This window comes from Polyergus mexicanus, unplaced genomic scaffold, assembly GCF_030449975.1.
Source record: "Polyergus mexicanus isolate NDT 795.1 unplaced genomic scaffold, iyPolMexi1.0 SCAF_8, whole genome shotgun sequence".
Taxonomy (NCBI): Eukaryota; Metazoa; Arthropoda; class Insecta; order Hymenoptera; family Formicidae; genus Polyergus; species Polyergus mexicanus.
In genome coordinates, this window is record NW_027223328.1 from 5324782 (window position 1) to 5396870 (window position 72089).

The 72089-nt window shown below is 43.0% G+C and overlaps 1 protein-coding gene across 1 annotated transcript; it reads right to left on the reverse strand.

Moving 5' to 3' along the window:
- Positions 1-29804: 29804 nt before the first annotated feature.
- Positions 29805-31523, reverse strand: LOC138935817 (uncharacterized). Its single transcript, XM_070300647.1, has one exon. It carries the CDS (start codon positions 31521-31523, stop codon positions 29805-29807), a length of 1719 nt encoding a protein of 572 aa, XP_070156748.1.
- Between the last annotated feature and the right edge of the window lie 40566 nt (positions 31524-72089).

Here is a 72089-nt window from a genome sequence, read left to right on the forward strand (position 1 = left end):
GGAGACGACGCCAAGGTGAGGACACTGATGTTGAATTGGTCACTCTTTTTCTAATTATGAATTTTTGCTCTTAATGCGCGCACACGAGACTAATTGCCCGGCACTGATTGAAGTCGACAAGAATGACTGAATGAATGAATGAATCCATGAATCTATGAATACCCCAGTCTTACGAGTTCTTTCTTTTATATAACTCTTTTTTGAGGGCATCTTCTAATTTTAAGAGTGGGATCTTTCAAAACTTTAACGAATTGAAATTATGCAAAAGTAGAGATTCTTCAAGATTTTAACGAATTAGAATCGTGCCAGTGTCCTCATTCGGCAGGGGGTGTCTCCTATTTTCGTATTTTACCCGTGCTGATCGACGGTTAGTGAGTTCGATATTAGTTCAAAAGTTCCTTAAACATTAGCCTTTCCGGGGGAACCTCGCGCACATGATCTGATTAGAAAAAGATCCTTACTTCCTTATAATTATTTTTGTCAACGTTGATGCAGCTGTGTTTATTACTTGTCCGTTAGAAAATTATTATCAGTATTAATGCAGCTGAGTTTATTAAACATTTCGTTAAAAGTTCTTGTTATCTCGTTGTTCTTCCGCCGGAAATTCTATTGCAAGAGGTAACTGTTATTTTTTATTTATCTCGAGACCGGCATGGTTTCCATCACCGATTTTCTTGCGTCTTTTTCACGGATACTCGTGGATGTAGTTACTGACAAATGACAGTGTTTAAAAGAAACGTATGGCACAAGATGCTTTGTTTACTGAACGGTTCGTTCTTATCACCAACGGACGATCGTTACCGCAACGTCGCGGAAGAAAAGAATCGTGGAGTCGCCAGGACGTAACAAGGGCAACGAGTCAGCTCGCAAAAGAGCATATTAAAGAAGAAACAATTAAAGCCAAAAAACAGTACGACAAAAGTACTAGAGAAATAAAATTTAAAGTCGGCGACAAGGTATTAGTATACGACGAGACACTCCGACGCGGGCAATTTAAGAAACTTCCCTATGGACCAGACCGTACGTAATAATCGAGAAAAATTCGGACGTAAATTATACAATTAATAAAGGAAGAAAAGCGGTGCGCATGCATACAAATAAATTAAAGCAATTTATAGAAAATTAAAAAAAAACTTACCTACTCGTTGTTGGAACGACCGATTAACCGCATCCGATCCAAAGTGCGACGCATCTGCTTGACCGTAGCCCGACCTCGCCCTCCGGAGTTACGAAAATTAGCGCGGATAATCCAGAAAAACACTCCCTCGAGTGCGTACAAGCACACCCAGCCATAGCCTCCGCAATAACGGGATGAAGCCATCAAGAGGTTCATAACGAGGCATCCAAAAAGCATCGCCGAACCCATCGTCCATCATATTCATATCAGTTTGAGGCACAATAACTAACACCGCACCATCACTAGTATCGTCAACCTCGCCCTCCAAAGAAGGAATATAACGCAAACAATCGACTAAATTCACGCAAAACATGTTAGTCAGACACTCAATAAAACGCGATTGAATAAAAAACCACACGACGCTAAAAGCTAGCAAGAAGAAAGCTTAAATTCATAAAATGAGAGCCGATAAGATGGTTATATGAAACATTTTAATATAAAATTACAGGATACTCCTCAGCTGGAACAGCCGACAGGCCAAGAGTCGCACGGGGCAACATGAAACGGATTCACCTTACAAAATTCAAGAATTTCTACACAACCCCGGTATATATTTCGAAAAAATCAGACAATTGCAACAAGCCACAAAAACTTGGTTATTAAATTAGATATAACGACGCTAAACGACAAAGCATGGCAAATAAATCAATACATCCAACAAACCAACAAGATGTGTGAACAAATGACATCGGAATTCAACCATAAACGTACTTGCGATAATTTAAAGGAAATCGTAAAAAACGAGTCGAAACAAGAATTTCTACACAACCCCGGTATATATTTCGAAAAAATCAGACAATTGCAACAAGCCACAAAAACTTGGTTATTAAATTAGATATAACGACGCTAAACGACAAAGCATGGCAAATAAATCAATACATCCAACAAACCAACAAGATGTGTGAACAAATGACATCGGAATTCCACCATAAACGTACTTGCGATAATTTAAAGGAAATCGTAAAAAACGAGTCGAAACAATTAACAAAATTGATCACTCTAATAAATACGCTATATAAGACGCGGACGAACGGACGTAGAGGTCTCGTCGACGGAATAGGCGCAATAGCGAAAACATTATTCGGTACAATGGATGCGAATAATAGAGAGTTAATAAATAAACAGTTAAACCTCTTGCAAAATAATCAGCAAACCATTCAACATATCGCGAAAAATCAAATAAAAATCTTAAATAGTACAATAATACACTTAGATAAACTAGAAAAAATATTAGATCATAACGGTGAATTATTAAATCATTATGTTCGAAAATACAGTACTCGCGAAGAAATAACCGAACATTTTACGGTAATCATCGCGATGATAACAGATTTAATTCGAGATGCGGAAGATGTAATAGAATATCTTATGTATGTACGCAAGGGCACTATGCACCCTATATTAACACCTATTAGCGACATTATAAACAATTAAAGGAAGCAGCTATCCAATTACCTCACGGTTTATATTTTCCTTTCGAAATCCGAAACGACGAATGGTTAGCACTAGAAGAATACATTAAAATAATTGCATACCGTGAAGGATCGATCATATTTACTGTATTGCGATTCCCATTAATCTCACAACCGGTATACGATATAATAAAGGTAACTCCATTACCCACTTAAGACCATAAAAACATATTTACGCACGTGGAAATAAGCCACGAAATAATTGTAGTTAATAGAGAAGGATTAACGTATATCATAATAACTGAGAACGACTTAAAAAAGTGTATCCAAATAAACTCTAGATACATATCAGAGAAAACGCAACCAATACACCGTATTAATCCAAACGCGCCGTGCGAAATACAAATGTACTTGCAACAATAAAGCCAAAACAAAGCTTGCAAAAGTAAACATGTAATTGCGACAGAAACGATATGGATACCATTGCAACAGCCACTTACTTAGCTATACTTAACTGTAGGCAAACAATTAATAATAATTCAACGCGAAAATTTTAACGAGATTAGAAAAATAATTAAAGGAACAGGGCAAATCACCCTTCAAAATAAATGTAAACTGATGTCGTAACTCAAAATCGAATAACGTAATTACGACCTCTATAAAAGTAAAAAAGGAGCACAGCGCAAATTCAGCACTTTGTAAGCTATTGCGCGCGCTTCCAAAACCGCGATTAAATGCAAGATATGCAATTTGTTGCAATATGCAATTAAGACATCGCGACCTAATACCGAAAAACCACCTACTTTCAGACCATAAAAAGAGAGGTAACGAGTACCGCGAGGCCGTATTCCGAAAATAAGTGGTGACGCGTGTACTTGAAGAAACTGTGAGATTCTGCAAGCGCCGACACTGTTACATCGCCGAAGCATCACCGAACCGAACTCTACGATACGAAAGCTGTACAAATAAATCTCTTTGCACGGAATCTTTGCCTCGTGTTTCTCGACACTCGGAGTCCCTACTCCTAAGACGAGCCAAACCCTTGGATCATCCCCAAAAATCTCATTGTACCCGGAGAGGCACAACACTAATAACAACGAAAATGACGATCCAACCAAAGGAAGTCATACAAGGCAACGAAATAGAAATGTATCTAACGGAAATTAATATTACATTTATACGAGACAATACAGGCATACTAGATACAAAATAACGAAACATCATACAGTATTTAGAATTAACAGAATTAAAAAATAAACTAAAAGACATAAATAATGATTTACAAAACAGTAGTGACTAATTCTTTACGCAAAAATAATTCGTATATCCTATGGCGACAAGCGAAATAACCACAGTAATTATAATAATATTAATAATTTATATAATATAAAAAGAAATATACGAAACGACCGTCAGTCAGGATATACGAAGAAAACGAACCACGTATATCATACGGATTCCCAAGACCATTCTAAAACGTAGTTTAAGCACACAATTTTAGAATAAGAAACGATTATAATTCACATTATATACGGAGAAAATATTGCAATTCATTAGAATAAAAAGAAATAATTTTGTTTTGCGAAAAACGTCACTTTTACTCCTCCGTTTTTCTTTTTTTTACGGGGGAGGGATATCCGGATAGCCCGGAAAGGCTATACACGAATTAATAGATATATATTATTTTAGATATATATTATTTTAGACAATAAGGCATTGTTCAACGTGTAACGCGAACACAAATCACATTACGAGCGTTGACCGAGCGAAGCGCTGACAACGCGAGCCACACGCAAAGCCCGAGCAACCGTGCAATCATTTCATTGCGAAAACGCGGAAATCAGGGCAAGCAAAAGAAGGACATTGCGAAAATGCAACGTAGAAGTCCTACTTAAAAGCGAAGTAAAAAGGAATAAAGAAATTGCGAAAATGCAAGCAAAGAAGTTCTACTTAGAACTCCTTAGCTTGCATCCGGATCTTGCCAAAATCAAGGAGGGAGGGACACGAGAAGGAGGACACGACACATAGTCTTGTCGCTAAACGATCCCCTCCCAGGAAACCAAAGGGAGATAATAAAAAGACCCATCGTTAACGAGCGGCAGGCAGTCTTTACCATTAATATTACGCGGGCAGTCTTTATCATTAATTAATATTACTCGGCTAGTCACAATAACTATCAAGCAGGCAGTCTTGATCATTAATTTACCTAACGCGGGCAATCTTTATTCCTAATTACCTCCACGCGTGTGAAATCGCTAACAGTTGCGAGTGTCGAAGCGAGTGTCGATAATTATTACCATATCGAGTAGCCACGCAGTCGGTAGAAATACATACGAAGAAGCGAGAAGTGAGTCTCGAAACCGAAACTCGACTTTAGACACGCGCACGTCAAGATATCCGCTATCGCGATACGCGACGCGAGCAAATGTGCGGGAATATTGTCATTAAGCCAAGTCACGAATAAAACAGATATTTATATATTTATTGAAATGCAAAAATGTCATTTTCCTTTATAATAAAATCAGTGACTCGGGCGGAGCCCGAAATTCCAAATTCCTTCCGGCAAACGATCGTGCTTCCCCGGAGGCACAACTACCGTGCCTTTCCCGGAGGCACAACATGAGATTATTCTTAAAAAATTTTGGTATAGCACCAAGTAAATTTCGTGCTCTGTGCACATATTCAGTTTCATAGAAAACTTATTTTTCTATGAAACTGACGCACTACCATTCGCATTCTGGCTCTTATTAGCTCGCGATTATTTGAAATTTGTGATTTTTAATAATCTTTTCAAAATAAATTATTTTCGTGATTTTCGAAAACTGAAAACATACCGTTATAATATTCTTCACGATCGAGAATTTTTTAGCGAGGCTAGTTTAATCGCGGGTTTCTAATACGCAGAAAAAAAAATTTTCTTCTTGACCGTTTCTCGCGAGCCTAATATTAACCGAAATTTCCCGACGCCAAGTGCCTCTTACGCTCCTCTGAAATATTGTGGCCCTACATTGGGTGCCAAATTTTTGCGAAGACTTTTACCTGCGTCTTGCGGCCGAATGATAGACGATCTTTTCTTCGCGCGGATGTAAGTTGCGCCGACGAAGAGGAGTTCATTCGCCGAACGGGAGATGCCGGATAGTCGTTGACAAAAACGAAAGAATAAAGGATAACGCGTCGGGCAGGAACGGGATGTTAAGAGTTTTGCGCGTCTCGTGACGAGATCCGAAGGATAATCGCGAGAATCGAACTTGGACACCAAATACGATCTTTCACATATCAATTTACGAAACGCATGAAATAAGCGCGAGATAGCCGCAAAAGAAATTATCGGAATTTGCCACGGGCTGACTAGCTCGTTTAACGATAGAGGGGCAGGGCGAGTATTGATCTAATGCGATAATTCGTGCAAAAGGCGACAGATACAATTAGGAGCGACAAACACATTTGAAAATAAACTCGATAATTAAGAGGGAACACCACCCAAGAGGCCTAAAAACGATATATAACTTTGGCAATTTATTTAAAAGGATGGCGGATTACCGACAGAATGCGAATATCAGTTATTTTGCAAAATCTTTTTGTTGATCATAGATATCAACAAATCCTTTTTCATAATTAAAGTATACATAATAACGGAGTGCGGAGTTCACGATTTCATATGAAAAGTGAAAAAAAATGAGAAAATTACAGTTTTGTTATCGGCTTCTGCGTCAACATTTACTTAATATAACAAATTTGTAATCTACATGTGCCTAATCAGTAAACTCCGCACTCAGCATTTCATCAAAGAGGATAAGTGAACTTAGAGAAGTGAGTTTAGAAGCTTTATAAAAAAGATTTTGCAAAATAAAATTTTCGTGCATATGTGTGTGTGCGAAATCGAGACTCAAGAGTAAAACAGAGCAGTAGATTAGTTGCGTGATGTCGCGATAGACAGAGCTGCAATCTTACATGACAAGAACAAACATAATCATACCATCTTTGTTTCTTTCATGGATGTGAGAGTAATATACATGTACGCACTAACATTATTGCAGTATCTTTTCTCTCTCGATCATACGCTCTGTCTCTTTCTAATCGCTTGCTCGCTATCTATTACGTATCGCGTATCGTTCAACTCCATGCTTCTCGCATATTCACTTACGCGTTCACTCGCGCTTCTCTCTCTCTCTCTCTCTCTCTCTCTCTCTCTTTCTGCTTGTTCATTATTATATTCTTTTATTCATTTATTCCCATTATTATATTCTTTTAATTGCTCAACTTTTATTCTTTCTATTCTCGTCTAACTACATGAAAATATATAAATTTATTTATTTATTTTTATTTTATAAAGCATAAATGAGATATACAACAATAAGTTATTCTCTCTCTCTCTGTAGGAGAAAACGTGTCAAACATCGCTCCGCAAAAGTAATAATTTTTAAACGGTTAAATAGTTACGGGGAGTGATAGAAAGTTATTCAAGTCATAGCGGCATAGACCGGCATTAGCCATGAGTGTTATCTAGCCGGGATATGCTGTTTTGTGGGCGTGAGAAGTGCATTTTCTGTTTGGGACACCAAAGTCTCACACGAAAGGTAGACATTAAAGGTGGACACAAAAGTGCTGACGTGTGACAGTGAAACAGAGGTGACTGATCGCTTACGCTGATATTAGCGGTTTCGGCCGATAATTATCGGCATGGACGATGAATATGCTGAATATCGATGCTCGGCATGTAAAAAGACAATAAAAAATCAGGTGGTGACATGCAGTCTTGCTATCAGGTGAATCGTATTAAGCTGTTTTACCATCCAGGATGTGTAAGCAAGCATAGGATTTATGATAAAAATCAAGAATTGGTACCGTGTTCTGGCCCATTTGACAGATTTACAATTGAAAGTGAAGCAGACATGAAGAAGGCATCGGTAGTGGCCGGGGGCGGCAGGGACAGGCTAGGATCTACAGGATCTACAGGTTCGTTTACGACGCCAAGTAGTGGAAATAGAATATTAGGAGCGAGTGGATCATCGACTATTGACATAAAAATAGATTGGCTGGTAAAAGTTGTAAAAGAAATAAAGGATGAAACAGCATGTAAGAAAGAAATTAAAATGATGGTCAAGGAAATAGTTCGTGAAGAATTGGGAAATGTTAAGCAGGAACTGCTAGAAGAGCTGAAAAGAATGATACAAGGAGAAGTAAGTGGATCAACAGGAGGAATACAAAGGAGCTATAGTGAAGCGGTTAAAGAGAAAAAGAAAGAGAATGTTATAATTATCAAACCCAAGATTCAACAAGAGAGTGAAGTTACAAAAAAATTGATAAAAGAAAAGGTAGATATCAAAAACATGGCGATGGGAATAACAAAGCTAAAAAAAGGAAGCAAGGGAACCAGTGATCATGGGTTGTGAAACTGGAGAAGAAATGAAAACGTTGAAAGCCACAGTGCAGGACAAACTAGGAGAAAATTTCGAAGTTACGGAATCACCGCAGATGAAGCCCAAAATAAAAATTATCAATGTCAGCGAAGAAGAAATGAGATTGGATGATGATGACTTAATAACTACAATCAAGAAGCAGAATAGAATTGATGCAATAAATGATGGATTCCAAATGTGAATAGTGAAGAAAATAGTTAAAGAAAAAAGAAATGATAATAATCAACTTAGAAGAAAAGAAAAAGAAGAAGGTTCGATAATAATTGAAGTAGATGAAGAAACGCATGAATTGATGTTGAAAAAAGGGAAACTAAATGTAGGATGGAGAAAATGTCCTATATTCAATCACATTAATGTTAAAAGATGCTTTAAATGCTGGGGATACTATCATATTGCAAAAAACTGTACGCGAGATGAAACATGCCACAAATGTGCGGGAAATCATAAAGCGATTGAATGTACGGCAACAAAGAAAAAATGTGTAAATTGTATGTTTAAAATTCGAACATACAACCTGAAGATAAGTGATGAACACGACGCCCTTAGCCCAGAATGTCCAACATTTAAAAGGGCGATACAGGAGGAGAAGAGGAGAGCCGGCTGGGAAGATGTGAAATAGCAACTACAGAAGGAATCGGAAATAATATTGTATACAAACGCGCAAAGTTTGATGGCGCATAAAGATGAGATACAACATCAGATTATGAAGAAAGTAAATCCGGCATTCATAGCGTTATCAGAGACAAGATTGACCGCTGAAATTGAAGACAGTGAAGTGAACGTGCTAGGTTATAGTATAATTAGATGCGATGCTGAAAATATAAATACAGGAGGGGTTGTTTTATATATAAGGAATGATGTTAAATATGAAATAGTATTAGTAAAAAAATTAGAATCGAATTGTTGGTGTGCTGCGATTGAGGTGAAAGAAAAATTGTATAGAGGAATAATAATGGTAATATATCATTCACCGAGTGCATCGCATGGTGATTTCGTGAGATTTCTGGAGGATATAATAGAAGAGTTAATAATACGAGGAGAATGTATGGTAATAGGAGACTTTAATATAGATATTATGTTAGATTCGTTTTATACAAGGAAGTTACAAACGACAATGTTGAGCTTAGGCATGAAACAATATGTAAATAAACCGACGAGAATTACGAAAGAAAGTAAAACAATTATAGATTTAATTTTTGCTAATAATAAAATAGAAGTGTAGGTAATGCATGAACCTAAAATAACGGACCATGCGTGGCTAAAAGTTGAACTGAATGCGAATAAATTTGATAATAAATACAGAGAACTTAGTGTTAGGAATTATAGAGAGTTTAATATAAATGAATTTATTAAATTAGTGGAAAATAAATTAGAGAAAAACCAAGATATGAATATCAGTGTGAGAGCGAAGAAATTTGTTGATAGTATAGTAAATGCGTTGGACGCTACAGCACCTAGAAAAAAGAATTCCGTCATGCAATAAACTTGGGCATCTGTCAACATAACCCCATAGAAACATTAGTCGATTTGTGTCTGCATCATAAAGTTATTCTCGATTGAAAATGTCAGTTTACGAGCCAAATTCTCGTCATTTGCGGGAGGTTTTAATTTTTTGCTTCAATATGAAGAAATCTGCGGCTGAAATTCATCGAATGCTCTCAAATACTCATGGTGAAGCCGCTATTAGTGAAAGAACGTGTCGTGAGTGGTTTCAACGCTTCAAGAACGGTGATTTTCACGTCGAAGACCGGCATAGCGGTGGAAGAGAGAAGGTTTTCGAAGATGCAGAATTGGAGACATTACTTAATGAAGACTCGAGTCAAAGTCAAAAAGAATTGGTACGATCATTGGGAGTGACTCAACAAGCAATTTCAAAACGCCTCAAAGACATGGGAATGATTCAGAACAATAAAGCCTCGAATTTCGGAAAAAAACGGCGGAAACAAAGTTGTACACCTAATATATCCCGACGATCTAAAATTTATGGAAGAAGTGTACTACGACGCTAGATCGAGACCACACGGGTATTTATTGCTTGATTTGAAACAATCGACTCCAGACGAATATCGCTTTCACATGTGCATCTTTCCCGACGATATTCGGCATTACGCATACATACCGCGTAAATCGAACAATAGAAGTGGGGGCCTATAAAAGGATAAAATTTGTGTTTGCAATTTGTCAGCTGTGTGATTACAACATTATAGTGAAAAAAGAAGAACCTGATAAAAAGTTGACGACATCGAATAGAGCAATAAAGAATGCTAGACGATCTATCGGTGAGAGAAACATATGCCTTTTAAAAACCTTGTGTCATTTAAAAAAAAATCAAAGAGCCGTATTCTTGTGAGCCGCCGACAATAAGCTCATAAAGTGCATTCAAGAGTGCATTTTCAATACGTTAAAGGGTAACGTACCGCTTCGTTGTAGCGATAGAAAGCGATTAGCCAAACATAAAACGTTCCTACGGCGTGTTGCGGCAAAACAAGGTAATTGGAAGACTAAAAGAAAATGTTAGTACAGCGAGGTGGATTTTTACTATATCTTATTGGACCTATATTAAGGGCTTATTCCGGATTGTCAGTAAATGAAAGAGAAAAATACAATCCTATACAACCCGTACATTCTCCGTATAAGAAAAATAATAAAAAAGGAAAGTGTTAGCATTTCTACTTTGAACAATAGGGAAGGCTAAGAAAATGGTATTAATATCTACCAAAAATCTTGAGAGAATGCAGCGAATGCAACAACAACCGGAAATGACATCTATTGCGATGACTGATAACTCGCCGAAGAAAAATACGGAAATATCAAATGCGGAAAATGTAAATAATAATAATAATTCAATACAAACGCCGGGAACAATTTTATCGCCACTCGATGCGGAGATGTGGCGTATTCTTAACCTCGCGGCTCCTGTCAACGAGGACAAAAGATGGAAATTGTATAAGAAAGTACTCCAACGTTATCTTTACTTTGTTCGAAAAGTGAAAAAACGCTTACGCAAGGATGCACAGGGTAACGGCGAGGACGAGCAGAACGAAGATACAAATTTGGATGTCGACGATAATGAATTTATGGAAATGTCAACTTTAATTAGCAGTGACCGCGCTGACGGTAGCGCTAGTAATAGTAGTAGTAGTTTCGGGAAGAAACGCGTACAATTGGCTGAAATGATCAAAAAAATACTCGATGGTGTACCGAAATTTTATCGCAACAAAGCACGAGCGCTATTAAAATACTTGATCGATATTCCGACATCTAATTGTAAGATTAGCTGGGATGGACGAGGACTCGTATAGACGGCGCTGCCATAACGGGTTCAAATCTCACGGAACTTATAAACGACGCGATACGCAAGAGAAAAACATTTAAAGCAACCGGAAGAATTCAGTTTGCTCGATTACTGCACGACATAGGCACTTCTTTCAATCTCATAGGAAATCATGATTTATTACATACGTTTGCACGATCTCAGCGTATTAAAATCGTAGCTCCGCGCGGAAGTTCCACTTCGAAAACGTCGACCGAGCGTTCGTAGTTGTACAGATGTACGGTAGACGAAACAAGCGAAACCGAAGATGATACGCTATTTGTATCCGCCGACAAGGACGAAGGTGACAAAACATTAACGAGCTACGCAGATTCTCCGACAAAGAAAAGGAAAGAATTGCTCGATTGGAAATTCGAAAAATGATGGAACTCGAAAAATTGTATTACAATCCCTCGCACTATGCCGGCTATTCGGCGACGGATAATTTATCGCGAGCCGCTAAACCGAATTTCTCACGTGACGAGGTCGTCGACTGGCTTAAATCGCAAGACGCATATACGTTACATCGTTTTAATAGAACGCTCAAGGAACGGATGTGGCAATATTTGATTCATAAAAATACACAACGCTACATCGATGTTTTGCAAGATATCGTTCGCGCTTACAATCATACCCGGCATTCCACCATCAAAATGCAACCTGCAGTCGTTACGAAGAAAAATGCGCGAATCGCGCGTGAAAATATGAATCGTCGCTGGAACGACAACGGCGATGGGGCGGGGAAAAAGAATCGCGGGCAAAAGGCTAAATATAACGTGCGCGATTTTGTGCGTGTCAGTAGAGCAAAAGTAGCCTTTGAGAAAGCATACAAGCCAAAACGGAGCGAAGAATTATTTCGAATTCACCGTGTTCTCGAATGGAGAAAACCGCGCGTATACGAATTAAGTGATTTAGCGGACGAAGTTATAGACGGGATTTTTTATGAACAAGAATTAGCGCCTGTTATTAAAGACCTGCAAAGGGAAGAATTTATCGTCGATCGTGTGATAAAAAGTAGAGAGCGCGGTAGCAATAAACAATTATTAATTAGTTAGCAAGGATATCCTTCAAAATTTGATTCCTGAATACCCGTTTCGAGTTTAAAATCTTTTAATCAAAAATGAGGGAGGAAGGTTTTATATGATTCTCCCGAGTAATAGTTTTTTCCGGAGAATAAAACCACGTTTTTCACTACTGAATTGCCTCAACGTATAGACTTGCAAGGACGTTGGGAAGTAGCACTCACGGAGATTCAATTTCCGACTAGCTTTCTTCATATACGCCCTGGAGAAGGAATTATAAGATTTATAAATATTCAAGAATACACGATAGGTTCCCAAAAAAAGAAAATCAACGTTAGAAAATCTGAAATACCATTGGTATTACTTGAATATACCCGATCTTATAGAAGCTGTGAATTATTCTGCAAAATCCGCGGGTTCGCATATCCTTTGGCAATTTAGTGCTATTATCGGAATTATTATGAATTATTATGAATTATTAGCAAAATTATTATGAAACTTTCCTGCGATGTTACGAAATGCGATATGATTTATTATGTAAACCTATCTGAAAAACTTTATGGAATACTCGGCTTCGATACACACAATAAGCTCAATGTTAATGTTGTGAATCATTTATCGTTATGGCTTTTTAGCGAAACCGACTTCGGTATACAGAATGCCGATAAGAAACATGATAAAATTGAAAATAATACCGGTACATCAGGCGTTTTACCTTCCTGGATTTATGACGATGTTGAAATTTATACATCGCCATTTTACGTATTTCCGCACAAACGAGTAATAATAGCCGCCGAATCAGCTAGTTTGTTGCGCGGTATTCCCGACAAGCTCTTTGTCTATTGCGATATTTGCGAACCCTATATTACCGGTGATGTACAATCTCCTCTTTTGCGAATAGTCGCACTTGATGTTGGAAATGATTATGCGTCTACTCAAATAAAGCATTTTTCGCACTCTCAATACATTGCCCTGCGTCAAACGTCTTTTTGCATAATCGAGATAGATATAAGAGATCAACTAGGACAGAGTATACTATTCGAATTTGGAACGCTGACAGTAACATTACACTTTAAACGTATCGAGTAGATAACATAATAATATTAATAATTAGAGAGCGCGATAGAAAATTAATCGTTATTATTCGATGTATTACGATGAGTTACAAAACGGCGGCAGTCGCGGCGGTGGAATTCCGCGAGTTTTCGTGGGATCGTCCTATCAACGAGGTTACGGTATTGGCAGAGTTCTCAAAGGATTGTTCAGACGTGTATTACCTTATTTAACTAGAGGCGTACGGGCTGTGGGGAAAGAAGCTTTACGGGCCGGTGCTAATATAATCGAAGATGTTGAAAACAATATGCCGTTTAAAGTAGCGGCCAAACACCAATTTGAAGAATCGCACGAGAATCTTAAGAGAAAAGCTAAAGAAAAAATAAGTAGTTTGATGAGGATCGTCCCGATTGCGCACATTACCGATCGGACACAACAATATTTCCCGATCGGACACAGGCCCGATCGAACACAATCCCGATCGAACACAGGCTCGATCAGACACAGACCCAATCGGACACAAACCCAATGGAACACCATCCCGATCGGACGCAGTATATCAGAAATGTATAGGTTTGGGTTAGGTTATATCTTCCGGAAGTGGAGCCCCCGTAGGGAGGGCGGAACATACTGCCTGCACGCATATACTTTTTAATGCGTAGTAAAGTTCCACATAGGTTTACAACTTTCCACGCGAAGCGAGGTTCAATGCAAACCTATGTGTCTAGTTTTGTGATAGTGGAGCCCCCCGTAAGGAGGGCGGTACCTACTGTGTCCATGCATACATTTTCCCATCCACACAATGATTGTAGGATGGACCTAGCTTTGCGATGAGGACTGTGTCCGATCGGGACTGTGTCCGACCGAGCTTATGTCCGATTGGAAAATATTGTCGTGTCCGATCGGTAATGTGCACAATCGAGACTCACTCGTTACATTTACGTCAGAGGTATCAAAAAAGCAAACTACTTGGAAAATCTACTCTCCAGAAATGTATATAATTTGGAAGGTATTTCCCCCGCATTCAAAAATCTGTCGGAGGGAGAAGCGCGTGGAGGATATTGTGGTTATCACGGATTTCGAAAATTCGGAATATTTCAATGCGCATTACGCAATGTATATAAATTAAAATATTGGTTGATCGAGCAAAATAATATCGCCAACGACGCTACGAACAATAGTACTTAAGCAACTCATGGTTCTCCGGATAATTGGAGTTTAAACGTCAGTGACGACGACAACGACGACGACAACAACGACAACGACAACGACAACGACGACGACGACGACAAAGACGACGAAAACGAGGAAATCAGTAAAGCGAATGAGATTTCCCGCGATAGAAATAAAATAGAGAAAAAAAATCTGCAAAAATTTGAGCAATTAATAGAAAAAGAAATAGAAGAAGAGAAATTTGAAAAATCTGAATTATCGTCGTTGATGGATAGTGACGAGTTTAAAGCAACTACTAATTCCGTTCAAGCAGACAATAAAAACTGTAATAAATCGCTTTCGCGAGACGGTCGTGGATAACTCGGTCGGGATCCGGGGCTCGTGAAAGGGTATCGAGAGACGAACGAAAGCAAAGTGAGGTAGAATATAATTTATTGCGTGTAAGTATGTGTGTATACAGAGTGAGTGTATGTGGATAAACGCTGTATGTGTGTGAGTGTTTGTAGTTGTGTGCGAGTGAGACGATAGGCGAGCGAGTGCGTGCGCGAACGTATAATATCCAAGTATGATGTACAATGTATCGAAAGTATGTGAGTGCGAACGTATAATATCTAAGTAGTATGTACAATGTATCGACAGTATGTGTGTGTGGCGAATGACGATGTGTGTGCGGCAAGATGCACTCGTGTATGTGTGAGTGTCGGAATCGGTTAGCGGTCGTGTCGGTCGCGGTGCATTCGAATTACATGCACGTATGCGCGGCGCGGAGCGCGATTTCGGCGATTCGATATAATATCGATTATACGAGCGGATCTTGATTTCGGCAGAGTCCGCTAACTACCAGGCGATATTTACGGTCGGGCCGGTGGGCGGTCCTTAGACGCGCCTGTATTGATTCGGTTGCGTCGATCGATGTCGCGGCAGGATTAGATCCTCCCCCTTGAGCGGGATTTAGCGCGCCGTATTAATGGCGATTCCGATGTCGTAAATGGCGGTGGCGGAATTACGGTCTGGTCGTGAGTAACGGCTTGTCGTGTCGTCCGGGATAGCCGGTCCATGGAATTCAGGAGTGCAACGGCTGACGGGAACACCCGTCAATGGCAGGGAACTCCCTACCACTGGTAAATCGTCGTTGCACTTAGGTGGACGGATTATGTGAGGCGTCGAGAACTCTCGGCGGAGGTTGAGTACGTCCAACCCCGTTTTCCTCTTTTATTAAACGGTCGAAAGGATCGCTCGTGGAGATGCCGCGAACTCTCGGCGGAGGCTGGGTACTCCCAACCCCGTTTTCTCTCTCCTTAAGCGTTTATAGGATCGTAGCGGATTTTCCAGGCGTTGTACTGACTCTGGCGGTTGCGGAAGATCTGGTCTCGAGATGTGAAATGTGCCCTTATTTATACCGCTTTTTCCGGCGGGTGCGCGTGCGTAATATGCCTGACTATTTTACGGCATATTGTTTAATGTTGAACCGCCGCGCGCGACTCGGACGGTTTCGGGAACGGTCGATACGGTTACCCGAGCGCGGCGACGGTTCCCGGTAAACAACGCGTCTTAAACGGCGGTTACAAATTCGAACGTCTTTCTATCTCTTAAAAATGGGCGCTCGGCGCCTCCGCATTATGCCCGACCGGTGTTTGTCGGGCGGCGGATCGACGGCCGGGTAACGGTGGAGGGATGCATCGTTACAAAACTCAACGCTACAGACCAATACGACCAAAAACACAATACCGAAAGAAGTAAATACCGAAGTTATTGAATATATTGTTGCGTCCCTGCGGGTCGTCTGTGACCGTTATTCCTGAATCTGCTGTACCCGTCTCCGGGAGAACGTTGCTAAGGGTTGTTGTTAAACAACGGCGTTCATCTGAAGAGAGATCGGCCATCTTAGAGTCTCGCGACGGATGCCATTCCGGGCGGACGTATTCGAGATTACGATAACCGTTATAGTTCTGTGTTCCTTGTATAATAGTGTTCTGTGTTATTATATTAAAGTTCCTTTCGTTCTTTCAAAGGAGTGTTAATTATTTACTTGCGGTACGCGAGTGTCGGTTGTGTCACGCGGATTCGAGTTATATCGATTTCGATCCGCGGACGCAACAATATAATACCGCTCGTTCGTTCGTCTCCTTGTCAAAATAATGAACTCTCGCGAAATTCTACAAGCATTACGTCACATCAATGTCAGACATGTGGGAGTTTATCCAGCCGAGAGTCTTAAGAGTGTGGACGAGGTCGATAGCCATCGTCGCTAATACGGATGACCACAATCGACCTGGAGAACATTGGGTCGCCTTCTTCCTCGACGAGCATGGTACAGCCACCTACTTCGACAGCTACGGAATACTACCCTTGCTCCCCGGATTTCTCCTCCGACTTCGTCGAAACTCCATTATCCATCGGTGGAATATTCAACAATTACAAGGAATTTTTTCTCAAACATGCGGACAATATAGTTGCGTATTTTTATATTATATGTGCAACAGTTGTGATATTAATCGGTTTCTTAGTCATTTTACCGAAGATTGCGAACATAACGATCGTTTAATCGTACACTTATTTCGTAAAATTTTTCTTTGCAAGAAAAGAAACAAGTGAAAAATTATACGCTATACGTTTCCGTGTTTAATCCTGTAACTTGAATTGTAATACGAAATAGAAAATAAATGATCTACTCCTGGTATGTAATATTTTAATTATAAGTAATAAGAATATTGATTTATGAAAAATTAATATCAATAAATGTGGGAATTTTTACTTAAATTATTAAATTTTTTTCATCTCCCTCTTTCCTTTTACAGTATAATGTTCCAAACATTTGAACTTTTTAACTGTTTTTTATTATCCTTTCATTGGTTTTGGTAACGTAACTTTTTTCGGTGCGGCAAATGCGAAACTCTATTGAAACTAAGGAAATAGCCATAAATGAAACTAACTAAAAATAAGCAGTGCTAGAATAAGGAAACTTTTCCCCACTTTATTGCCCTTTTGGAAGTGGGGGAATTATGTATAAATTCTTATTTGCCATAAAGAATCCAACATTAGTTTTCCGTCTCTTGAAATTTTTTGTGTACAAAGTTAAGTGAAGTTCGAGTGTGCGAAAATGTGTGTCGCCGATATTCTAAGAAAAATTACACTATTGTGTAGTGTCACGATACCTCAATTTGAGGCTAAAAAATATCTCGAGCAAATATCGGAGGAGGAAGACAATGAAAATAACTACCGTTTATTCAGAAAAACTTCAAGATATGTACGAGCGCCGCAATAGGAATATTATTTTGCTTAGGACATTTTGGTGGGGATGCCCGTCTATCAAGCATAGCAGGCGAAATTATAGCAGCGCGCCTAGCTAAGGAAAAAACGTCGGATAATGATATCGGCGGATTTACGGCGCATCTTCTAATGCACTACTATCGACAACGGGCGTTAGGTAAATATATTTTATTTATAATAATAATCATTGCATAAATGTAGTGAATTTTAATTTATTTTTTATTTTAATAAAACTTTTATTTTTGTTAAAAATAGATATGCTCGCTTTCAAATATAGGGGCCGTGGCGAGAAAACGGCCAGCAGAAGAGGGCCTAGCAGGACCATCACGAAGGCCCCCTGACCAGCCCATTGAAGTTATTACGTTATCGGGTAAAAGTAGTGGTACTAAGCCGGTTCTAACTTAGGTCATCTGAGGGGGGATGAGGGGCGAGGGAAAATCGGCGTGGGGGGTATGGGGAAACGCGGGGGGACCGCGGCGAAACCGGTAGGCGATGAGTCCGCGGAGAGGGGGGAGGAGAACCGCGTCCTAACCGGTAGGCGAGGAGTCCGTAAAGAGGAGGGAGGGGAACCGCGTCCTAACCGGTAGGCGAGGGACCGCGGAGAGGAGGGGAGGGGGACCGCGGCGAATTCGGTAGGCGCGGGGTCTGCGAAGAGGGGGAAGGGGCCGCGGCAAATTCGGTAGGCGAGGGGTCTACGGAGAGGGAGAGGGGGCGGCGGCAAATTCGGTAGGCGAGGGTCCGCGGAAAAGAGGGAACGCACGCGTCCGCGAGTAGGTACGAGAGAGATAGCGCGAGGCGTCCGCAATGTGTGGGAGAGGGATAGCGCTAATGATATTCTATGGGCGTGGGAGAAGGATAGCGTGAGCCGTTTGCAATGTGTGGGAAAAGAATAGCGCTAATGATATTCTATGGGCGTGGGAGAAGAATAGCGCGAGGCGTCCATATGAGCGTAAGACAAAGATAGCGTTTGCATGCACGTGGGAAAAGGATGACGTTCGCGAGAGAAAGAGATAAAGAGAGAAATAGCGCGAGGCATGCACGCGTGTAGGAGAAGGATAGCGCATGAGTAGGAAAAGGATGACGTTCGCGAGAGAAAAAGATAAAGAGAGAGATAGCGCGAGGCATGCATGCATGCGTAGGAAAAGAAAAGAAGGAAGCTGTTATAGCCCGAACAGGCTATACACGAATTATTAAATATATTATTCTAAATACATACTATTTTATATGATTGCTCAACGTGTAACGCGAATACAGATCACGTTACGAGCGTTGACCGAACAAAGCGCTGACAACACGAGCCACGCACGAAGCCCGTGCAATCATTTCATTGCGAAAACGCGGAAATCAGGGCAAGCAAAAGAAGGACATTGCGAAAATGCAACGTAGAAGTTCTACTTAAAAGCGAAATAAAAAAGAATAAAGAAATTGCGAAAGTGCAAGCAAAGAAGTCTTAGTTAGAACTTCTTAACTTGCATCCGGATATTGCCAAAATCAAGCGACACACAGCCTTGTCGCTAAACGACCCCCCCCCCCCCGGAAGCCAAGGGGAGTTAATAAAAAGGCCCACCGCTAACGAACGGCGGGCAGTCTTTATCATTAATATTACGCGGGCAGTCTTCATCATTAATTAATATTACGCGGGTAGTCTTTGTTCCTCAATAACTACCAAACGCGGGCAATCTTTATTCCTAATTACCCCCACGCGTGTGAAATCGCTAACAGTCGGCAGAAATACATACAAAGAAGCGAGAAGTGAGTCTCGAGACCGAAACTCGACTCTAGACACGCGCACGACAAGATATCCGCTATCGCGATACGCGACGCGAGCGAAAATGCGGGAACATTGTAAATAAGCCAAACCACAAATAAAGCTGATATTTATCTATTTATTTAATGTGAAAAGTGTCTGAATTATTAAAATAAAGTTAGCGAAGTTCTCGGGCGAAGCCCGAATTCCTAAATTCCTTCCGGCAAACGATCCCAACTACCGTGCCTCTCCGGAGGCACAACAAAGCACATAAATAAATGACACTTTAATTATAATAATAATAAGTTTATTCAAGTGTGTATATAATACAAATGTGTGTGCGTGTGTATTACAAGTAATAATAAAAAATAATAAAAATAAAAATTATTAAAAATAATAAAAATATGAAATATATATATATATATATATATATATATTGTTGCGTCCGCGGATCGAAATCGATATAACTCGAATCCGCGTGACACAACCGACACTCGCGTACTGTAGGTGAATAATTAATACTCCTTTGAAAGAACGAAAGGAACTTTAATGTGACAACGCAGAATACTATTATACAAGGAACACAGAACAATAACGATTATACGTCCGCCCGGAATGGCATCCATTGCGAGACTCAAGATGGCCGATCTCTCTCTCGAAGTCCGCCGTTGTTTTACAACAATCCTTAACGACGTGTTTGAAAATGATCTCTTAGAGACGGGAGCAACTTCAGGATTAACTACCACAGACGACTCGCAGGGACGCAACAGTTCTCCCCCTCTTCAAGATTGTCGTCCCGACAATCAGTGGGTTGACCGTTGTCCTCTTCTTTCAAGGCGTTGACTCCGGGGTGCATTAATGACTTTTTGCTCTACCCTGAGCTGCTGCAACACGTCACCGAGCGCCATTATTTGCCGGTCCCAATCACATACCCTCCAGGAATATACAGGATACTGCCATCGAACCCTCTTCATTCTTGTCAACTTCAGGGTACCAAATCAGTTTCTTGCTCTACCTTGAGCTGCTGCTACAAGTTACCGAGCACCGATATTTAGGTCCCAAACGACTCCAACAAATCTTTTCACTGCTTAACTTGTTCTCCGCTCCTCGCTCGACTTGTAGAAATATCCCATGCTGCCGCTTCTCAAGAAAGAAATCTTCGGACATGAGGGGGGTATCTACCCGTGGACCCACCGTCCTTCTAAAAGGACACAAATCCCTGTCTCGGCATTCGCCCTTCGTCCCACGGGAAAACCACGGAGAGACCGGGGAGAGACAGAGTCTTCAAAAGAATTTTCTTCTTCTTTACAATTGTTGTGCCTCTAGCCGCTAAGGAAGAGGTCTTTTGGGATTTGTACGCCCAAAGGATTAGGATCCACGCTCGAAATAAGACACTCCCGGACGTTAGGTATAATTTAGTATATTTTTGCAAGATTTAATAAACTTTCCTTTATTCGCGATTATAATAGTCGGGCGCGATACGTACGGTACTTCGATAATATTGAGCGAACGAGTAGTCAGCGAATAGTCTCGCGAAGTGCATCTCGCGCTAATTATATCTCATAATTAATTAGGTCGTTGATTGGGGAGGAGTGTGGTGTCCCTGACCGGAGCATGTCTCGTGCTCCACTTGTCAGTCTGTCTCGTCAGCTGCTTACTCAGCTTCCAAAAACTTGACCGTGACTTCCTTCTCTTCCTTCACGTATCTTACTTTTATTTTATTAATATCCTTTTATTACTTTGCTCTTTCTTAATTATCTTTCTTTGATCTCTTTTCTAATTTTAATGCTTTGCTTTACTCAGCTCTTTCTTACACTTTTCTGTGTCACTTTATTGTTTTATTCTTTAATATATTAAGAAATTGGTCGGGTTACGACATCCCTCCCCCTTTGGAAAAAGAAAATTAACTATACGTGAATTTTCGTCTACATATTTTTTCGGTATACATTTTTCGCATTTTACAATTGTTTCTTATATTTACTTTATTTTAATATAACATCGCAGTGTTAGTTATCGCGGTGTCGGTTTCTATCTCAGTTGTTCTATTCGATCCGCTTGCGGTGCCGTAGATGTGCTCTTGAATTATTTTTGGTTTGCACATCGGATTTATGTTAGTTTCTGATAATTTTTTCTTTTCTGTCTTACGATTTTCTCTTTTTTCTTAGCGTATATAATTGCTATTATGATAATTATTATTATTATTGTTATTCCTGTGCAACTTGAAGCTACGAGATATATAATGTGTCCGTTAGTAGGGAAATAATTGTTATTTAAGTCTTCGTTTGTTTCGTCAAGTCTTTCGCTTAGGTCCCTTAATTCTGTCGGGTTTCTAATGACTTTTCGCAATTTTATCGGTCTAATTTTGTCCAATGTTTTTTCGTTTAGTTCGTTGTGTGTTATCGTAAGATTGTAGTCTGGTAGCTTTGTCTGTACGATCGTTATTATCGCGGGCTTTTTTGTCCGTATTATGACGTCTTGTGTTGTTAGTTTACATTTTTCTTTTAATGTGATTTGTCCGCTTCCTTTTATTTCTATTTTTCGCGTTGCGTCGTTTTTGCACGTTATTTCGATCGGTTGGTTTGCTCGTGTAGAGTATAACCATGAGTTCGCATTACTCAGCGCTATCCATATTGTTGTATTCGTGTGTATGTGTCGAATATTAATTGTTTGTGTATGTTTCTAATTGTATTCCTTGTATGCCTATCAGTATTGAATTCATTAGCCTTTGAAATGTGGCTGGCGCATTTTTTAATCCAAAGGGCATTCTATTGTATTCGTAATGCCCGTGAGGTGTGGAAAAAGCAGTTTTGCCTTTGTCGCCTTCTTCCATCGGAATTTGGTGGTATCCGGATGCTAAATCCAGTGTTGTAAAGTACTTGGCGTTTCCCAGCTGATCTAATATATCAGTTATATTCGGTAGGGGAAATGAATCTCCTATAGTTAGATCATTTAATTTTCTGAAATCTACGACTACTCGTAATTTCGGTTTTCCTGACGCATCGGCTTTCTTAGGGACTACCAATAACGGTGCGTTCCACTGACTCGTGCTTGGTCGGATTATTTTATTTCTTAACATTTCTCGGACTTGTCGATTTACTTCCTTTTTATGCTTCTCCGGCAGGCGATAAGGCCGTACGTTGACCGGTGAGCTATCTGCTTGCGTTGCAATCTTATGCGCGACGGTATCTGTGCATGTCAGTGGTTCTCCTTCGATATGCATCACGTCGTTAAAATCCTGGCAGATTTCCATTATTGTTTTCTTTTCTTCTTTATTTAAATGTTGTGTACGTAATAATCGTAATACCTTTTCACTACGCGGAATTACTTCCTCTTTATTTAGCGTTCGTATTACGTTAATTTCTTCTGTTTCACCTCGATTGATTTCCTCTATATTTATGTGGTATCTTTATTTCTCATATACTACATTTATTTGACGCGAGTATATTGTTGCGCGGTATAGTTAAATTAATACGTCTTATCGTTTCGGCGACCGGTAGACGACTCCCGCTCCGAATCGTATTAGCGACAGGCCCAACACGCACACGCACGCGGTCGAGGCATGTCACCTGTATGTCGATCACGTGATTGAGCGTTCTCAATACTCCCAGAATCTAGATCCCACACTCGGCCATCCTGGTCAAGCATCTGTCCTCAGATGTACTCGTTACATTTCCTTCGTCGGAAAACTCGTCATCATATGGGATCCAAGGTTTCATATACTCGGCTACCGTTACGGTCTGTCTGGGTCCCTCGTGCTCGCCGACCTTTTCGACGATGTATCGGTCATTGCGTAGGACTTTTGTAATCCGATATGGGCCAAGGTATTTCCTTGCAAATTTTAATCCTGGTTTCATTTGTGTCCTCTTAATCGCGACTAATTCGTCCCGATCATAACGCCTCGCATCCCTTCTGTTTTTATTAAAGCTTCTTCTATTGTCCCGCTGAATCTTCATAATATTTTCTTTGGCCTGTCTTCTAATTTCGTCGCGTCCTTCCTGAAACATTATTATCCATTCGTTTTCGATTATTTCTCTTATCTCCGGATTACTCTTGAGTCTCATGTGTGTTCCAAACATTAAATTAAACGGTGACGCACGAGTGCTTCGACTGGGCGTCGCATTGAGATACTTCTGTGCCACGTCTAAATATTTGTGCCATTCTCCCGGACTTGATGCGGACAATTTCGTTAGTAACGGGATGATCGTACGGTTTACCCGCTCGACCTGTCCATTCGCTCTCGGAACGCCGGTGGTAATTAGTATGTGTTCGATGTTCTCTTCCTTACAATAACTCTCAAAGTCACACGACGTAAACGCTGTCCCGCGATCCGAAATAATTCGTCGCGGACTCCCGAAAATAACTGCTTGTTTTCGCAATCGATCCAATACTTCGGTCGTGTTGGTTGTCTTTGTAGTATAAAGCCACACGAATTTTGTGAATGCGTCGATTACAACGAAAATATGATTGTAATTCTTCCTTGTTGAGGGCAATGGTCCCAAATGGTCGATGTGATACACGTCTAACGGTAAATCTCCCTTCGCGATAGGATTCAGCAGGCCCTCTTGCTTGCCCTGCTTTCTCTCTGATAGTATGCAGCTAACGCAGTTACGAATAACCTTTTCCACTTTGGAACGCAAATCCCTGAGCCAGTAATCCCTCCTCACGAGAGCCTCCGTCTTGCCTACGGCAAAATGACCGTTCTCATGGGCCCTCCTAATTACCTGCGATTGCATTGCTCTCGGAACGACTAGACGTAAGTCGCCGCCTTCACACTCTTTGAACAGAAGGCTGTTCTTTACAGTGAAACCATCCACCTGCTGACGCTCCGCAGAGTCAAAGATATTTCTCAGTTCTGGATCTTCCCGCTGAGCCTTTCTCAACCTCGCGATGAAACCGTCCTCCTCTTCGTCCAATAGCAAACACACGGGAAGGGGACTACGGCTGAGAGCGTCCACATGCATCATGCTTCTACCCGGTCGGTGCTCAATCTCGTACCGGAACTCCTCCAACAACAACGCCCATCTCGCAACTCTCACGCACAAATCTCTCTTACTCATCGTCATAACAAACGCTTGACAATCTGTCACAATTTTAAATGGTATCCCTAACAAATACACTCTAAATTTTTTCAGGGATTTGACTATTGCGAGCACTTCAAGCTCGTAGCTGGTGTACCGCGCTTCCGCAGGTGAGGTTTTGCCGCTCGCATAGTACACTGGATGCAGCGCACCGTCCTCGCTATCTCGCTGTAGCAAAATCGAATCGTATCCATACACACATGCATCCGCATGTAACTCTGTATACGCTCTTACATTATATAACCGTAAAACAGGCTGACTACTTAATATCGTTTTCAATTGCTGAAACGCCTCCCGCTCCTTCGCAGCAAATTGACACTCTACATTCTCTCTCAATAGATTTATTAATGGCCGCGCAATCAGAGAATACCCCGGTACAAATTTACGAAAATATCCCGTAAAGCCCAGAAAACTCTGGACTTGCTTGACACTTGCGGGTTCCGGAAACTTCATTACGGCATTGGTTTTATTTTCTGATGGACGGATACATCCTTTCCTCACCATGTACCCAAGATATTCCACCTCTTCCTGCAGGAAACGACACTTTTCCCAATTCAACAACAATCCGCATTCGCTCGCCGTACGCAACACCAGCTCGAGGCTCCGCAAGCCACTCGCATAATCGGTCGATGGTATGATCAGGTCATCCATATATATCAGCACGATTTTAGCCGCGATCAATTCTTTGAAGACCGCGCGTATGAACCTCTGGAACACCGACGGAGAATTACACAATCCGAACGGAACCCTCAGAAATTCATACTGCCCACCGGATACGACAAACGCTGTATATTTTCGACTGCTTTCCTCCAATACGACGTGAAGAAACCCGTTTCTCAAATCGAGCGTGCTGAAAATTTCTGCCCCCTGCAGTTCGTCTAACTGATCCTCTATTAAAGGGAGAGGATAACGGTCCTTAAAAATCTTTTTATTAATCAACCTGTAATCAACGCACAGCCTAGTCGATCCATTTTTTTTTCACTAAAACTATCGGGCTAGCGTATTCTGGAAGAGATGGCCGGATTATGGGAGTGGTGCACTTGGACACAGTATAATTGGACACGGTGCAAATGGACACGTTACAAATGGACACGAGATTTTGCACACGGTTCAATTGGACACAGTGCATTTGGACACAGTAATTTTGGATACAGTAGCTTTTGGACACATAAGAAAATACGCATCGTTTACTTGGACACCGCTCAATTGGACACTGTTCATTTGGACACCGTTCGTTTGGACACAGAAAGATGCGCAACGTTCATTTGGACACCGTTCGTTTGGACACCGTTATTTGCCCACCGTTCGTTTGGACACCGTTCATTTGCCCACCGTTCCTTTGGACACCGTTCATTTGCCCACTGTTCGTTTGGACACCGTTCATTTGCCCACCGTTCGTTTGGACATCGTTTATTTTCCCACCGTTCGTTTGGACACCGTTCGTTTGGACACCAAAATTTGATTTAAATTATACGACGTAATCCACACCAAATTTTTGTTTTAAATAAGAAATAGGTTTGGGTTAGGTTATATCTTCCGGAAGTGGAGCCCCCCCGCAGGGGGGGCGGAACCCACTGTATCCATGCATGACATCCAAATATGCGAAAAGCTAAACAAAGTGCTAAAAGCAATGTAAAATTAATGACATCAGTATCAGAGATATATAAGTATGAATATATTTTATTTTGACAGATATTATAACCTTCAAATGTATCTCCTTTTCACGATTTCATATTTTACATAGATTTACCAGTATAAAGTGTTATAAGAATACTGATTATATTTTCCCAAAATGATTTTTATTTCTCTCCATCTGTTACATATTCAAACAAACAGTGCGCATGTTTCTGTGTACAAATGAACAGTGTCCAAACGAACGGTGGGCAAATGAACGGTGTCCAAACAAACGGTGGGCAAATGAACGGTGTCCAAACGAACGGTGGGCAAATGAACGGTGTCCAAACGAACGGTGGGCAAATGAACGGTGTCCAAACGAACGGTGGGCAAATAACGGTGTCCAAATGAACGGTGCGCATCTTTCTGTGTCCAAACGAACGGTGTCCAAATGAACAGTGTCCAATTGAGCGGTGTCCAAGTAAACGATGCGTATTTTCTTATGTGTCCAAAAGCTACTGTATCCAAAATTACTGTGTCCAAATGCACTGTGTCCAATTGAACCGTGTGCACAATCTCGTGTCCATTTGTAACGTGTCCATTTGCACCGTGTCCAATTGTACTGTGTCCAAGTGAAGGCCACTCCCGGATTATACCGTTATGTAGCCATTCGTCAATTTGCGTGTTCACAACTTCTTTTTCTGACGCGGACAATCGCCTAGGCCGCTGATATACAGGTTCATCGTCTTTTAAAATTAATTTCATGCTTACATCGACCGCGCGCGTCGCAACCGGCTTATAATTTTCAATCATTCGTTCTACATCCCATCTATATTCGTCATTAACAATACACGTTACATCAGTTTCATTCGCTTCACGCACGTCATTAATCATAAAAATTTCCGGCAATTCAGAATCGCATGTAATATCGTCTTTGAGCTTTGAAATTGTGATTTTACCTTTCTTAATATTCGTCTCTACGGTGTCCAAGAAATCATTTCCGATTAACAGATTATGCGATATCAGCGGATCCGCTACCACATGCACCGTCATCGGATACGAATGGCCGTCTATCCCTACTTCGCTACGGAACTTACCGAGTGTTCCGCCTATGCCCGAGCCAATACCGCGAAATCGAGTTTTGTCACCCTGCAGAGGCGGCGCGCCTACCTCAACGTAACTCTGCTCGCGCATTAATGTTAGATCGCTACCCGAATCAATCAACGCAGCCACATCGCACCCAAACAACGAAACACTCTTGCCGCATCTTTTTTGAGCCGCCTGCCCAACACCGCCGACACTCTCTGCCGTGTTTGCTTCCCTCGTCGCAGATTGATTCTTGGAACACTTCGCTGCAATGTGTCCAAATTCGCTACAGCGAAAACACCTTATGCCGCGACTCTTAGACGGACACTTCGCACTAACGTGACCCTGCTGGCCACAATTATAACAGCATCTGTCACTACTCTGCGCCTCCTTTCCGTCGATCTTCTGGAATCTGAAACTCCTGTCGTCGAATCTCCCACCGGAAGCGCCGTTCGGTTGTCCTCTGGGTTGAATAGTAATCTTCTCAAATGCCTCTAGCAATGCTATCGTCGATCCGAACCTCTGTATGCGGGCTTGATCCCGTAATGCTGGATCCGATATACCGTCAATGACGTAATCGAGAATCTCGTCATCGGGAACAGGGACGCGATTAGCCAATATTACCTTGTCATGTAAATATTCGCTGAATGCCTCGCCCCGTCTCCAAGTTCGGTCTTCGAATTGTTTCCTCATGGCGACCTTGCTTCGCCGATGCGAAAACATTGCCTTCAGCTCTTCCAGAAGTCGGTTGATCGGCAACTCGATATGCTCCGATTTCGAATGGAACCAATCGAGTGCCTTTCCTCTTAGCCGTGATCCAATCAGGACTCTCGTCGTGTTATTATCGAGACCGTACGTCGTTTTGAGAAGCCCGACTTGCTTCGACCACTTGTCGTACGTGTCGGCACCTCCATCGAAATAACTGAGTAATTCGGCTATTATGCTCACGTTAGTCCTTGAGGGAATACTCGGCGACACTTCTCGTCTCAGCACAGGCGCAGGTGCATTCTCTGTGTTGCGCCGCAAAAGTTCTATCTCGTATCGTGCCAGATCGAGCTCACGCTGCATCAATTCTTTCTCCTTTCGCATAAGCTCCATTTCTCGCTGCATTGTGCCGTCCGCGGATACCCTTGGTTTCGTCGGTGTCAAGCGATGTCGCGCACGCTCATCGCTGCCGCTGCCGTCGTCACCCCCATGGAGGTCACTCGTCCTTCCGTCGTCATTTTCACCCTCACCGAGAGACGCCTCCATCCAGGCACCTTCCGGATCCAGCGCCATCAATTTGCCAATCAGCTCGGCCTTCGTTCCTCCTGTGCTCTGCCCAAGTGATTTTAATATATCTTTTAGCTCGGCCACCGTAAAATCACTTGCGTTCTTCGTCGCTCGACTAGCTTTACTCATGTTTTCGGTATACTGTTCCGTACACCTTTCGTCTTGTAATCGTCTTAAATCGTCCTTCAGTCGCCCCTTATCGACTTTGCACTGTATTGCTTCTTCGTCTTTAACTCGTCTTTATTCGTCTTCAGTACACCGGCACCGCGGCTGTCTCATATCGCTCGATTATCCAACCGCATTCACTCGCGATCCCGGCAGAGCCCCAAAATTGTGGTATCTTTATTTCTCATATACTACATTTATTTGACACGAGTATATTGTTGCGCGGTATAGTTAAATTAATACGTCTTATCGTTTCGGCGACCGGTAGACGACTCCCGCTCCGAATCGTATTAGCGACAGGCCCAACACGCACACGCACGCGGTCGAGGCATGTCACCTGTATGTCGATCACGTGATTGAGCGTTCTCAATACTCCCAGAATCTAGATCCCACATTTACTTGCGGCATTAGCATTTCGATTGTGTTATCCGTTGTATTTATAATGCTGGCTGCACATAGGTAATTCATAGGTTCTACTAGGCAATTACCTATGAATATTCCTGGTATCGTTTCTTCTGCCTTTATCACGCCTATCGTATTCTTGTCAGTAGCGACCTGTATTATAGTTTCGCTACGTGGTTTCAGCGTCATTTTTAGATAGGGGTAAAGCTTTAAGATATGCTGTCCTACTTTTAATTGTTTTGTTTTATAATTGCAAGTGGCTTGATGTTTTCGTAGGAAATCAACTCCTAGTATTCCGTCATATTCTATCGGAAAATCATCCTTAACAACGTACATAGTGTGCTTAATTCGGCGCTCTCTCAGAGTTATTGTCGCCTTAAATTTTCCAAGTGTACATATCTTATGTCCCGTTACGCCGGTGAGCGTTATTTTTTCTTCTTCTATTAACGTTTCGCCTTTTAAATGTTTCACTTTAATTAATGATATTGCGGCTCCTGTATCGAATAGTAAGTTTATTTTTTCGCGTTTCGCTTCTCGCATTGGTAATGTGACGAGGTCCAATCCTGTCTGTATATGCGGCGTATCTTTGAAGTGTGATACTTAATATTCCATTGCAGGTCGGTGCGACTTTCTTTCGTTCCTTTCCTCCTCATCGCTACTTGGCGTTGGGTTAAATTTCTTTTTTCCTTGCTCGCTATTCTTGCGGTTTTTATTTTCCGGTCGCGAATTATATTGTTTGATTCGGCTCGATTGATCTCTATTGGGTCGTCCGTGTAATAACCAACATTCTTCGCGATCGTGTCCAGATTTCTTGCAATAGTGGCAATATTTATTTACCGTATTTACGCGGGGTTGTCTATCGGGTTTCGGCAATGAGAATCGATTTGTGTATCGGCTAGTTCGACAATCTCGGCCGTAATGCCCAATTTTTCCGCATTTTTGACATTGCACGTTTATTTTATTTTCTTGTTTATAGGTCGGTGTGAAATTTATTTTGCTTCGCGTACCGGTCGCGGGTGGTCCTTTAACCTTTTCTTCCGCGCTGGCCGCTGCTATTGCTTCTTGCAACGTAGCATATACTCGCGATCGAACAATTGTTTTAATTTCGTCCTGCAATCCTATCTGGAAATTCTCTAAGGCTTGTTGTTGTATTATTTCCATTATTGCGCGTTTATTATCTACTGTATGATGTCGTCCTTCCATCATTGATTCGTATAGCTCCATGGCTAATTTGTCTGCTCTAAGTCCGTAAGTTCGTGCGCTTTCTCCGTTTTTCTGTTTTAGCGTATTGAATTCGATTTGTAGATGTGTCGTACTCTTTTTACTCGCATAGCAGACCTCTAATTCATTTTTTAATTGTGCGAAGTCTCGAATTTTTCGCGTTTGGAAATCTAGCATCGCTCTGCCTTTTAATTTCGTGCATAATACTGCTCCTAATAGCGTTACTTCATCTAACGGGTCGATGTGTTCGACTGAATATGTAGTCGCGCTCAAAAATTCTTGTAATTTATTAGGTGATCCGTCGAATTCCGGAATCATTCCACGAGCCTCTTTTAATGGTAAAAATCCGCGTCCTCTTCGATGTCGTACGTCCTCGGGTGTGAACTCGTATACGGTCTCGGTTTTTTCTTCCGGCGGAGTTCTATGCCCGTTGTTTTGTCGGGGTTGCGGTCCTCTAATTTTCAAATCGTATATCTCGGCATGCATACTTCTAATTTCTCGTCTAATTTCCTCTCTCATTTCCCGCAATATTTCCCTAAAGTCGTCGGCTGCTTCGTCCGTTTTTTTCTGCGGTTTGTGCTGAGCTTGCGCGTTTGATTGTGTCGCGTTTCTGATTGCTTCTTCTTGTAATCGCCTAATTCCCTCATCGATATCTTCTGATGTGATGGGTTGCGATGCGGAAGCGTTTGAGTTATACATGTCTCGAATGCGATAGATTTCGTCGGGGTCAAAGATACTTGAATCGTATGACGTTAGTGAGAATTCGCGGCGGTGTGTTAGTCTACTAGACGCGCTTATTGATGATTCGACCTCAACATCTAGTTCTATATTGTTCGCTATTAAACTGTTATCTAATTCGCCAAATGGAAATTCGCGTTCGATTACAACGTTTGCTCCGAGTTCTGGTTCGGACAAATTCTCGCTTGAATTTAATGCGCTTAGATTTCTTCGTACGTTATCGCGTATATCCCGGAGTGCTTCTACTGCTACTCTTATAGGGTTTACTGCGCTATTTCTAATGGCTCTATTCGCTGGTTCGCTAAATAGCCACGATTTATTCGCTACGCTTTTCTGTGGTGCGTTTCGGTTTTCCGACATTCACGCGTTTACAAATTTTGATTTCTCGACTTACAATAATACGATGAGCAGCATTCTCTCGTTCGATGTCGGCCGTCGGGCGTTGATCGTCGCGTGCTGTTGAGATAGGTCGGTGCGCCTTCTCAGGTTGCGCTTCTCGTTGTCGCCTCGATATACCGGGTGTCTCGAAGTTCCTGCTAGACTTCCTTTTCCCTCGGTTGTAGATGTCGACTGTCTGACGGAGTTATCCTTGCTGTCTCTCGTTCTGTCGATTCCACGGAATTTTCTGCTTCGTGGACCTTTGCCGGTGTTGATCTTGTTAGAGCTGGCGTATCCCACCGCTGCCACCAATTAATGTTGTGTCTCTAGCCGCTAAGGAAGAGGTCTTTTGGGATTTGTACGCCCAAAGGAATAGGATCCACGCTCGAAATAAGACACTCTCGGACGTTAGATATAATTTAGTATATTTTGCAAGATTTAATACACTTTCACTTATTCGCGATTATAATAGTCGGGCGCGATACGTACGGTACTTCGATAATATTGAGCGAGCGAGTAGTCTGCGAGTCGTCTCTCTCGAGTCGTCTCCCTCGAGTCGTCTCCCTCGCGAGGTGCATCTCGAGCTTATAATATCTCTTAATTAATTAGGTCGTTGATTGGGGAGGAGTGTGGTGTCCCTGACCGGAGCATGTCTCGTGCTCCGCTTGTCAGTCTGTCTCGTCAGCTGCTTACTCAGCTTCCGAGAACTTGACCGTGATTTCCTTCTCTTTAGTCACGTATATTACTTTTATTTTATTAATATCCTTTTATTACTTTGCTCTTTCTTAATTATCTTTCCTTGATCTCTTTTCTAATTTTAATGCTTTGCTTTACTCAGCTCTTTCTTACACTTTTCTGTGTCACTTTATTGTTTTATTCTTTAATATATTAAGAAATTGGTCGGGTTACGACAGGTATACCGTACACATTGTCCACCGCATAATCGCTGGTATCGAATCTGTCGACGTTGCGCTTTATATTCTCATATACATCTTCACACTCGATGTGATATATGAGACTGTCGGTGTCGGTGTACATGACTTTACATTTCTCTCGATGCATAGGTACCATGTAATCGTGGTGAAACTCGTACAAACATATCTTGGATATGTCGAGTATACACATACCCACGTATATTGGTTTATTAAATTTAAGTATATTGGTTTATTAATTTAATTTATTCGAGATTGCGCAATTCAACGGCGATCAGATTCTCCGAAAACACGCTTCTACTTCGAAAATTTGGTTTTGCGACCATCGCCTCTGCGCCATATCTTCCATCCCAATGTGTCACGAGCTTAATATTAACGTGATTGCGCACATTTTCCATCGTTTTGCCAAATACCGCATTATTCATTAATTTATATAAATTTTTTTCAAAATCATTTCTCGCGAGTGTTCGGAATTGTGTATTGAGTTCGATATAACTGCGAAGTCATGGAGACTGCGAAAACTGTAATATTCGATGTGTTTTTGTAACTCGAAGCCCGTGTCGCGTGCATTGCTGTAGGTTGCGGTAATGTATTACGTAACGCTTCTTAACATATAAGGTTGCGAGCAGCTTATCCTGCCGCTTAGCAGGTGGTTTGTCGCGTGTCGGGCAAAACGGTAGGTCAGTGTGCGCATCCTGAACACGTTGCGGATACTCGAGATCGACTTCAAGGATGTACCCTATGGGTCTTTTGGGCGTTTGGTGCGCGGTTATACGCGTAGTTATATCCTAGTCCGCAGTTTTTAACCCAAAGTTATAGGTAGAGAAATAAATGTGTAATTTATCGAAAATATATATTTTATTGGGTTCTCCATTTACAATTATGCCGGTTCTCTTTATCGTAATTTCGATTTCGGGTTTGATTGTTATTATTTAATAGTAATTTGCGTGCTTTTCCTCCTCGTCGCTTTGTCTGTGTCGCCGCGTCGATACCGATTATAATAGAACTCGTCTGCGTGGCGATACTTTCCTTCAGGGGTGTCCTTCGCAGGGGTGAAATTAGCGGTGGAGGGTACCACTGAACCGGAGGCGTGGTACTCCGTGGGCGACCAATATCTGGCGTGATTGGTCGGTCCCTCTTGGTGCCCTGCCCGGTGGTGGATTTCGGCGGGCTAGCGCCGAATAGTGCCAGTAGCCGAGCCTCGGTCTTCTTTTTCTCCGGTAGCGGGGCTCCTGGAGCCGGTGGTTCGTACCTGGCCGAGGTTGGACTGGCGCCGAGGGTCAGGTCTACCGTGACCAGAGGATGCGTTGACTGGCCGCCTGCTGCTGGCGGCGGTCGAACGCCGGATGCTGGAGGCGACCGAGCGCCTAAGGCGGGAGGCGAGCGAGCGCCGTGCGATGGAGGCGACCGTGCGCCTAAGGCTGGAGGCGAGCGAGCGCCGTGCGAAGGAGGCGACCGTGCGCCTAAGGTTGGAGGCGAGCGAGCGCCGTGCGGTGGAGGCGACCGTGCGCCTAAGGCTGGAGGCGAGCGAGCGCCTATTCGTCTCCGTTTAGCCGATGTTAAATGGAGCGGCGTTGGGCGAGTTTTTCGCCGGAGGGCGATTTCTGCCACTGTGGGCAGCGTGCTGGCGCTTTTAGTCCGTGGCGTCTTGGCGGCATTGCGGCGACTGGCGCCGTGGCGTTTGTCCAACGTTTTAGGAAGTTCGTTAGCGACTTGCGCTAGGAAGTGAGGCGTCTGGCGCCTATAACTTTCTTCGTTCTTTCTCTGCAGGGGGTCTGCCCTATATTCCGGCTGGACGGCTTTCTACTTGCAGGTTGGCCCGGGCGTCTTGCGCCGCCTAGCGGTGTTGCCCGCAACTACGCGCTGACGCGCTATATGCCCGCCGGACTGCTTTCCACATTCTTGTTGTCTCGAGCGCCTTGCGCCGACTAGCGGCGCCTCTCGCACTACGCGCGTACGGACGAGCGCTTGCGAGAAACGATAATACTTCGCGAATATCGTGTTATCGCAATTTTGTGGTTGCCGTAGGCCGCCACATACCCTATAGGCGAATCGAGCGCGATCGATGATTTATCAAAATCGGATACGTCGTCGACCCATCGAAAATCTGCATAGGGCAAGGGTTGACACATTGTCCATCCGTACAAATTATTTACATCAAGATATGTGAGATACGTTGAAGGTTTCGATGGATCGTACGATTGCATATACTTGTTATTAGCATGTGCGTATCTGTTGGAACATTAACTCAAACCACCGCGTATTCCGCGTTCGATAAACATAACCATGTCGATATCCGTAAGCAATTCGAATGTAATATTCGTATGCTTTAACATGGCGTCCCACGTGTATCCGGGAAGAGTGTAGTAATACGCGGGGTCGAGCCCATAACTTTTAATACAACTCTCGCGGAAATTTTCAAAAATGTCTGCTAATAACAAGACGTCAATTTTGAGATACAAGTCGCTGTATTCGCCCAGCGTTCGAATGGAGAACCGCTTCCACACGTTCTCGGCGTGCGCGTAATCGCTCTCGGATATTGTGTCACCGGTTAAGGAACTGTAAAATGATTCGCGCGGTGGTAAACACGTATCTTGTAACCTGTCGACGCAGTCAACATATTCGTACGGAAAGACGCCCTTCCGTGATAATAATTTGAAATCGTCGTTTGGTAAATTTAGAAGTTTAGATTTAAAAATTTTGAGTTTATTCAAGAATGATGCCAATTTATCGAGACTAGCTGTGAGAAATTTATACGAATCGATAAAACGCAATTTAATATGATGTTTTGATTTCTCTTCGGTAAGTTTAACATTTTTCGTAAATGATATATATTTTTCCTTTGTTATCGGAAGTAACTCGATTCCCTCTTCGAACGCTGTAGCTATTTCCTTGATAATGAAGTGCGCGTCGTAACCGGATAAATTATGAAAAACTATTGGAATGCAAAAAGAATCTTTATAATTTAAATTGCAATTTGAATGCGCGGGACCTCTGTATCGCCCGGTCAGATGGCAATGATCGCGTATGCGTGTATCGTCTTGTACAAATGGTTTCTCGCAAATGTGACATTGTGTCACGCTATGAAAATTTGCCTATTCATCTGATGTTAAATTTACTATGGGACATTAGCTGATAAAATAATTTTTACACGATGCGCCAAATTTTTTAGTTCTTCGACGAACCATGATATGCAATCGATATCGCAACGGGAATGATACGCGGATAAGGAATCATCGTACGAACAATGTACATAATATGCTAAGCTAAATACTTTGTGATGTTGGTAGTTTCTCTCTTCCTCCGTCTTCTCTAAAACGCACTCCAGATCGGCGTACAGGAAACGACGAAAGGAAGCCGCTCCTTCCGATTATAATTGTTGAACGTGAGCCACTTGTCCTTATCGCTCGGTAATCGAATAGCGCACTCGTTCATCTCTCGACAGTCCACCGTATGTGACTGTAACTTGTCGTTCGAGCCAAAGTAGTGCAAATATCTGTAAAAGAAATAATTTTTAATTTTTGTTCAAAGATTTCTGCAATATAATTTATTAAATATATACGTACCGATCGCAGATATATTTTTGACCATTATGTTTGCTCAATTGCGAGGTCACGAGGCGGGATAGATTTTTGATCCACGCGAAATGTCCAACGTTGTTGTCTTCAATGTACAACAGGTTGACGTGTTTGTCTCTTTTCAGCTCACTCAGACGTATCGGGACAATGTTCTTTTCCTCGATACTATACCATATACATTGATTGTGATATCGTTGGCAAGTTCGAATTTTTTTATTTGATTCACAGTCACTGGAAACTCAATGTCCTGGAGATTCAGCACTGTCGTGTAATGAGGATACGAAGATTCCCGATAAACATGATCTTCAGCTGGATATAAAGCGGCGACCACCGCCCACGCGAAACACGCATTGTCATTAGATTGCACGTTTATTACCGCTCTCTTCATCGTTATTTTTCGCGGTAATTTAATGTAGCACCCTGCGCGCATTGGATTATATTTATTTATATTTACAGTTAAATCGAGTATTCGCGACAATGCCCACCCGCTATCGCGTTCCTGAAATTCTTCGAGCGATGCTAGAGTGGGCTCGACAACGCGCCGCTCGTACCATTCGCGTAAATCGGATGTGCGAAAGAGTTCATAGTTTCTCGTATTGATACTTTTATTTACGCACTTATCACCCGTCACAAATTCACCATTGAACAATGTATATTAATTTTCACATTAAAGTGTTTTTTCATCACATTTTGCACGTGTTCGAGCACAATGTCTTTCACATCCTCGAAAAATTGACGAGACTCGATGTGATTATCATTTATAACCGCGCCAGTCAATATGCGACTCTCGAACGCCGTATCGATCTCTCGCCAAATCAATCCATGTTGCCGCGTACTGCATCCTGCGCCCGCGTGTACAAAACGCCTGCGTAACGAGTTCTTCAATCCCTCGAGTCTTGCGATTCGGGTAATCAGCTATTGTCGAATCCCGATCGATAATCGTGGACGTTTGATTCGGCTTTGCTCTTCCACCGATTCGATATATTCGTAACATCGTTGCTCCCACGCAACGTACTCCTCTATCGAATTCACCCTTGCAGATTGCTCGCATAGATTTCGTTTGGCATTGTTTTCCGCCATATTTCTAAATTTATGCCAAAAATTTTTGCAAACAAGATGCGCTTATTAATAGCTCTTGTCTCGGAACTCTTTGCAAAAATACTGACAGTGTGTCCCTCTTTACCATGATTTTATATTCTATCTTGATGTCTCTTTTCATCATGTGTATTAACTAAATCTTTATTTCGCGATTTGTCACGTACATTTTGACTAATATCGATTATTGCATTTATTTTGTTGTCTAGAGATGATGTCAAATCCCGGATGCATCGCAAAAGTTTCAAATTACACGCTGCTGTCCAATGTTAGTGCAATTTAATCATGAGGATTATCTTTATATTTCACGATTTTGCCATGTTTTGACACGGTCGTTTGGATATCTGAGGATGATGTCATCGCGAAGCAGCCGCACATCGGCGCTTGAAAATTTTATATTACGTTGCATTTTTTATGCATTCGGCTAAATCTCACACCTGTTGATGATGTCATCGCGAAGCAGCCGTACATCGGCGCTTGAATGGAAAAATTTAAAAAAATATCGCGTCATCAATAATCTCCACCACATTGCAATTTTGCAGCGCTAATACATATTTTAAATATGTTCAATACATCCAGTATTGCATTGACCACTTGTGTGAAAGGTTCATATAAAGATGTATCCCATTGAAGAAAGCCGCATGGATTATTATGTTCCGATTCAAGATGCTGATGAAACTTCACCGTGTAAGAAGAAGAAATGTAACAAGTAAGTTTTAATTAACTTGAAGAATTTTTATACTTTTTAAATATTTTTTTACACCTTTTAAATATTTATATAAATAATATTGTTTTTACTCCCTAGCATTTCATCCGAGCCTCAACGTGCGGTTCGTATACTCGGAAGACGATACGCCTTAACCCCGGCGTCATACAAATATTTGGACATTGGAATAAACGTTGGAGCTGTATCTTGCGAGGAATTGGTTCTCGGCGATAATTGGGGCAATCAAATAATATTGCCTTTTGAAACGTGGAAATCGCTAATGCAGAAACGTGCGGACATTGAACGGCTTCTACAATCGACTGAAATCCCATTGCGGATTCGAGATTTGACATTCGAAGTGGTTAAAATATCTGATTCGAATATTATAAAAATAGGATTATCCCATAATTCTTTATATATGAAACCGCCAACTCTATTCTATTTGTTCGATTTCGAAAAATGTATAGATTATATGTATTACTGATTATGCGAAAATACGCATATTGTAAATGAAAAATTCAAACAATTTGTAACTGTTTTACAACAGAATAATACCGCTAATGTATGCGACGCTGCAAAAAACGATACATGAAAGTGATATGTTTAACAGCGAATCACTCATAGATTGCGGGTTATTGACATGTGCTGTAAATGATATTCTTCACGAGGCTTGTAATAAATAAGTTATTTTACTTATTATTTGTGAATTTAATTATTTATCCCATTCTTTATGTATATATGAATAAAAACGGTGTAATAGATGCGCACAGTTTGCAAAATTTAACTTGCGGACGCTATCTCTCTCAAGTGCATGCGGACGCTATCCCTCTCCCACACATTGTGAACGCCTTGCGCCATCCTTTTCCCACGTGCATGCTAATGCTATCCTTGTCTTACGCTCATATGGACGCCTCGCGCTCTCCTTCTCCCACGCCCATAGAATATCATTAGCGCTATCCTTCTCTTACACATTGCGGACGCCTCGCGCTATCTCTCTCACACCTACTCGCAGCATCGTACCTTCGCGTTCCCTCTTCCCCGCGGACCCCTCGCCTATCGGTTTTGCGCGGTTCCCCCACCCCCCTCTCCGCGGACCCCTCGCCTATCGGTTTTGCCGCAGTTCCCCCCCCCCCTCTCTGCGGACCCCTCGCCAATCGGTTTCGCCGCGGTCCCCTCCCCCCGCGTGACGTCATACCTCCCCGTGACGTCATAACCCCCCGCGCCGGTTTCTCCTCGCCCCTCACCACCCCTCAGAGGTCCGTGGCTTAGAACTCTCCTAGTAACACTACTCGATAGTGCGATGTTTTCGCGCATTGTACTCTCTAACGAGCCGGGACAACGCGACGATCCACTTGTAATTTCCATTAAACGTAAACATTTTCCACATATTGCTCTTTAACATTCGGTTGAATCGTTCCACGATCGAGGCTCTCATGATAGAGTACGTCGAATAATGATTAATGCTGTGTTTCTTCACGAGTTTCTGTACGTTTGCGTTGTAAAATTTTTTCCTCTGTCAGTTTAAAAATTTTTCGGGCATCTTCCATTGTCTCGAATTATCTTTGCGATAGCGTCAGCCGTCTCGTTTCCACTCTTACTCTTGAGCGGTACAGCCCACCCATACTTGCCCAACCCATCGATAACTGTGAGTATGTAGTTGTAGCCTTTTTGAATCGTGCATATGGGCGCATCTCGACCACGTCCGCCTGCCATAGAATTCGCGTATTATGACACGTTTACGTGGGAAATTTTTTCTCGCTGGAGCATGCAATTTTTCCACGAGCAGTTGTTTTTCAGAGGTCTCTCGCGGCATATTTGATCGAGGCATAATTCACAATAATGAGATAATTCCTCCACGTATATTCTTTATATATCTTTCTTCTCCTGCGCTAAATTAGATGTAGTCTGCGCGTGAGTTGTGTGCCGAAGCATTTTCTGCATCTCGTCCATCATCATTTTTAGCGTTTGCATATTCGTCTCGAGCGTGATTATTTTTTTCTCAGGTTCTTCCAATCTATCTTCTAAAAGCTGGACACGTATTTCCACGTACTGTTTGTTTGCGGCATCGGTATCATCTTCCGGTTGCGCTACGCGTCGTGTCTTGCGCGACCTCGCGTCATAGCCGGAGGCTGTCTGGCACAGAGCGTTATCGCGCATGTAATTTCTTAGTAATCCATTTCATTGATAGTATGAGTTATTCGGTGTTCCCAACGATAATCCAAATTTATTAATCGACATTTCGATACAAGCAATAATGACAGACTGACTCGTTTCGCCGACGCATAGTTTATTTTATAATAAGACCAGCTTCGCAAAGTTCTTCGATAATTGATACTATCTCATTGTCGTGGGCATTGTTGCCGGCTTGACGCGAAGCTTCCAGCAATCGCAAGCTATCTATCAACTCGTTGGGATCATTCCAATGAACGTAATCGATCTAATTATCGTTTAACGTCATAGCGCGCGGTATGTTTATACCTTTTCCACCCTTTTTATTAGAGATTAATGGTGCTATTATATTTTTATATTTGTATCCCTTGTTACTTAATACTGGATTACGCATGGAGAGTGTTTCTTCTTTAAAATCAGCTGTAGAAAGGGGAATGGCTGTTAAAGTCATACAAGAAAATAGTTTTGTTAAAAATAAATATAGTCAACAGGGAAATAATAATAAATTTCATAAATTTAATTTTAAACAAGAGAATGGAAGACGGGAAAAAGATTTTGATAAGAGGAACTTCGTAAAGAAAAATAAATTCAATTATAAGGATCAAACAAATACATTCTTCCAGACAAAGAAAGAATGTTGGCAGTGTGGTGCTCAGGGGCACTTCCGTTCAGAATGCCCGTCTTTAACGGAAAACAAGCATTAGTCGAACTCTGCGGGGCAAGTTCGACTAACAAAAAAATGCCGCGGAAAGATTGTATAATCGTTTTTACAAAATAGAGTTAAGAAAAATTCTTTTTGTTACAAGGGAATATTAGATGGTGGAAATTGTATATTTAAAGTAGATACGGGCTCCGATGTTTCGATTTTAAATGAAAGTTTGGTTAGGGGGCCAAAGCAACGGTATGAAATAAATGGATATAGTTTGAAATATCCAACGGGAGAGACTGTTTCAGTGAATTATAAAGTTATTGTTGGAATAGAATTAGGAAAGTATTCTTTGGATGTTCCGATGCTAGTTGCTAATATTTCGGATGATTTCATATTAAGAATTGATTTTCTTGAAATGATTGATTTAGGCAGAGCTGTTGAGTCTGAATTTGGGAATTTTGAGTATCATAGAGATATTGAGTTTCCATGTTCGCGAGTGATTTCTGAAGAGAAAGTTCCTTGTTTCTTGGGGACATTTTTTGAAGAAAACTCTAAAAACCTAAATATTTCTCAGAAGGATGTTTTTGCTAAATTCTTAAACGAATTTCAGGATGTGTTTTCGGAAGATTTAATTGCAGGAAACTGTGAAGTTTTAAAGCATGTCATCAACATAAAGGATTCCAATGCTATTAAACAGGCTCCTCGAAGGGTTCCCATACATCTTAGAAACGAAGTAAGTCAGATTATTCAGGAGATGAAGTTGCAGGGTGTAATTGAAGAATCTCAAAGTCCGTGGGTTTCTCCTGTGGTACTAGTTAAGAAAAAGGATGGATCATTAAGATTTTGTGTGGACTATAGGAAGTTGAATGCGGTCACAGTCAAAGATTCTTATCCACTACCACATATTGAGGATATTTTGGACCAATTATCAGGAAATTCCTGGTTTTTTACTCTAGATTTAAAAAGTAGATATTGGCAAGTGAAACTTTCTTCTGAAAATAAAGAAAAGACGGCGTTTTCCGTAGGAGATGGTTTATGGCAATTTACAGTCATGCCATTTGGCTTATGCAATGCTCCAGCTACTTTTGAGCGTCTAATGGAAAAAGTTCTTCGAGATATTTTATCTAAGATCTGTTTGGTATATCTTGATGATGTGATTGTTTTTAGCAAATTTTTTGAGGAAATGATGGCTAATCTAAAAAGGGTTTTTCTTCGCTTACGTATGGCAAACTTGAAAATTAATCCCCAAAAATGTTCTCTCTTTGGAAGGGAGGTGAAATATTTAGGACATATTGTATCAGAACAAGGCATCACTACAGATCCTGGGAAAATCACTGCTGTAAAAGACTGGCCTATTCCTCAAAATAAGAAACAGGTTCGAAGTTTTCTAGGTTTTTGTTCCTACTATAGAAAATTTGTGAAAGGTTTTGCTTTGATAGCAAAACCTCTGTTTATGCTCACTGAGAATCAGATTACATTTGAGTGGTCTCAATCTTGTCAACAAGCATTTGAAGAGTTGAAACAAAAATTGATTTCTTCACCAATTTTATCTTTTCCTATGGAAAAGGGAGAGTTTATCCTTGACACTGATGCTCCAAATCATGGGGTTGGAGCAGTTTTATCACAAGTTCAAGATGGAACTAAAAAAGTTATTGCTTATTTCAGCCGAATTTTGAGTAAGACAGAAAGGAATTATTGCGTGCTCAAAGGGAATTATTGGCTATTGTGGAATCACTGAAGTTCTTTCATCATTATTTATATGGAAAAAAATTCTTAATTCGAACGGATCATATTTCACTTCGTTGGTTGATGTCTTTTAAAGATTTAGAAGGTCAATTAGCCCGCTGGTTAGAAAGATTGCAGCAATATGAGTTTGAAATCATTCATCGGAAGGGACAACTACATCAAAATGCTGATGGGCTGTCAAGACGTGTGGGACCTGTCCTTGTGCGGAATTAGGTTGTGATTATTGTACAAAAGTAGAATTTAAAGAGAATTTGGTTGCTCAAATAGTTTTAGGAGAAGATTGTTTAGAAGAATGGCGGAAGAAACAATTGGAGGATCCAATTATTTCGATTTTCTTACGAGGAAAAGAATCAGAAATGGTGCGCATCTTTCTGTGTCCAAACGAACGGTGTCCAAATGAACAGTGTCCAATTGAGTGGTGTCCAAGTAAACGATGCGTATTTTCTTATGTGTCCAAAAGCTACTGTATCCAAAATTACTGTGTCCAAATGCACTGTGTCCAATTGAACCGTGTGCAAAATCTCGTGTTCATTTGTAACATGTCCATTTGCACCGTGTCCAATTATACTGTGTCCAAGTGCACCACTCCCGACGGGCATACCCGCGCGCATCCTCACGCCGACCGACAACACGATCCCCGCGCCCCTCGCCACCTCCGAAGTACTGTGCCAGATGCGAAAATGGGGTTGTCATTTCGATGGGCGCGACCCGTTCGATTTCTTGGAAAGGCTCGAGGAGCTCACGACCGGGCATCGATACTCCGAAGCCGCGATGCTACTCGGACTCCCCGAGCTCCTCAAGGGTGACGCCCTCCGGTGGTACCGCAACCACCGCCACCGCTGGCAAACCTAGGGGGACTTCGACCGCGCGTTCCGGGCCCAAATCCTACCCCGCCGGTACCTGGCCGTTCTTCGCCGCGAAGCCGCCGACCGCCGCCAACAAACCGGTGAACCGTTTAAACGGTACGTGGCCGACCTCTTAACGCTCATGCGCCGGGCCGGCGGATTTACACCGGAGGAGGAATACGAACGGGTGTATCAGAATATGCGCCCGGAGCTCAAGCGGTTCATCGCCTACGACGAAACCGGAGAGGTCGGGGACCTGCAGGCGCGCGCCACCGAGCTCGAAGAAATCGACGCCGAATGCGCAACCGAAGCCCGACGCCACCGCCAGGGGACGACGATTCCGACCGTCGCCGCCACCTACAATCGCGACGAATGTTGTTGGCGATGCAAACAGCGGGGCCACACGCGGTTCAACTGCCAACGCCCACCGCGAAAGTTCTGCTCGCGGTGTGGCAAGGACGTGATACTAACGCGTCAATGCCACCCGCCGTCGGGAAACGCCGAGCGGGCCGGGGCCACGACGGCCGGCGCCCCGGGCCCTGCGTAAAGTACACGCCACGGCCGCACCTACCGGTACACATTAATCGAGACCGGTACGACGCCCTGCTCGATTCCGGGTCCGAGGTCTCGTTTGTCAACGCCCGGACAGTGAGCCTCGCACGACGATGGGGACATAAGGTCGCCTCCCGCGAAGGGGAAGTGCAACTCGCCGACGGCGAGATTACTAACACCGTGGGCACAATCAAACTGCCCATCCAGATCACCGGCCGGACCTACTGGCATACATTTACGATCCTGCCGACGCTCGAAAGCCCGGTATTAATCGGCGTAGACCTTTGGTCGCGTACCGGCATCAGCCTCACACCACCGCGATGCACGCCCAGCACAACCACCCCGCCGCTACACGGGACCACAGGGGGTCTAGCGCGGCCAACCGGAAGCGAGGAACAGGCACTAAAAAGTTTTCTCGAACGCGAACTCGGAAAATTCGCGAACATCCAGGGGCCGACCGACCGCGTACACCACGAAATACGACTACGGAACACCACGCCGATTAAACAAAGGTACCGACCGCGAAACCCGGCGATGCAGGCCGTTATAGATCGAGAGGTGGCCGAAATGGAGGCCGCCGGCGTCATCGAACCATCCAAGAGCGCCTGGAGCTCGCCCGTGGTACTAGTCAAAAAGAAAGACGGAAAGTACCGGTTTTGTATAGACTTCCGCAAGGTGAACGACGTCACGGAAAAGGATGCGTATCCGTTGCCACAAGTGACCGCGACACTAGATAAGCTCCGGGGCGCGCGATACTTGTCAACGCTCGACCTCAAAAACGGGTATTGGCAAGTACCACTCAAAACAGCCAGCCGACCGATCACCGCTTTTACGATACCCGGAAGAGGGCTGTATCAGTTTACGGTCATGCCGTTTGGGTTACATTCCGCACCGGCCACGTTCCAGCGACTTCTGGACACGATCATCGGCCCAGCCCTCGAGCCAAACGTATTCGTCTACTTAGACGATATCATCGTCATTAGCGAAACATTTGAAGAACACCTGCAGCTGCTAAACGAGGTGTTCCGCCGACTACGCGGGGCGAATCTGCGCCTCAACCCGGAGAAGTGTAGATTTTGCGTTGACCAGTTGAAATATCTCGGGCACGTGGTTGATCGCGAGGGGATACGGACGGATCCCGACAAAGTCAGCGCCGTTGCTAACTGGCCCGAGCCGAAGACCGTTAAACAAGTCCGACAGTTCCTGGGGATGGCGTCCTGGTACCGCCGGTTTATCGCGAATTTCTCGACCGTTGCCGCGCCGCTCACTCAACTCACTAAGAAACGCGCCCGGTGGACGTGGGGCAACGACGAGGAGGAAGCGTTCCGCACCTTGAAGCGGACGCTCATTTCCGCACCGGTGCTCGCCTGCCCAGATTTTACGCGACGGTTCGTGCTGCAAACCGACGCCAGCACCAGCGGCCTTGGGGCCGTATTAACGCAGTACTTCGAGGAGGGGGAGCGCGTAATCGCATATGCGAGCCGAACATTAAATAGCGCCGAGCGAAACTATAGCGCTACCGAGCTGGAATGCCTCGCGGTCGTATGGGGCATCCGGCGCATGAAGGGCTACCTCGAAGGGTACCCCTTCACCGTGCTGACCGACCATCAGTCTTTAAAGTGGCTGCAGCGTCTAGAAGCTCCCACCGGGCGCCTCGCCCGGTGGCTATTCGAGCTCCAACAGTACGACCTCGAAGTAAAATACCGCAAGGGCACGCTCAACCGCGTAGCCGACGCCCTGTCACGACAGCCCGAGCTTTGCGCCGCGACCACCCGCCGATGCCGGTGGTACCGACGAATATTCGCGGAAGTCGAACGCGAGCCGGCCAGCCGACCAGACTACAGGATCACCGAGGGGAAGCTGTTCCGTCATATCCTGCACACCTTGGATTTCAAGGAGACCGCAGCGGAAGATCAATGGAAGGAGTGCGTACCAGAGGAGCAACGACACACGGTGCTACAGAATGGGCATGACGCACCAACAGCCGGACACCTGGGCATAGCCAAGACCATCGCGCGCATCGCCGAGCATTACTATTGGCCAGGGATGTTCCGAGCCATTGCCGGATATGTACGGACCTGCGAAACCTGCCAAAAACACAAAGTGGCCCAGCAACAACCGGCCGGGAAGCTCCACGCAACCGACGTACAACGACCCTGGGAGCAGGTCACCACCGATCTCGTAGGGCCACTGCCATGATCACGCCAGGGCCACACGTGGCTCTACGTGATGCAAGACCGGTTTTCGAAGTGGGTAGAACTGACACCGCTACGCCAAGCCACCGCCAGAGCCGTCACGAGGGCCATCACCGAGAGGGTAATACTCCGACACGGCCGGCCAGAATCCATCCTGTCGGATAATGGCACACAATTTACCTCGAGAGAATTTGCCGAACGACTACGAGCATTTAACATCCAGCATAAGACCGCACCAGCCTATGCGCCGCACTGCAACCCCGTGGAGAGGACCAACCGGACGATCAAAACGATGATCGGCGAATTCGTCGATAAAGACCACCGGGATTGGGACGAACATCTACCCGCATTCCAGTTCGCCTTTAACACCGCCGTCCACGACGCCACCGGGTATACACCGGCCTACATAAATCACGGGCGAGAGCTCGTACCACCGTACCGCATCGCACCAGCCACCGAGAGAACCTCGCCAGATACTACGCAAGAACGGCTGGACGACGCGTATAAGATCGTCCGGATCCGACTGGCGAGAGCTTTTCAACAACAGGAGAAGCACTATAATCTCCGGCGCCGAGAATGGAGACCGCACATCGGCGAATGGGTGTGGAAAAAGGACCACTCGCTGTCGAAAAAAGCCGACAGTTTCAACGCGAAACTCGCGCCAAAATACATCGGGCCGCTCGAAGTTCGCCGAATCATCTCGCCGGTAATCGTCGATCTAAGGAGCAAGCGAGGGAAGTGGTATAGGCATATACACATCCAGGATCTCAAAGTCGCAAAAACAAAAACAGACGGCGACAACAACAACTCGGAAGACGAAGACGACGATACCCCCACTACCGCCGGGGAAGAATAAACCGCCGAAATCCAGGAAGAGACGTCTCAGAAGGCAAAGATGTGTGACTCCGAAAGCATCCCCGCCGCTATCAACGAGCTCCTGGGCGAACCAGGGCTCCCAGCTCCACCGCAGCCGTCGAGCACCAGCCGAATCGACGACGGAACACCGCCGGCGACCGACCACTCACCGACCTGGCCGGCCACCGAAAGTCGGGACGCTGATTCAGCGCTCCGACCGCATCAACCGGAGGAAGATGGAGCAGCTGATGCAGGCTCCGCCACCGCTGCCTGCCCGCTCGCGGAGACCAGCAAGCGCTCCGGCCCGCAGACAACCGCGGGACTCTAAGGAGACCGGAACCGGCGAAGACCAGCCGCGCCTCCTGATGCCGACCGGCCCGCTACCACCGCCACCGGTCCGGGTCCAGGTGGAACCGGGCATCATCTTCGACGTGTCCCATTTCGCCGTACACGTCGCCCGAAAATATAAAATCCGATCACCGCAGGGGCACTGGGTGATGCGTTTCGCCAAGGACGGGCAACTCCGTTACCGCCGCCGCTTAAATTAGACCAGCGAGCGAAAACACGCCGAACACCGCGCAACCAGAACCGCTATGCCTCTAATTTCAGGCATACTAGACCGGAGGGGTGATGTAACGATGCATGCCTCCACCGTTACCCGGCCGTCGATCCGCCGGAAGTCCGCCGCCCGACAAACACCGGTCGGGCATAATGCGGAGGCGCCGAGCGCCCATTTTTAAAGATTTATCAAACGTTCCAATTTGTAAACCGCCGTTAAAGACGCGTGTTTACCCGGAACCGTCGCCGCGCTCGGGTAACCGTACCGACCGTTCCCGAAACCACCCGAGTCGCGCGCGGCGGTTCACCGTTAAATAATATGCCTTAAAACAATCAGGCATATTACGCACGCGCACCCGCCGGAAAAGCGGTATAAATAGGGCATGTTGTACATCTCAGGACCAGATCTTCCGCAACCGCCAGAGTCAGTACGACGCCTGGAATCCAGAACGATCCTGAAAACACGCTCAAAGAGAGAGAAAACGGGGTTGGGAGTACCCAGCCTCCGCCGAGAGTTTGCGGCATCTCTAAGAGCGATCCTTTGAAATCTCTGCGACCGAGGAACACGAGGTTGGGCGTACTCAGCCTCCGTCGGGAGTTCTCGACACCTCGCACGCATCCGTCCACCTAAGTGCAACGGCGATCATCCAGTGGTAGGGAGTATCCTGCCATTGACGGGTGTTCCCGTCGGCCGTTGCACTCCTGCATTCTACGGGAAAACCATCCCCGACGAAACAATATCGCGATATCCGCGAACTCGCAGTAATTCCGCGACCAGTAGCAGAAGCTACTTTGGGGCTCCTTTGGAAATCCACACAGATCAAGGGAAAAACTTTGAGTCAAGAATTTTTCAGGAAATGATACGTCTATTGGGGATAAGGAAAACTAGGACGATAGCTTTACATCCTCAGTCTGACGGTCAGGTTGAACGTCACCATCGAACAATTTTGAATTATTTAACTAAATTTATTTCAGAGAATCAGAAAGATTGGGATAGTTGGATTCCTATGTATTTAATGGCTTATCGATCTTCAAAACATGAAGCCACGGGTGTTTCACTCCGATCTAAGACGCGTTATGATCAGAGAGCCAGGCAAATTAATTTCGATATCGGGCAGAATGTATGGTTTTATAATCCTCGAAGATTTAAGGGAAGAGCACCTAAATTACAAAACAATTGGGAAGGTCCTTATAAAATAATTAGGAAACTCAGCGATGTTGTATTCGGAATTCAGAAATCGAGCAGGCATAAAAATAAAATAGTTCATGCTGATAGATTGGCCCCATTTCATGAAAGGCAGAAATCGTATTAGGAAAGTTTTCGGAGCCCAAGTTTAAATAATAATAATAATTATATTTTACTGTTTTTCTGTTTTAAGTGAATTCTTGCGTGTATTTGTTTTCTTTGCTTGTGTTCAAGGAAATAATTCCTTGGAGAGATGATGAAAGAAGAGAAGAAGGGAGGAGAATTCTTGGGAAAGGAACAGAATTGTATCGTAACCCGACTAATTTCTTAATATGATAAAGAATAAAACAATAAAGTGACATAGAAAAGTGTAAGAAAGAGCTGAGTAAAGCAAAGCATTAAAATTAGAAAAGACATCAAGGAAAATTAGGAAAGAGTAAAATAGTAAAAGAATAATAATAAATTAAAAGTAAGATACGTGACTAAAGAGAAGGAAGTCACGGTCAAGTTCTTGGAAGCTGAGTAAGCAGCTGACGAGACAGACTGACAAGCGGAGCACGAGACATGCTCCGCTCAGGGACACCACACTCCTCCCCAATCAACGATCTAATTAATTAAGAGATATAATAAGCGCGAGATGCACCTCGCGAGACGACTCGCTGACTACTCGCTCGCTCAATATTATCGAAGTTCCGTACGTATCGCGCCCGACTATTATAATCGCGAATAAGTGAAAGTGTATTAAATCTTGCAAAAATATACCAAATTATACCTAACGTCCGGGAGTGTCTTATTTCGAGCGTGGATCCTAATCCTTTGGGCGTGCAAATCCCAAAAGACCTCTTTCTTAGCGGCTAGAGGCAGAACATTAATTGGTGGCAGGGTGGGATACGCCAGCTCTAACAAAATCAACACCGGCAAAGGTCCATAACCACGAGGCAGAAAATTCCGTGGAATCGACAGAACAAGAGACAGCAAGGATAACTCCGTCAGACAGTCGACACCTACAACCGAGGGAAAAGGAAGTCTAGCAGGAACTTTGAGACACCCGGTATATCGAGGCGACAACGAGAAGCGCAACCTGAGAAGGCGCACCGACTTATCTCAACGGCACGCGACGATCAACGCCCGACGGCCGACATCGAACGAGAGAATGCTGCTCATCGTATTATTGTAAGTCGAGAAATTAAAATTTGTAAACGCGTGAATGTCGGAAAACCGAAACGCACCACAGAAAAGCGTAGCGAATAAATCGTGGCTATTTAGCGAACCAGCGAATAGAGCCATTAGAAATAGCGCAGTAAGCCCTATAAGAGTAGCAGTAGAAGCACTTCGGGATATACGCGATAACGTACGAAGAAATCTAAGCGCATTAAATTCAAGCGAGAATTTGTCCGAACCAGAACTCGGAGCAAACGTTGTAATCGAACGCGAATTTCCATTTGGCGAATTAGATAACAGTCTAATAGCGAACAATATAGAACTAGATGTTGAGGTCGAATCATCAATAAGCGCGTCTAGTAGACTAACACACCGCCGCAAATTCTCATTAACGTCATACGATTCAAGTATCTTTGACCCCGACGAAATCTATCGCATTCGAGACATGTATAATTCAAACGCTTCCGCATCGCAACCCATCACATCGGAAGATATCGATGAGGGAATTAAGCGATTACAGGAAGAAGCAATTAGAAACGCGACACAATCAAACGCGCGAGCTCAACACAAACAGCAGAAAAAAACGGACGAAGCAGCCGACTTTTTTTTTAGCCTTAGCATGGTGGGGAAATTCCTTTACGCATTTCCTGCCCACATTTCAGTGGGCAGGGGTATGTGGGACTCCCCCCGGGCCTAAACAAACGGCCCGGGGAATACCCACTAAAACCCCCCCCCGTGGCGCCAGGCTCCTACTTGGCGCTTCCCGGCCCGACGGCGGGATGTGCTTACGCTCTACAACCACCGCCGGGCCACACATGCGCTTCTCAGCGCCCCTCCTCCGTAACCCTACCTCAGGGCGCGCCCTCTGGCGCTTTCCTCCAATGGGTGATCAGAGGGTGTAGGGGCTATTCCACCTCCATCCTCTGATCACCCTCTTTCTCACCTGCCCCTTGGGCAGTCGAGGGCTCCGGGACGGAACACGCCCCGGAGGGATCGGGCTCCTGCGTCCGGCCCAAGGCTCCCCGAGGTACCTCGGATGGCCTCCCCCCTTTCCCTACCCCGCCCGAAGGGAGGGGTTACACCCCCTACCCCCCAAGCGATGCTCGGCGGAGAGCCCGAGTCCCGAACAGATCGGGCAACTCGGGGTCCCCTCGCACCGAGCTGCGAGGTGGCCGGGCTTGCCACACCGGTAGCATAGCCCGGACCGATCCTCCCCTCCCGTGCACCGCTGCCTGACGTGGCCGATCGCCAGGCAGCGGAAGCACTGCAGGGGGCGGGCGCGGAGCACCTCCACCTGTGCCCACGCGCACCCTCCCGGCCACCGCCAACCTCCTGACGAAGGCCGCGGGAGCCCGAACCCACATGATCCCCGGGCCGGACGAGGACCTCCGAATCGCCCCGACTCGGAGATCCCCGTCCCCCGACCCCCCGAGGGCCATGAGGGCCTCTCGCGCCTCCCCGAGGGTCACCGAGCTGTCCAGCCCTCTAAGTCGCATCTCCGCGAACTTAGTGGACCGGGCAACTCGAACCCCAGTCCCCTCAAGGACCCCCCTAAGGCTCTCCGCTAGCCTGTCCGCCAGTTCGGCGGATGTGGGAGGCTCCGGGTCCTCCTCGCGGGCCCTGACTGGCCTGGGGATCTCAATCAGGATCCCCCCGTTCATGGCCTCCCGAACACGCGAGACGACGATGCCCAGACCCGGGAGGTCTATACGCTCCCGGGCCCTGATCATCGCCGCGTCCACGGACAGCTCCGCACCCTCCGGTGCCGACAGCATGACCGCTGCCGGACCCGGAGGCCGGGGCCTCCGCACCCTTGCCCTTCCCGCTGTGTCGGCCTGAGTGGGGACCGGCCCTCTCCTCCCTCTACCGGACGGCCTTCCAGGCCCCGGGGGAAGGGGTTGGGGTGGGGCGGGTCTCCTGCGGGTCCCGCTTCCACCCCCCTTCCTCCGCACCACCTGCGCCCACGTCTCCCCCGCTCGAGCGGGAGGGAGCGCTGCAGGGGGTGCCCGCTGGGCCCGGTCGGGGTTGGCGGGAGGGGCCGCAGCCTTCCTCCCCCCCTTCCGGGACAACCGACGACTTTAGGGAAATATTGCGGGAAATGAGAGAAAAAATTAGAAGTATGCATGGCGAGATATACGATTTGAAAATTAGAGGACCGCAACCCCGGCAAAACAACGGGCATAGAATTCCGCCGGGAGAAAGAACCGAGACTGTATACGAGTTCACACCCGAGGATGTACGAAATCGAAGAGGACGCGGATTATTACCATTAAAAGAAGCTCGTGGAATGATTCCGGATTTCGACGGATCACCCAATAAATTACAAGAATTTTTGAGCGCGACTACATATGCAGTAAAACACATCGACCCGTTAGATGAAGTAACGCTATTAGGAGCAGTATTATGCACGAAATTAAAAGGCAGAGCGATGCTAGATTTCCAAACGCGAAAAGTTCGAGACTTCGCACAATTAAAAAATGAATTAGAGGTCTGCTATGCGAGTAAAAAGAGTACGACGCATCTACAAATGGAATTCAATACGCTAAAACAGAAAAACGGAGAAAGCGCACAAACTTACGGACTTAGAGCAGACAAATTAGCCATGGAGCAATACGAATCAATGATGGAAGGACGACATCATACAGTAGATAATAAACGCGCAATAATGGAAATAATACAACAACAAGCCTTAGAGAATTTCCAGATAGGATTGCAGGACGAAATTAAAACAATTGTTCGATCGCGAGGATATGCTACGTTGCAAGAAGCAATAGCAGCGGCCAGCGCGGAAAAAAAGGTTAAAGGACCACCCGCGACCGGTACGCGAAGCAAAATAAATTTCACACCGATCTATAAACAGAAAAATAAAATAAACGTGCAAAGTCAAAAATGCGGAAAAATTGGGCATTACGGCTGAGATTGTCGAACTAGCAAATACGCAAATCGATTCCCATTGCCGAAACCCGATAGACAATTCCGCGTAAATACAGTAAATAAATATTGCCACTATTGCAAAAAATCCGGACACGATCGCGAAGAATGTTGGTTATTACACGGACGACCCAATAGAGATCAGTCGAGCCGAATCAAACAATATAATTCGCGACCGGAAAATAAAAATCGCAAGAATAGCGAGCATGGAAAAAAGAAACTTAACTCCGCGCAAAGTAGCAATGAAGAGGAAAGGAACGAAAGAAAGTCGCACCGACCTGCAATGGAATATCAAGTATCACACTTCAAAAATACGCCGCATATACAGACAGGATTGGACCTTGTCACATTACCAATGCGAGAAGCGAAACGCGAAAAAATAAATTTACTATTCGATACAGGAGCCGCAATATTATTAATTAAAGTGAAACATTTAAAAGGCGAAACGTTAATAGAAGAAGAAAAAATAACGCTCACCGGCGTAACGGGACATAAGATATGTACACTTGGAAAATTTAAGGCGACAATAACTCTGAGAGAGCGCCGAATCAAGCACACTATGTACGTTGTTAAGGATGATTTTCCGATAGAATATGACGGAATACTAGGAGTTGATTTCCTACGAAAACATCAAGCCACTTGCAATTATAAAACAAAACAATTAAAGGTAGGACAGCATATCTTAAAGCTTTACCCCTATCTAAAAATGACGCTGTTGTGCCTCCGGAGAGGCACGGTAGTTGGGATCGTTTGCCGGAAGGAATTTGGGAATTCGGGCTCCGCCTGAGAACTTTATTTAAATAATTCGGACACTTTCCACATTAAATAAATAGATTAATATCAGATTTATTTGTGGTTTGGTTTATTTACAATGTTCCCGCACTTTCGCTCGCGTCGCGTATCACGATAACGGTTATCTTAACGTGCGCGTGTCTAGAGTCGAGTTTCGGTCTCGAGACTCGCCTCTCGCTTCTTCGTGTATATTTCTGCCGACTGCGTGGCTATTTAATATTATAATAATTATTGATATTCGTTTTGACACTCGCGGTTGTTAGAGATATTACTCGCGTAAAGGAATAAAGATTGCCCGCGTAATATTAATTAATGATCAAGACTGCCCGCGTAATATTTATGGTAAAGACTGCCCGCCGTTCGTTAGCGGTGGGCCTTTTTATTAACTCCCCTTGGCTTCCCGGGAGGGGGTCGTTTAGCGACAAGGCTGTGTGTCATGTCGCTTGATTTTGGCAATCTCCGGATGCAAGCTAAGAAGTTCTAAGTAGGACTTCTTTGCTTGCACTTTCGCAATTTCTTTATTCCTTTTTATTTCGCTTTTAAGTAGGACTTCTACGTTGCATTTTCGCAATGTCCTTCTTCCGCTTGCCCTGATTTCCGCGTTTTCGCAATGAAATGATTGCACTGTCGCTCGGGCTTAGCGCGTGGCTCGCGTTGTCAGCGCTTTGTTCGGTCAACGCTCGTAACGTGATCTGTATTCGCGTTACACATTGGGCAATCATATAAAATAATATGTATTTAGAATAATATATTTAATAATTCGTGTATAGCCTGTTCGGGCTATAACATCCCTCCCCCGTAAGAAAAAGAAAAACGGAGGTGTAAAAGTGACGCTTTTCGCAAAACAAAATTTCTTCTTATTCTAATATACAATATTTTTCCCGTATATAATATGAATATAATCGTTTCTTATTCTAAAATCGTGTGCCTAAACTACGTTTTAGTATGGGTCTTGGGAATCCGTATTATATACGTGGTTCGTTTTCTTCGTATATCCTGACTGACGGTCGTCTCGTATATTTCTTTTTATTTTTCATAATTATATAAATTATTAATATTATTATAATTATTGTGGTTATTCCGCTTGTCGCCATAGGATATACGAATTGTTTTTGTGTGAAGAATTTGTCGTTATTGTCTTGCAAATCGTTGTTCATTTCTTTTAATTTATTTTTTAATTCTGTTAATTTTGAATGCTGCACGATATTCTGTTGTTTCGTGTCTAGTATGTCTGTATTGTCTCGTATAAATGTAATATTAATTTCCGGTAAATACGTTTCTATTTCGCTACCTTGTATGACTTCTTTTGGTTGGATCGTCATTTCTGTTGTTATTAATTTACATTTATTTTGAAGAGTAATTTGCCCTGTTCCTTTAATTACTTTTCTAATCTCGTTATACTTTTCGCATTGAATTATTATTGATTGTTCGCGTACAGTTGAATATAACCAAGTAAGTGGCTGTTGTAACGGTATCCATATCGTTTCTGTCGCAATTACATGTTTACTTTTGCAAGCCTCGTTCTGGTTTTGTGGTTGCAAGTACATTTGTATTTCGCACGGCGCGTTTGAGTTAATACGGTGTATTGGTTGTGTTTTCTCGGATATGTATCTGGAATTTATTTGGACACACACACACACACACACACACACACACACACACACACACACACACACTTTTTTAAATCGTCCTCCGTTATTATAATATACATTAATCCTTCTCTATTAATTACTATTATTTCGTGGTTTATTTCCGCGTGCGTAAATATATTTTTATGATTGTAAGTAGGTAATGGGGTTACTTTTATTATATCATATACTGGTTGTGAGATTAGTGGGAATCGCAATACAGTAAATATGATTGATCCTTCACGGTATGCAGTTATTTTAATATATTCCTCTATTGCTAACCATTCATCGTTTCGGATTTCGAAAGGAAAATATAAACCATGAGGTAATTGGATCGCTGCTTCTTTTAGCTGTGTCATAATATCGCTAATAGGTGTTAGTACGGGGTGCATCGTGCCCTTGCGTACAAACGTAAGATATTCTATTACATCTTCCGCGTCTCGAATTAAATCTGTTATCATCGCGATGATTACCGTAAAATGTTCGGTTATTTCTTCGCGAGTACTGTATTCTCGAACATAATGGTTTAATAGTTTACCGTTATGATCTAGTATATTTTCTAGTTTATCTAGATGTATTATGGTACTATTTAAAATTTTTATTTGATTTTCCGCGACATGTTGAATGGTTTGCTGATTATTTTGTAGGAGATTTAATTGTTCATTTATTAACTCTCTATCATTCGCATCCATTGTACCGAACAATGTTTTCGCTATTGTGCCTATTCCGTCGACGAGACCTCTACGTCCGTTTGTCCGTGTCTTGTATAGCGTATTTATTAGAGTCATTAATTTTGTTAATTGTTTCGATTCGTTTTTTACGATTTTCTCTAAATTGTCGCAAGTACGTTTATGGTGGAATTCCGATTTTATTTGTTCGCACATCTCGTTGGTTTGTTGGATGTATTGGTTTATTTGCCATGCTTTGTCGTTTAGCGTTGTTATATCTAATTTAATAACTAATTTCCACGTTTTTGTAGCTTGCTGTAATTGTCCGATTTTCTCGAAATATATGCCGGGGTTGTGTAGGAATTCTTGGATTTGGTAAGGTGAATCCGTTTAATGTTGCTCCGTGCGACTCTCGGCCTGTCGGCTGTTCCAGCTGACGAGTATCCTGCAATTTTATATTAAAATGTTTCATATAACCGTCTTATCGGCTCTCATTTTATGAGTTTCAGCTTTCTTCTTGCTAGCTTTTAGCGTCGGTTAGTTTTTTATTCAGTCGCGTTTTATTGAGTATCCGATTAACATGGTGTGCGTGAATTTAGCCGATCGTTCGCGTTATCTGCCTTCCTTGGAGGGCGAGGTTGACGAGACTGGTGAGGGTGCGGTGTTGGTTATTGTGCCTCAGACTGACATGAATATGGTGGACGATGCGTTCGACGATGCCTTTTTGGTTCCTAGTTATGAACCTCCTGATGGATTCATTTCGCTGTTGCGTCGACTTTGGCTGGAGGTGCCGGTACGCCTTCGAGGGCGCGTTTTTCGCGACCATCTCCGTCCTATTGAACAAATGCGTCGCGCTTTGGAGCGGATGCGGTCATTCCAGTAACGAATAAGTAAGTTCTTATTCTAATTTTCTATAAATTGTTTTAATTTATTTGTATGCATGCGAACCGCTTTTCTTCCTTTCTTAATTGTATAATTCACGTCTGAATTTTTCTCGATTATTACGTACGGTCCGGTCCATAGGGATTCAAGTTTCTTGGATCGTCCGCGTCGGAGCGTCTCGTCGTATACTAATACTTTGTCGCCGACTTTAAATTTGATATCTCTAGTACCTTTGTCATACTGTTTTTTGGCTTTAATTTGTTCTTCTTTAATATGCTCTTTTGCGAGCTGACTCGTTGCCCTTAATCTTTCTTTCAATTCTTGCGCGTAATCGTCGTAATTGTATGTCGGTTTTGGCGGTCTCGTCAGTGACGTAGGTAGATCCGCTTGGTGCCCGTACACTAATTCGAAGGGTGTATACCCCGTAGCTGTATGCGGCGTCGTGTTATACGTAAACATTGCGAACGGTATCCATTCGTCCCAGTCTGTCTGGTCTTCGTATCCGGCGTATCCGTAATTATTAACGGTACTTTATTTTTTCGCGATAATTTATTTTTCTGGCACAATTCGCATTTTGCGATGTATTTTTCTACATCTTTCGTTATTCCTTGCCAATTATAATTTAGGCGGTTTCTTTTTATCGTGCGTTCAACTCCTTGATGTCCTCCTGTAGGTGCATCATGATATTCATATAATATCTGTTTCTTGTCTTCCTCTGTGTATATTTTTTCTTCGTCGGAGTTTGTTTCTTCTTCTATTGCGAGGATTTCTCGTTCTTCCTCTTCTGTTTTATGCGCTTCTCTTGTTACATTGCGGCTCAGTGCATCGGCGTTCGCGTTCGCTCGTCCGGCCTTATGAATGATTTCATAATCATATTCTTCGAGTTTTAATCTCCATCGGATTAATCTTGATCCGGGATCATTCACATTAAATAACCAGATTAATGGTTTGTGGTCGGTTACGATTTTAAATTTCGTACCGTATATGTATGGCCTAAAATGTTTTACAGCCCATACAATTGCTAGTAATTCCTTCTCTGTTGTATTGTAATTATGCTCCGCTCGCGATAAAACTCTGCTGGCGTAAGCAATTGGTCGGTCATTACCTACTTTTCCTTGTGACAATACTGCTCCGATTGCATAGTCGGAAGCATCGGTGGTCACTATGAATTCTTGATTGAAATCTGGATACGTTAGCACTGGCGCAGTCATTAATTTTTCTTTTAATATTTCAAAAGCATTTTGCTGTTCCATTGTCCACTCGAATTTTTCCGTTTTCTTTGTTAATTTTGTTAGTGGCTTGGCTATTTTTAAAAAATCTTCTATGAATTTTCTGTAGTATCCGGCTAGTCCTATGAAAGATTGTATATCCTTTACTTTCTTCGGCGTCGGAAATTCTTTTATTGCGGTTAGCTTTGACGGATCCGGAGATATTCCATTCTCCGAAATAATGTGACCTAGATAAATTACTTCTTTGCGCAAAAACTCACATTTATCTGGTTGCAATTTTAGATTATTTTCTCGGAGAGTCTCTGTAGTACTTCCTTGAGTCTTCTATTGTGGTCCTCTAGGCTCGATCCGTATATGACGATGTCGTCTAAATAAACTAGACATTTAAGTCCTTGCATTCCTGTTAGAATTGAATTCATTAATCTCTGGAATGTTGCTGGCGCATTTTTCAATCCAAATGGCATTCTATTAAATTCATAGTGTCCGTAGGGCGTTGAAAAAGCTGTCTTTTGTTTATCTTGCTCAGCCATCGGTATCTGGTGATATCCTGACGCTAAGTCTAGTGTAGTAAAATATTTAGCGTTTCCTAGCTGGTCCAGTATATCGGTGATATTGGGCAGTGGAAATGAATCGCCTATTGTTAAATCGTTTAGCTTCCGAAAATCTACTACTACTCGGAGCTTAGGTTTTCCGGATGCGTCGGCCTTTTTTGGTACCACCAATAAGGGTGCGTTCCATTGACTCGCGCTTGTTCTGATTATGCCATTTTCTAGCATTTCTTGCACTTGTTTATTTACTTCCGTCTTGTGCTTCTCAGGAAAACGATACGGTCTCGTGTTCACCGGCGAGGTGTCGGCGCGCGTGTTTATCTCGTGCTCTATCGTCGCGGTGCACGTCAGTGGTTCTCCGTCCAACTGAAATGTATCGTAATATTCTTCGCATATCCGTAGGAGTGCCTGTTTTTCTTCCGTATTTAAATGTTGCGTGCGTAGTAGTTGTCATATTTGTCCGTGTCTCGAGTTAGTATACTTAAAATTTTTTCTTGCTTCCACCGTATGTATTTTAGATTCGATATCGCGTTCTATGTCTTCGAGGGTGACGTTTGGCGTCTGTATCTCGACTTCCATATCGGTTGTATTTATAATACTAACGGGACACGTGTAATTTTTTGGTTCTACTAAGCAGTTCCTAAGGTAAATTCCTGGAGCTGTTTCTTCTGCTCGTACTATTCCTATTCGATTTTGATTTGTTGTCGCTTTTACGATGGTCTCGCTGCGCGGTTTTAGAATCGTTTTGTTAAGCGAATGGAATTTTAGTACGGCGTTTCCTATTATTAATTGACTTTTATTATAATCGCAAGATACCGAATGTTGTCGAAGGAAATCAATTCCTAGTATCCCTTCATATTCAATCGGAATGTCGTCCTTTACCACGTAAAACGCATGTTTTACCTTATGGTTTCCTATCTTGATTGTGGCGTACATTTTTCCGATGGTATGTATTTTATGTCCGGTTATGCCTGTGAGCGCGATTTTATCTTCGTGTATCAATGCGTTGTCCTTTAAATGTTTCAATTTTATTAGTGAGATGGTCTATCCTGAATCGTACAACATCTGTATTTTTTCGTTTTTCACTTGTCGCATTGGTAATGTTATTAGCAATAAGTCCGTCTTTTTCTTCGCACGTGGCATATCTTTAATATGCGTAACGCGATACTCAGATGCAGGTCGCGGTTGTCTCTTTCTCGCTTCTTCCTGCTCGTCTTCGTTGCTGCTACTTGCGCTATCGGCGTTTCTGTTTTGTTGTCGCGGTTTCTTTCGATCGCGTATATTTTCGTCGCGCGTTTTTTGCTGATTTCCGACTTTTAGTTTATTTGTATTGTTTTACGGTTTTCCTTTTAGACTCCAGCATTCGTCGCGGCTGTGTCCTGTTCTTTTGCAATGCGAGCAGTATTTATTTATCGCGTTTATTCGCGAGGGTTTTTCCGGCTTCGGGAGCGCGTATCGGCTGCTACGGCAATCGCGTCCGAAATGTCCGTTTTTTCCGCATTTAAAGCATTGCGATGTCGGATTTCGACTATTTCGCGAGTAACTAAATTCGGTTTTATTTTTATTAGCAAAACCACTCGTTCTCGCTGTTCCCGGTCTGAGTTTTTCTTCGGCGCTCGCGCCCGTTATCGCTTCTTGGAGCGTCGTATATCGCTGCGCGCGTACGAGCACTTGTAATTCGTCGTGTAACCCGATTTGGAAATTTATTAACGCCTGCTCTTGGATTGTTTGTTGAATCGTGCGTTTAGAGGTTGCGGAATGCTCCTTTCCTTCGATCATCGAATCATATAATTTCATCGCTAGTAGATCAACGCGTTGTCCGAAAGCGTGCGCAGTTTCATTCGGATTTTGTTTTAAGGAATTGAACTCGATTTGTAAGTGCGTAGTACTTTGTTTAGACTGGTAACAAGTCTCGAGTTGTTGTTTTAATTCGGCGAACGTCTGAATATTTCGGGAGTGGTGCACTTGGACACAGTATAATTGGACACGGTGCAAATGGACACGTTACAAATGGACACGAGATTTTGCACACGGTTCAATTGGACACAGTGCATTTGGACACAGTAATTTTGGATACAGTAGCTTTTGGACACATAAGAAAATACGCATCGTTTACTTGGACACCGCTCAATTGGACACCATTCATTTGCCCACCGTTCGTTTGGACACCGTTCATTTGCCCACTGTTCGTTTGGACACCGTTCATTTGCCCACCGTTCGTTTGGACACCGTTCATTTGCCCACCGTTCGTTTGGACACCAAAATTTGATTTAAATTATACGACGTAATCCACACCAAATTTTTGTTTTAAATAAGAAATAGGTTTGGGTTAGGTTATATCTTCCGGAAGTGGAGCCCCCCCGCAGGGGGGGCGGAACCCACTGTATCCATGCATGACATCCAAATATGCCAAAGGCTAAACAAAGTGCTAAAAGCAATGTAAAATTAATGACATCAGTATCAGAGATATATAAGTATGAATATATTTTATTTTGACAGATATTATAACCTTCAAATGTATCTCCTTTTCACGATTTCATATTTTACATAGATTTACCAGTATAAAGTGTTATAAGAATACTGATTATATTTTCCCAAAATGATTTTTATTTCTCTCCATCTGTTACATCTTCAAACAAACAGTGCGCATGTTTCTGTGTACAAATGAACGGTGTCCAAACGAACGGTGGGCAAATGAACGGTGTCCAAACGAACGGTGTCCAAACGAACGGTGTCCAAATGAGCGGTGTCCAAGTAAACGATGCGTATTTTCTTATGTGTCCAAAAGCTACTGTATCCAAAATTACTGTGTCCAAATGCACTGTGTCCAATTGAACCGTGTGCACAATCTCGTGTCCATTTGTAACGTGTCCATTTGCACCGTGTCCAATTGTACTGTGTCCAAGTGAAGGCCACTCGAATATTTCGTGTCTCGAAATCCTGCATGGCTTTTCCTTTCAGTTTTGTAAATAATATTGCTCGGATTAATGATTCTTCATCCGCGGGATGTATGTCCTGAACGGCGTATGTGCATGCATTTAAAAATTCTAATAACTTATGTCGCGATGTTCCGTCAAATTCGGGAATCATTGCTCTTGCTTCTTTTAACGGTAAGTAATTCGGAGCGGTGCTTCGTCGACTTCTGATGTCGCGTGCGGTTCGTCCGTACGTTCCATTAAACGCGTCGTTACCGTCTTCTGAGCGGTTATATCCGTGACGTGGTAATTCCATAATCGCGTCTTCTACTTGCGTTACTCGCCTGTTTAATGATTTTACTTCCGTGCGTATTTCATTTAATATTTCCAGAAAGTGCGCGTCGCTTCTTTCTTCGCGGTTTCTCTCGTGGGGCGGTGTGTGATCAGCCTCCACTATATTTCGGTCCATTTGGTGAATGGATCGTCGCATTCTTTCTATTTCCTCGTCTACCGCGCTTTGTGGCGGGTTCGCGGGAGTGTTTTCTTGCGGATTTCGCGATTTGGCCATATTACTTTCTTGTTGGCTATAAATTTCTTCCGGATCGAATAGATCGCTCTCGTAGGAAGTTAATGAAAATTCGCGCCGTAGGGATACTCTACTTGGAGTTCTACTAATATACGGTCGCGTACGTCTAGTCTCGCGTTGAGTGTCGTCAGTGGGGTCAGTCGTATTACGCGGGAGTAGGCTTTCGTCAAAATTGTTAAACAGAAATTCGCGTTCTATGACGACGTTTTCCGGTAACTCGGGCTCGCTTTCGCTCGAGTATTGAGTTTCTAAGTTTTTTCGCACGTTATAAGTATTTTCTCGCGGTGCTAAACTTAATTTAATCGCTCGTCGGGCTGGTTCACTCCGTAACCACGATCGGTTCGCTATCGGTTTCGGTATATTAGAACCTTCCGACATTCACGCTATTATATTTATTAAATTTTTTCGGACTTACAATAGTATAACGGCTCGCATGATCGCTCGCTGTGTCAGTAGGTTGCTGACGCTATAGTCCTTCGCTCGGCGGCTGATACGGCTGACGATGCTCGTCGTACGGCGGTCGTTGTCCGGCGTCGGTGCGTTGTCTGTAGAGTTATCGTAGGTCGCGATGCTTGGCGGCTCATGTTTCTGCTACAGCTGTGGCGATGCTCGTTCTGTTGTCCTTGCGGTGTCTTCCGTTGATTGTAGTTTCCGTCAGCTTACGTTTTACGTGTGCTGGCGTGCCTGTCCTGTTTACACTCTGGGTGATTTGCAGGTCTTGGGGAAGGCTTAGCTGCTGCTTCCGTCCGTCAACTTCAATTGAATTGATTGTTGGCGTGCCCGCTTTTTAACACAACCGTGTCTTTTGCAGGTCTTGCTTAGTTCTGGCGATGCCCCGGCAGATCCCACCGCTGCCACCAAATTATGTTGTGCCTCCGGAGAGGCACGGTAGTTGGGATCGTTTGCCGGAAGGAATTTGGGAATTCGGGCTCCGCCTGAGAACTTTATTTAAATAATTCGGACACTTTCCACATTAAATAAATAGATTAATATCAGATTTATTTGTGGTTTGGTTTATTTACAATGTTCCCGCACTTTCGCTCGCGTCGCGTATCACGATAACGGTTATCTTAACGTGCGCGTGTCTAGAGTCGAGTTTCGGTCTCGAGACTCGCCTCTCGCTTCTTCGTGTATATTTCTGCCGACTGCGTGGCTATTTAATATTATAATAATTATTGATATTCGTTTTGACACTCGCGGTTGTTAGAGATATTACTCGCGTAAAGGAATAAAGATTGCCCGCGTAATATTAATTAATGATCAAGACTGCCCGCGTAATATTTATGGTAAAGACTGCCCGCCGTTCGTTAGCGGTGGGCCTTTTTATTAACTCCCCTTGGCTTCCCGGGAGGGGGTCGTTTAGCGACAAGGCTGTGTGTCATGTCGCTTGATTTTGGCAATCTCCGGATGCAAGCTAAGAAGTTCTAAGTAGGACTTCTTTGCTTGCACTTTCGCAATTTCTTTATTCCTTTTTATTTCGCTTTTAAGTAGGACTTCTACGTTGCATTTTCGCAATGTCCTTCTTCCGCTTGCCCTGATTTCCGCGTTTTCGCAATGAAATGATTGCACTGTCGCTCGGGCTTAGCGCGTGGCTCGCGTTGTCAGCGCTTTGTTCGGTCAACGCTCGTAACGTGATCTGTATTCGCGTTACACATTGGGCAATCATATAAAATAATATGTATTTAGAATAATATATTTAATAATTCGTGTATAGCCTGTTCGGGCTATAACAACGCTGAAACCACGTAGCGAAACTATAATACAGGTCGCTACTGACAAGAACACGATAGGCGTGATAAAGGCAGAAGAAACGATACCAGGAATATTTATAGGTAATTGTCTAGTAGAACCTACGAATTGCCTATGTGCAGCCAACATTATAAATATAACGGATAACACAATCGAAATGCTAATGCCGCAAGTAAGTATAGAGGAAATCAAACGAAGTGAAACAGAAGAAATTAACGTAATACGAACGCCAAAGAAAGAGGAAGTAATTCCGCGTAGTGAAAAGGTATTACGATAATTACGGACACAACATTTAAATAAAGAAGAAAAGAAAACGATAATGGAAATCTGTAAGGTTTTTAGCGACGTGATGCATATCGAAGGAGAACCACTGACATGCACAGATACCGTCGCGCATAAGATTGCAACGCAAGCAGATAGCTCACCGGTCAATGTACGGCCTTATCGCCTGCCGGAGAAGCATAAAGAGGAAGTAAATCGACAAGTCCGAGAAATGTTAAGAAATAAAATAATCCGACCAAGCACGAGTCAGTGGAACGCACCGTTATTGGTAGTCCCTAAGAAAGCCGATGCGTCAGGAAAACCGAAATTACGAGTAGTCGTAGATTTCAGAAAATTAAATGATCTAACTATAGGAGATTCATTTCCCCTACCGAATATAACGGATATATTAGATCAGCTGGGAAACGCCAAGTACTTTACAACCCTGGATTTAGCATCCGGATACCACCAAATTCCGATGGAAAAAGGTGACAAATGCAAAACTGCTTTTTCCACACCTCACGGGCATTACGAATACAATAAAATGCCCTTCGGATTAAAAAATGCGCCAGCCACATTTCAAAGGCTAATGAATTCAATACTGATAGGCATACAAGGAATAAAATGCTTGGTATACTTAGATGACATCGTAATCTACGGAGCGAGCTTACAAAATCATAACAAGAGACTCATCGAAGTAGGCTACAGCCTCTTAAGCTACAGCCTGACAAATGCGAATTCCTACGAAAAGAAGTGACATATCTAGGTCATATAATTACGGAAAACGGAATATCGCCGGATCCATCTAAACTGGAAGCTGTGAGAAATTTCCCGACGCCTAGAAAAGTGAAAGATATCCAAGCTTTTATAGGATTAGCCGGATATTATAGAAAATTTCTCAAAGATTGCGAAACTACTAACGAAACTAACTAAAAAGGAAAATAAATTCGAGTGGACTCAGGAACAACAACAAGCATTCGAAATGCTTAAAGAAAAATTAATGACGGCACCCTTATTAAAATATCCAGATTTTGAAAAGGAATTCATAGTAACAACCGACGCATCAGACTATGCAATCGGAGCGATATTATTGCAAGGAAAAATAGGCCAGGATCAACCAATAGCCTATGCCAGTCGAATACTAGCAAAAGCCGAACAAAACTACAATACGACCGAAAAGGAACTATTAGCAATAGTATGGGCCGTTAAACATTTTCGACCTACTTATACGGGACAAAATTTACGATAGTCACAGACCATAAATCGCTCGTATGGTTATTTAATGTAACCGACCCTGGATCTCGATTAATTAGATGGAGGCTAAAATTAGAAGAATACGATTACGAGATCATACACAAGGCCGGGACAGCGAACAGAAACGCTGACGCGCTAAGTCGACACGTGGCAGATATCAACAGCGTCGAGGAGAATGAGAGCCTCGACACGAAGATAACACGAGAATACACGGAAGACGAGAAGCCACGCATTCTATACGAATATCACGATGCACCTGTGGGAGGGCATCAAGGGAAAGAACGCATGATTAATCGAATTCGCCTAGTGCACAATTGGCGAGGATTGACAAAAGATGTCGAAGACTATATAACAAAATACGAATTTTGACAAAAAAACAAATCGCGAAAAATTAAGGCACCGCTAATAATAACGGACACTGCCGACAAACCTTTTGAAAAATGTGCTTTAGATATCGTAGGTCCACTAACTATTACTAATAATGAAAATAAATATATTTTAACGTTCTAAGATAATCTAACAAAATTTAGTAAAGCAATTTCGATACCGAACCAGGAAGCCGCGACAATCGCAAAAGAATTCGCGACAAAAATAATCTTTGAACACGGTATCCCAGAAAAAATATTAACGGATTAAGGAACAAATTTTTTAAGTGAAATATTTAAAAACACATGTAAACTATTAAAAATCGAAAAGATTCAAACAACCGCGTATCATCCGGAAAGCAACGGAGCGCTAGAACGATCTCACCGAACGCTAGCCGAATACCTCCGACATTATATAAATGCCGATCAAACGGATTGGGACGAATGGATTCCCTACGCGATGTTTACGTACAATACAACGCCGCACACGGCGACAGGGTTCACACCTTTGGAATTAATTTACGGGCACCGAGCAACATTACGGACGACATTGTCGCAACCGCCTAAGCCTACGATACATACGATGATTACGCGCAAGAATTAAAAGAAAAATTACGCGCCGCACAGCAAGTTGCAAAGGAGCATCTAAGAAATGAAAAAATAAAAACCGAAGAAAACTATGATAAAAAGACGAAAGAAATTAAACTTAAGGTAGGAGAAAAAGTCCTCTTGTATGACGAAACAGTTCGTCGAGGATGATCGAAGAAATTGGACTCCCTATGGACCGGACCATACACAATAATCGAAAAGAATTCGGAAGTGAACTACACGATAAAAAGGGGAAGGAAAATCATACGCGTCCACATAAACCGACTGAAACCGTTCATCGAAAATTAAAGAAAGCAGGAGGAAGAAGGATAAGAAAAAAAAACGCATGAATAAAATAAAAATAAAATAGATGATAAAGAAAACAAAAAACAAAAAACTAAAGAAGTTCCTAACTTAATGTCCTCCACGACCACGTCCAGCACCGCGACCCAGGTTCCACTCCCGCATAGCCTGAAGGAGGCCTGACCACGACCCACAGGACGAGGCTCAGGGTTGAGGAAACGACCGCGACCCACAAAACGAGGCGCCGGATCCCAACGGAACTCAAGTCCGCGACCTCGATTGATATGGGGCGGCGGCGCGTCCACAGGCACTTCCGGCACAAACGCAACGTCACGATCGAGCATTAAATCTGGAAGAACCAGCAAGTCGACCTCGCGAACAAGCGCGGGCGCCGAGAGTTGATCGCGATAGGAACGAGTAAAATGGTCCGACAAGTCTGGCACGTCCACTAAAGGATATTGACTCCTAACAGAAGCCTGAGCAGCGCTAAAGAACAGCTCGTGGCAGTTAGGAGCCATAACAAGAAAATAAAAACTTCTGCATAACACCAATCGTATATAACGCTCGTAAAAAACGACAGGACGACGTCGAAAGACAGACTGAATAAAAGAATGAATAAATAGCCTGGAGAGGGCTAGGTAAAACAAAAGTAGCTGCATATGCATCCAGAGAAAAAAGGAAGTGCACCGCATGATTCTAAGAAAATATTATAATATAATACAAAGCTTTCTATTACAGGAGTCTTATTGCATGGAGCACCTGCAAGGAAACCAAACCCGATACCCAAGAATTTAAAAAGAATAGAAGAGAAATAAAAAAATTTAAATATGGACCGGGTATCTATTTCGAAAAATTGGGCAAGATAAGCCAAATCGAATCCACATGGAAAATGGTGATAAAACTAGACATCGCCGCAATGGACCATCGGCATGAACAATTGAAAAACTATATGGCACAGACGAGAGCTCTATGCTACGATAAACCATTGCAAATAAAAATGAAAGAAACCTGCCACAACCTGCTACAGATAGCAGAAAAGGACAGAGAACAAGCAGAAAAACTGCTGAAACGTCTGAAAATCGCGTACCAAGCACCCAGGAAGACAAAACGAGGGTTAATCGACGGTCTAGGAACGATAGCCAAAACAGTCTTCGGCACAATAGACGCAGACGACGAAAAAATTATAAAAGAGCAATTAAATCTCATGCAAAAAAATCAGCAAACGCTGCAACACGCGATGAAAAATCAGATTAAAATATTAAACGCAACAATTCCACATGTGGATAATGTTGAGAAAATTCTGCAAGAAAATGAAGAATAATTTCTAAATATAACAGAAGATGCGACAAGCCTGGATACAAGCAGAAGTCGGCTATGGACAACGAGAAGATCTCGACGAACACTTTATAATATTAAATGCTTTATAATATTAAATTAAATTAATAATAAAAGACCTAACAAACGATCTTACGGACATTATCGCGCATCTGACTAACGCGAAAGGAGGAGTAATCGACATAAGATTACTACCCATAGAAAGCATCCTAGAGAACCTCAAGGAAACAGCATCACAAATACCGCAGGGAACACACTTCCCATTTCAAATATCCGCAGAAAATTGGAAAACAATCGAAAAGTTCTTAACAATTACCGCCTATTACGATAATACAAATATATTTACGATTATAAAGATTCCGCTAATCACATACACCGAGTATGAAATAATAAAGGCAATCCCACTACCTACGCACAAATATAACAATACATTTATATTTATAGAGGTAAATCAACCAATAATAGCGATAGACGTAGATAGCCGAACATATTTTACGCCTGACGAAAACGATATAAATAAATGCGTGCGAAACAATGATCGATATGTTTGCGAACAGAATTATCCCGTACATCATTTAGACGAAGGAGCGCTATGCGAAGTACAAGCATATGTACAATTAGAAACATACACAAACAATTGTAATATTCGACACATACACACGAATACAACAATATGGATAGCGCTGAGTAATGCGAACTCATGGTTATACTCTACACGAGCAAACCAACCAATCGAAATAACGTGCAAAAATGACGCAACGCGAAAAATAGAAATAAAAGGAAGCGGACAAATCTCATTAAAAGAAAAATGTAAACTAACAACACAAGACGTCATAATACGAACAAAAAAGCCCGCGATAATAACGGTCGTACAGACAAAGCTACCAGACTACAATCTTACGATAACACACAACGAACTAAACGAAAAAACATTGGACAAAATTAGACCGATAAAATTGCGAAAAGTCATTAGAAACCCGACAGAATTAAGGGACCTAAGCGAAAGACTTGACGAAACAAACGAAGACTTAAATAACAATTATTTCCCTACTAACGGACACATTATATATCTCGTAGCTTCAAGTTGCACAGGAATAACAATAATAATAATAATTATCATAATAGCAATTATATACGCTAAGAAAAAAGAGAAAATCGTAAGACGGAAAAGAAAAAATTATCAGAAACTAACATAAATCCGATGTGCAAACCAAAAATAATTCAAGAGCATATATACGGCACCGCAAGCGGATCGAATAGAACAGCTGAGATAGAAACCGACACCGCGATAACTAACACTGCGATGTTATATTAAAATAAAGTAAATATAAGAAACAAATGCGAAAATGTATAGCGAAAAAATATGTAGGCGAAAATTCACGTATAGTTAATTTTCTTTTTCCAAAGGGGGAGGGATGTCGTAACCCGACCAATTTCTTAATATAATAAAGAATAAAACAATAAAGTGACACAGAAAAGTGTAAGAAAGAGCTGAATAAAGCAAAGTATTAAAATTAGAAAAGAGATCAAGGAAAATTAGGAAAGAGTAAAGTAATAAAAGAATATTAATAAAATAAAAGTAAGATACGTGACTAAAGAGAAGGAAGTCACGGTCAAGTTCTTGGAAGCTGAGTAAGCAGCTGACGAGACAGACTGACAAGCGGAGCACGAGACATGCTCCGGTCAGGGACACCACACTCCTCCCCAATCAACGACCTAATTAATTAAGAGATATAAAAAGCGCGAGATACACCTCGCGAGACGACTCGCAGACGACTAGCTGACTACTCGCTCGCTCAATATTATCGAAGTACCGTACGTATCGCGCCCGACTATTATAATCGCGAATAAGTGAAAGTGTATTAAATCTTGCAAAATATACTAAATTATACATAACGTCCGGGAATGTCTTATTTCGAGCGTGGATCCTAATCCTTTGGGCGTACAAATCCCAAAAGACCTCTTCCTTAGCGGCTGGAGGCACAACAGAATCATCGTACGAACAATGTACATAATATGCTAAGCTAAATACTTTGTGATGTTGGTAGTTTCTCTCTTCCTCCGTCTTCTCTAAAACGCACTCCAGATCGGCGTACAGGAAACGACGAAAGGAAGCCGCTCCTTCCGATTATAATTGTTGAACGTGAGCCACTTGTCCTTATCGCTCGGTAATCGAATAGCGCACTCGTTCATCTCTCGACAGTCCACCGTATGTGACTGTAACTTGTCGTTCGAGCCAAAGTAGTGCAAATATCTGTAAAAGAAATAATTTTTAATTTTTGTTCAAAGATTTCTGCAATATAATTTATTAAATATATACGTACCGATCGCAGATATATTTTTGACCATTATGTTTGCTCAATTGCGAGGTCACGAGGCGGGATAGATTCTTGATCCACGCGAAATGTCCAACGTTGTTGTCTTCAATGTACAACAGGTTGACGTGTTTGTCTCTTTTCAGCTCACTCAGACGTATCGGGACAATGTTCTTTTCCTCGATACTATACCATATACATTGATTGTGATATCGTTGGCAAGTTCGAATTTTTTTATTTGATTCACAGTCACTGGAAACTCAATGTCCTGGAGATTCAGCACTGTCGTGTAATGAGGATACAAAGATTCCCGATAAACATGATCTTCAGCTGGGCATAAAGCGGCGACCTCCGCCCACGCGAAACACGCATTGTCATTAGATTGCACGTTTATTACCGCTCTCTTCATCGTTATTTTTTGCGGTAATTTAATGTGGCACCCCGCGCGCATTGGATTATATTTATTTATATTTACAGTTAAATCGAATATTCGCGACAATGCCCACCCGCTGTCGCGTTCCTGAAATTCTTCGAGCGATGCTAGAGTGAGCTCGACAACGCGCCGCTCGTACCACTCGCGTAAATTGGATGTGCGAAAGAGTTCATAGTTTCTTGGTATTGATACTTTTATTTGCGCGTTTATCACCCGTCACAAATTCACCAATGAACACTGTATTAATTTTCACATTAAAGTGTTTTTTCAGCACGTTTTGCACGTGTTCGAGCACAATGTCTTTGGCATCCTCGAAAAATTGACGAGGCTGGATGTGATTATGATTTATAACCGCACCAGTCAATATGCGGCTGTCGAACGCCGTATCAATTTCTCGCCAACTCTATTCCTGTTGTCGCGTACTACATCCTGCACCCGCATGTACAAAACGCCTGCGTAACGAGTTCTTCAATCCCTCGAGTCGTGCAATTCGAGCAATCAGCGATTGCCGAATCCCGATCGATAATCGTGGACGTTTGATTCGACTTTGCTCTTCCAACGATTCGATATATTCGTTACATCGTTGCTCCCACGCAACGTACTCCTCTATCGAATTCACCTTTGCAGCTTGCTCGCGCAGATTTTGTTCGGCACTGTTTTTCGCCATATTTCCAAATTTATGCCAAAAAAATTTTTGCTAACAAGATGCGCTTATTAAATAGCTCTTGTCTCGGAACTCTTGGCGAAAATACTGACAGGGTGTGCCTCTTTACCATGATTTTATATTCTATCTTGATGTCTCTTTCCATCATGTGTATCCATCTAGGTAAATCTTTATTTGACACGTACATTTTGACTAATGTCGATTATTACATTTTCGTCGTCTAGAGATGATGTCGAATCCCAGATGCATTGCAAAAGTTTCAAATTACATGCAGCTGTCCAATGTTAGTGCAATTTAATCATGAGAATTATCCTTATATTTTAGGATTTTGTCATGTTTTGACACGCGCGTTTGAAATCTGATATCTACGGGTGATGTCGTCGCGAAGCAGCCGCACATCGGCGCTTGAAAATTTTATATTACATTGCATTTTTTGTGCATTTGGCTAAATCTCACACCTGGTAATGATATCATCTCAGCCCAGATGCATCGCAAAAGTTTTAGATTAATTGTATATTGGCACGATTTAATCTTTATAATTATTCTTATATTTCACGATTTTGTCATGCTTTGACATGCGCGTTTGAATTCTGATATCTGAGGATGATGTCATCGCAAAGCCGCACATCGGCACTTGAAAATATTATATTACATTACATTTTTGTGCATTTGGCTAAATCTGACATCTGGTGATGATGTCATCGCGAAGCAGCCGTATATCGGCGCTTGAATAGAAAAATTGAAAAATATATTGTGTCATCAATAATCCCTACTACATTGTAATACTGCGACGCTAATATATGTTTTAAATATGTTCAATACGTTCAGTATTGCATTGACCACTTGCGTGAAAGGTCCATATAAAAATGTATCCC

Bases quoted from the DNA above. Each gene is read 5' to 3' on its own strand.
- LOC138935817 (XM_070300647.1), bottom strand. From the start codon at position 31,523: ATGTCGGAAAACCGAAACGCACCACAGAAAAGCGTAGCGAATAAATCG.